Source organism: Phaseolus vulgaris, chromosome 2 (assembly GCF_000499845.2).
Source record: "Phaseolus vulgaris cultivar G19833 chromosome 2, P. vulgaris v2.0, whole genome shotgun sequence".
Taxonomy (NCBI): domain Eukaryota; kingdom Viridiplantae; phylum Streptophyta; class Magnoliopsida; order Fabales; family Fabaceae; genus Phaseolus; species Phaseolus vulgaris.
The window spans coordinates 982,589-1,054,677 of NC_023758.2; the positions used below are offsets into that span (position 1 = coordinate 982,589).

Genomic DNA, 72,089 nt, shown 5'->3' on the forward strand with positions numbered 1-72,089 from the left:
ACACGAATCAATAAAAAAAGATAGGTATAAAAGTAAAATACGTATTATTTTTATCACATGTTCGCAATATTATGACCGTAATTCAAATCTTCACGAATTATCGGAATGGAATAAGAGATTTGGTTAGATATAGTGTTCTTGTAATATATGAGTGTCGAGTGCATATCCACTATATAAATTAATCAGACTAGATAAAAAGATGTAATAAAGATATAATGTAATAACAATTAAACAAAATAAGTCTGTCAATTTTTTTTTATCAGAATAAGTCCGTCAATTAAATGCATGTTTTTTTCATATACATATATCGTTACTCAACAAACTATAAAAAATAGTGTACAAAATAGTATAATTCTTCATTTAATTTTAGAAAATTTCTAAGTCCAAATTTCAAGACAACAGTTTTTATTTTTCCGTGGCTCCACATAACCTTTAATTTCCTCCTTGTGGATAGAAATAAAAGTTAGTACTTTTTGTGACCGAGAAAATCAAGTTGGTACTATTCCCCCTGTAAAATGGAAACAAAAATAATCTTTATAAATGCTATGCAATTCTTTATAATTAACATCACGTTTTCTTTTTAATTTTGCAGTTATATGAAAAACAAAACATGTGATGTGTTTGCATAAGAGAAAGAAAAATTGGAGGGAAAATAACACGTAGAATAACAGGTATTTTATTTGATGAAAAAATAAAATGTTTTTTTTCCTTTTTACCTTTCTCTTGAATACCAAAAATAGGAGGGGTTATTGACTTTCTGTTCTCTGTCTCACATGGTAACTACAACGTGTTCTCTCCTACTGATACGCCTTGAAAACTGATAGCTCGTCAGTGAAAATTCCGTAAGAGGATTAGTGAGTGAGTAGTAACGGTGTGAGTGTGAAGGGTCCAGAATCTGAGTTGTTGAAACTTCCTTATATCTGTTGAATTCATACGATTACCGTGTCAGCGTCGGCAGCCAACCCATGTTGTGCCACCGCTTATCTTGCCGGTGCTATTATATAAGATACATGTAAGCTTTCAAGCAATATGTAAGTGTTCACACACATACATTACATTTTTTTGGTGGACGTTCACACCTATATACCTTATATATCATTCATTACTAAGAACAATATTAGTAAGCCTTGAATGAGCTCTGCGAAAACTTGATATGAATAAATGAATTTTTGTCCTCCGTTTACGAGTTATATATCCTCGTTTATTAACTCAGGCTACACCGGATGGTTTATTTTGAAAATATACACGAACTACCATCAACACAGTACATTTCAAAGTTTTCATCCATGGTATACTGATAAGATTTTTCATGCATAAGGTAACTTTGATTATTGATGGAAGTTATACAAACGAGGGTAGTTCACTAATTAAAAGATCACACTTTACATCCAAATGGATAGAGTGCTCGTCTCTCTCTCGCTACAATTTCATCATTTAAAAAAAAAGAGTAATAGTAATAATAACGATGACTAAAGCTATGTAGTTGTAACTCCACCAAGAATATTCGGGGAGGAAAAAATAATAAAGTTAATCGTGCATGCGTTCAGACTTAGCACAGTTCACGTCACCACCGGGCTATCGTTCTTCTTGTTCATGATGTTCGCGAGAAGATAGCCGGAATACCCAATTGGAGAGTGACTTTCTTCTTGAAGATTGAACTCTTTTCTTGGTGCACCCGTTGTCATCGTGATTTGACTCTTGGACGAAGGTCTTCAACCGTTTCATGGCTAGGTTTAGAGTTTCTTCGGACATGTTAGCAAAACACATCCGGAACCAGCCAGGTTCGGTACAGTGGCAGGATGAGCCTGGGGATATGTTTAACCGAACCTCGTAGAGTATCTTCTTCCAGAGCTCCATCTCAGCTTCGAATGTGTTGGAATGGAGAAGGTGCCTCATGTCAACCCAACAAAAAAGGCCTGCATTGTTGGTCTTAAGACAACTAATGCCTGCTTTCTGGAGGCCCGAAACAAGGTTTCTCTGACGTCGTTTCAGCCTCTTTAGGTTCTCGGAGATGTAGATTTTGGTGAATTTCTTATCACCCAACATGGCTGAGAGGAGGTACTGAGTTTGTGAGGAAACCAAGCCAAAGCTTGACATTTTTGTCGCAGCCGCCACAACGGCCTCATTTTCAGAATAGATGGCGCCCACACGGAATCCTGGTAAACCCAAGTCTTTGGAGAGACTATAGACAACGTGAACTCGGTCCCGAACTGTGGTACCACAGTCATTAAGGTCATTTCTCTCCTTAAGGATTTCCATGATGCTGACGAAGCCTGGAGAGTTGTAAACGGTACCGGAGTAAATCTCGTCGCTTATTAAATGCATGTTTTTGTCTTTTATGAAGTCAACGAGAAGGTTCAATTCACTCCGGGACATGGTAGTGCCTAGTGGGTTGGATGGGTTTGTCACCAACACGCCTTTGACTCTGAGATTGCGCTTCTTCGCCTCTTGATAAGCCTGTTGCAAAGCGGGTTCAGTGATTTGGAAGTTATTGGAGCTAGTGCATTGTATTGGAACGATCTCCGCCCCAGTTCGCCACTTGAGATCTCTATCGAATCTGGACAAGCGCAAGCAACATCAGAGATATGTATGGGGAGCAAAAAAGAACTACCACGTGGGTATGTGTATATGGATAATAGGATATATTGTATTTTCTTACGTCAAATTTTAGGAAAATAATATCACGTTCAAATAGTGTATTTGTCTCTCCTATAATAATAGACAATAAATAAGTAGGGCTTATTTAATATTTATGGAGAGAGATTTACACAAATTTAAACCTGATTGTGGACATTATTTAGATTTATTGCAAAGGGGCATGCAGAATGTTATGCAGGTTACTATAGAGAAGATGAAATTAATTAATACGCACCCTGGGTAATAAGGAGTGGGAAGGAGGAATGCTTCTCCTTGTTCAGCAAGGCAAAACATGAGGGTCTCATTTGCTGAGGTGGCACCAGCTGTTAGAACAATGTGGTTAGGATCAAAAGTGACTCTGTTTCCTCTAATCTCTGCCATGAAGTCTACCAATGCCTTCTTGAAGGAAGGGAGGCCATGGTAGTCCTGGAACAGAGCAAGCTCTCGGAATATGGATTTTCCGTCGCTCTTGAATCCCGCCACGTCAGGGTTTTTAGCGAGCCAAGACTCTAGGAGATCGAATGAGAGCTGAACATAATAACAAAAAATTTCATTAGCTCATCACCACCTTAATTATTAGAATGTCACTCAATAAAGCTTGATAAGATGGCATGTCGAAGCTGTAGCTAGATTCATATTACGCAAAAGCGTACAGTGAATCCTGCTTCTTTGTTTCTTTTTCCGTAGTTTTTTTTTGTCTTTTTATTAATTATTGTTCATAATAATAGAAGGTGACTATGCGCTTCAAAAAAAAAATTGTCACAACAAGAAATAATTCCTAACCTGATTCTCTGCAAGACCCATCTGAATAATTCCTTCGGGATTCAGAACCTCATCGTAAGGGTTCTTCTCATATTCCTGCCACCCTAAGAAGTATGAGGAATCTTGGCCGTGAGAGTTGCATGTGGCTTTTGTAGACAACAACTTCATCTTTTGTTTTTTCGGGAAAGAGTGGAAAAGGATGAAAGAGGGTGTCTGAGATTTCTTATCTGAAAAGAAGTGTGAGGAAATTAAACTGAAGCCCCTAGAAAGGGAGAAAGGCTGAAGCAATAGAATAGCTTGTAAAAGCGATTCGAAGAAAGAATGTCGAGGAGAGACTATCAAGTGAAGGTTCTAATAACTCTTGATCCTTTTGTACTAAAACGTTGAAGAGGATTGGTGGGGGAAGTAGTGCATGAGGCATGGTATTTATATGTGCCAATTGGTGGGGGAAGAAGGACATAGGTGGGGTCATGTATATATGCCAAAATCACATTGCCGCATAGGGCCACGTGATGCTAAATATAACACTTTTGACCAAGTAGTGTCTCTTTGCTTATGAGGAGAGAGAATTGCTTACGAGAGAAAAGAGGAGGCAAATCCCTTCAAATGAATGTGTTAATTGTACGCACTTTGTCCACCGCCCCATACATTTTTGGCACCTTTTATTTATAACTCTACTGGTTATATATTTTTGAAAAGAAATAAAAATATATATGAAGTGAGAGAAAAATTGTATTGTATGAATTATAAATGAATAAGTTGGGTAGAATGCAAGGAATAATTCAGTAAAAAAAAAAGAGAAAGAAAGAAAAATGGTGTAAGGTGATGGGAAGGGAATACAGTAGAGTTTGTAACAGCGTACCGACAGGAAATTACATGAAAAATGGGTAGAGACCCACACGGTCCAGAAAGCTTAATTTGGACCCTAGACTACCCACAGCATGGACCGCTATGCTCCCTGGTTACCCTCTGATTTTGTCGGCCAATTTCTTCTATCACCTCCCTCTGTTTCTTTTCTTAGCTAGCGTCTTCTAATATTTTGCTTCTGGCAGACTAACACATATATTACCTAGCTTCAGATCGTGTCACGTAACCATATAACTAAATCAACTATCAAAATGTGGTCAAACTTATATCACTACTGTCACACTGTAGTGGGTTTCAACCATACTTTATACCAACCAAATAACATTGCATTTCTAAGGTGTTGTTTGCTGTTAATGCTGCCTAATTATAATATTACTCTCTTCTTCACTTATACCTTTCGTACTTACCGTTAAGTTATTTTCGAATATAACACGAATGAAATTTTGTTTTGATTTGTGTGTGAATGTCAAAGTATAACGCAGTTTCATTGGATCTTTTGATTAAGATTTTGGTGTAACTGATTATGAATGATTTTTCTTTAAATTATTTGTATTTAAAAAATATATTCAAACTATAACCAGTTTACTTTTTATGAAGTAACGATAATGTATGCTTAAACATGGTTGTTGACTTTTTTTTTCACTTTTTATTAAAGTAAAATGATTTTTAAAAGATTTACATAGAAGTTGTGTCAAAGTTGACAAAACTTCCAATTTAATATGACCACATCAAACTAAATTTGTGAAATTTGTACGATTTCTGTCACTTCAATATTTATGTTATTTTTTTACTTAAAATCTTCTTATTTTTAAATAAATAAATATTTTTTAATTTTTTAATTATAATTAAAATTGAATAGTAAGTTATATAATATTTAAAATTAATTTGATAAATAAATATTTTAAGGGTGTTAGTTTTTAAATAAATTTGATAAATTGATCATCATTAAAATACTTATTTATTAATTTAATTTCAAATATTACATAACTTACTACTCAATTTTAATCAATTTCAAGTGTAATTAAATGATTAATAGTATATATTTATTTAAAAACAAAAAAAAATTAAACAAAAATTAAAAAAAAAAATTATGAATGGACAACGTCGTGTTAACTTGACACGATTTCAAGTTGATGTGACAAAAATCGTGTCAGATTAACACAACTTATATAAATTAATAATTTTTTAGAAAACAACACCACTTTAATAAAAAAAACCATAATGATAAAAATCGCTTAAACATGTTTTAATTTTATAGCTAATAAACACAATTTTTTTTTGTTTATTTAATGAAAAGTGATGAAAACTGATGTGGGTTGTCCTCCACAGTTTTTCACAACAAGAGGCACAATTTATTTTAATTAAAGGAAGCAAAAATGGAGTTTATAAGTTTTAAAACCCATGTGTATCACTAGCAAAACTTAACAAAGTCATGAAGTTAGAAGTAGATAACCTCTTTGCAATCGCTTCAGCCTTTTAGCTCTTGTTAAGTAGTAAATTTTAGTGAAAGCGAGATCATCCATTTTTAAGCAATAAAGTGGTTAAAGTGACGGTAGCTAATCTCTCTCTGTCTTTATATAGAAATTGTTTGATGCAAAGAAAGCAAACCTAACTGGGTTGGTGAGGTAGTTAATTGGTAACTGCGGATCCACTCACTGATTTGCATAGCCCCAATTTCCTTTTACCCTTCTTTACATTACTTTGTTTTTTTAACATTGTGATGACATGTAAGAAAGGCAAAAATGACAAGTAATGATGTAGATAACCTTAACTAGCAACTAAAAGACTGTAACAGGTATCATGCTACATGGTTTTATAACATGCTCTTTCCCTCGTGCGTTTTTTTCTGGATTACAACTCGTTCATGATGAACAGGATTTGAAATAAAGAGTTTAAATGATAATGATCCATTGCACAGTAAAATGTACTTCCATGTGTGGATTCATTCAAAACCATGAAAAGGCTAAAGACATTAATCATATCAAGTATCAAACTAGACCTTGTTCATTGCGTCATTATGTCATTAAATTGAGTTTGCGGCGAAGCTGTGACAATGTTTACTATTAGTATAATAAATTATATTAACCAACCATGCCAACAAATTTAAGATAAGAAAGAAGACCTATGTTACTTTTATTCTTCAACTTTTATAGGATAATTTAAGGTGATGTATTTAAATTTTTTACATAGGTTAGAAATTAAAATCAAAGATATTATTATATGTATAAATATCGATAAATTTATTGTTTAAGTACAAAAGCGTGTTATTGTTTAAAATATTAAACTATTGATATGTTAATTTGCTTTCCAAATTTCAAAAGATTGATTTTAGACTGGGGAGAATTCTTTACCATTAATTACGTTGATTTGAAACAGTAAGCGTAATAAAAGTTTACATTAATTAGGTTGGCCTATAGTGATCTTAGAACAGGACATGTTTGCCTATACATAGTATATAGCATGGTTCAATTCATACACTCAACTAAATGAAAATGGATAACTAAATTTGACATTTTGAAAATGATAACTTCCACATCCGACCAATTTTATGCAAGATCGTGAAAACTATGTAATAGAATTCATTTATATGATATTTTTAGTCAATGAGAATTGACTTACTTGCTAAGTATTGTTTTTCTGTCTATTTTTAAAATAATGCATACCACAATTTTAATGAATATACTACTATTATTACACCTAACTCCCGACAATGAAAGTTTGATAAAATAAAACCCGAGATACTAGTCTTTAAATAATATCTATAAAGTTTTGCAAAATAATACTTTTGTTTAAGATTTTTTTTTTATACTTTTTGAAACTTTTTTTAAAACGTTTACAAGAAATAGGTTGTTTTTAATAATTTTTGTAAAGTCTTACAAAAAATTTATACAAAATATAAAATATTATAAATAGCTTACAGATTTAAGCACTATAAAACATAAGGTACTGTTTTGATGGGAAATTTTAAAATTTAGAATGCGTGGAAATTTAATATTTCAATTAAAGTTTTTGTGCTGTTAAAATAATTTATGTAGATGGTGTAATTTGAGTTTTAAATTTTACTTTATTATCAAATATTTATTTAAAAAAATAATATTTTATATCTAAGTTAAAAATGAGATAATTTTATAGATTATTTCATAGTGAAAAAAGTGGGGGAAATGTTAAAATTGTGTGAAGAAAACAGATACGGGAAATTAACTCCATTAAATAAATGCAAGGAATGAAATTTGAAAGCGACCTAAACAAAGATGAATGGGATGCTCCAGAGTAAAGACAAAGTAGTTTAAAGTCCCACCCCTTGATTTCACTCTGGCAATCTAGAAATTAATAATGTGAATTAGAACATTGAGGAAATTAATAATGTGAATTAATAATGTTGTCCAAATTCATGGACAAGGCTGGGAATAGGGTACCCCATATAATTCTTTCCAAGCAAACAACAACAAATACGGTCTTTCATTGAGGTAGAATGAACTGATTGATGCAATTGATTATATTTTAACTCCAACAAAAACAACTCATGAAAGCAGTGTTACATGGACACAAAACCAAAATCCTTCCAATTTTGTTACAACCTATATTGAAACACCCCCAAATCAATCAAACATTATTAGTAAAAATCCAAAACATACTTTATTTCTTCTTCATTAGATAGCAAATCATGCATTGTTTTTAAGGAAGGTTTCAAGTTACTCTGGAGAATAACAAACAATTATTTATTTATAAAATATTACAAATTTTTAGTGAGATATTTATTTTAGATTATCTTGTTTTTCTATACTGACTGAGGAAGGAAGTTATTGGTCGAATTTAATATGGTCTTGAAAATTGTACCGGAGAATGGATTTGTTTGGATGTGAGAGAGAACGAGAGCAACTTTATTGATTGAAATGAACTCAATACACATACATAGGGATAAACTTTATTCTTGGAGATGGACTCCAGAAGATGATGAGTGTTTTTTTGGGAGGTTAACTTATGATGTACTACACGATAATCCATCTTTTGGAAATACTCGTTTCTTTAAAAGTTTATGGGAGGTGAAGGCTCTCCCAAATACTCAAGTTCTTGTGTGGATGCTTTTGGATAGATTACCTTCTAGACTTAACTTAAGTAGGAGAGGAATTAATATCACTAATTTATTTTATTTGCTATGCCAGTTGTGCCAAGAACCTGTACAACATTTATTTCTAGAATGTGAGGTTGTTTTTCTAGTTTGGAACACATGTTAAAGGTAGGTGGGTATCCAGATACACTACAAGAAAATCATAAAATAGAAACCAATTTTTAGAGACAAAAAATAATTAGTTGCTATAGTGACTAAATTAGAAACTGTTTTAGAGACTAAAAAAATTTTGGTTTCTAAATTAATTACTATTATTGTTAAATGGTTTCTAAATTGGTCTCTAAATAGCAATCAAGGTTTTTTGCTACTAAATTTAGAATCTAAATAATTGGTAGCAAAAACTTTGGTTGCTAATTAAACATCAATTTAGAAACTATTTAACAATAATATAAACTAATTTAGAAACTAAAATTGTTTAGTCTCTAAAATGGTCTCCAATTTAATCACTATAACAACTAATTATTTTTTGTCTCTAAAAAATAATTTTGATTTCATGATTTTCTTGTAGTGATAGTTCAACACAACAATCTATTTGATCATTTTGACTAATTTCACTTGTTACACCTTAATACTCATCTAGAGTATATGGAATCATAAGAATGCAGTGTGATATTTAGAAATGGTAAGGTTGACGAGGAAGAATTGGTACACGACACAGTTAAAAGTCTGGTTGTGGAGGAAATATAATTTTTTTGTTGTGTTTTTTTTTCTTTTTCGGATTGATTGTTATGCCTTAGTTATTGCCTCAAAATAGTTAAATAGAAACAGGTTTATGTTAATTACTGCACCAGGGTTAATTACTACACCATGGTGTTTTATTAATCATTGATTGTTTTAGATCATGGTATTAGAAGTATTTCAAATATTAAACAACCCACAAATGTTTAATTTTACGACTTTCATGTTACAAATGTTCAATATTACATATATGCACTAAGATTTGTGGTAGGACTACCCGCATACGTTAAGAACTTGCCCAAAATGTTTGCAATAATACACCATGCTAACATTAGTTCATTATCACTTACTAAGACATTGCCATGATCTACATTTCTGATTGCTCCCTTTATTCAATGTAGTAGGTTCCTTGGGACCATTCTCAATGCTTCTCTATCTTACTCGTGACTTCTCAGTGAAAAAACAATTTTGGTCAATGATTGTCACATCCATTAATTATTACATTGAGTTCAAACCAAAACTAGCTCTATTAACTTTAATATATATATATATATATATATATATATATATATTTCTTACTCAAAATCCTAATACAAGAGAGATAAGACTTAAACTAAAATAACAAATAAAGGATACGAGTTATCAATATCTAAGTGCATTTCTCTAATCTTGAATAAAATTCCTATCATATTGGACTCGGTCAACCATAAACTTGATGTGATAAATGTGTGTTTCACATTGGAGATCTTAAAATAGTTCCTTTTTGAGGTAAAAGACTTGTAACTTTGAACTATAAATTAAATTTCAGCAGGGTTTTTCATGGTTTGTCCCACTTTTTTTTGACAAATTTAAAAGTAAAAGAATTTACATTAAAACTGTCAATTTTTCCTTCACTTAAGAATAATTTATTAAATTTTAATCGAATATATTAATGGATGGATCGGTTAACACTCTGATTTGTCTACGTACACTCTTTAATTATTTATAAATTATAATTATAATGTTAAAATCAAATTCATTTAAACACATTTTTTCTGCTGAATGTAGTTGGATTGTATTTAGACTAGTATTCAATTTTAAATTATCATAGATTATTTCATAATAATCACTTTAATAATATTATTTAATATAACTTCTAATTAGTTGATATCTTTTTAATTATATAAATTTAACTAAATGTATACGTATAGATCAATTCTTCCAACTAATTTTCCTTTCTTTAGTAGTTTCCTATTCCTCCAATCAAGTTTTGCTGTTAATTTATATCCAATTACATTTATGAAACATTTAATAGGAGAGATTGTTCTAGTTTAATCAATAATTTGGAATTCTAGTGATAAACATGATATCCAGTCCTATAAATCAATTCTGGAAAGATCCGTCATCAAAATTAAATAAGAATTTTATTTGAATAAAAGTAATAAAAAAATATAATTATGATTAATAATAAAAAAATGTGAACAAACAGAAATAAAAATGGCTGCAATGGCACAAAAAAGGACCTTCTTCAGCCATATACAAGAGAGGCCACCAACGGGACAATGCAGTTCTGTTCACACTCTTCCTAGCCCCACTATATTTTCATTTTCATTATGCCCCCACAGCCACTATATTATTTCTCTATTTTTCTCTAATTCACAGTGCATGAATTAAAATTAAAATTTTAATTTTAATTGAGATAACAATAAATAATATTATTATGTTATGTATAATCTTGTATTTAATTTGGGGTTAGACTAGACTTGTAACTGCAGGGTATAGTGAATTTGAAAGGTCGTTTATCTTCCTTATATTGGTGTATGAATGTTGCACGATTTTTTGTTTTAACTTAACCGAAACTGCTGCAAGAAATTTTTTTTTTTTTTTATGCTTATATTTTTTAAAATTAAGCTTTTTTAGTTTCTTACCTACGTATTCACACAAATTAAGTCCCCGTTTATTTAATTGAGTGGGAGGATATGACTTCTTGAAATAATACACGTGTCAGACACGGAACTGTGTGGTTACTTGGGACCTTTTATTTCTATTTTAAATTATGATAATGATATTTTTTAATATTTAATTTTTTCATAAAATATTTTACTTTATTTTTAAAAATTCTCACTTTGAAGATGATGATAATGTTTATTATTTGAAATATATATGTCTTTGTTGTATTTATGGATAAAATATTTGAAAATTAATGCTTTCCTGTTACCTTATGTTTTTCTATTTTAGAATCTATAAATAATTACTTTTTTTAAAACTCTGTTAGCCTTTATTTTATATAGATTTAATGATTGCATATTATTTATTAATCTTGTTGTAAATCAGATTATGAATGTTATAGAAGAGATTGATTATTTGAAGTTTGAGATACACAAATTATCACTTTTTTTTTAATTCCTTATATTTGTTTATCTAACCATGGGTACATGAAAAAATATTTTAGCAAGTATTTGCTTTTATATTATTTAGGGTTAAAATATTTATTAAGTCATTTAACTAGAGTTGTAATTTTTTGTGCTAAATCATCTCTGGGAACGTGTTTTTTCGGATTTTTTAAAACTTTCAAAAAAGTCTTTCAGAACTCCTGTTAAATACCATAAATTTAAGAACCATCATAAAATACCATGAATTTAAGAACCTGCATAAAATAACATGAGTTTTAAAATTTATGCAAAATGACTTGTCGTTTGAAATAATCTTGAACCTCATTTTCCACCATCTCTAATTGTCCTCTTGACTTCTCTCTTCCACCATAGACACACGGTTCTCCGGCACAGGCTCAATGGTCGTCGATGGGAGTCCTAACAAGGAATTACAATTTAGCCACACCCATGTCTATTATATCTAAGGAAAAGAAACACTAAATAAGACACTATCTTCTTCTTACAACAATATTGCTTCTTCTGTCACCTTACTTTCCCCAACTTGAGTCACAAGCCATTGGTAGCTAGATCACAACAATTAGTGTTTATCACTGCTTTATATATCCTAAATAATTGCATTATCTGTTAGACGTGGGCTTCAAAATCATACGTGTTCTTGGCTAAAGATTGCAAAAACATATTGCGAGGAGAAATTAACTTTATTACTTCTTATTTTTACAGTGAATTAATTATTAGATGCATTTTAAAATAAAGACCTTAATTGAAAATATTTTAAAATTATGAGAATTAAATATTAACAATTATAACTAAAAATTAAAATTACACATAAAATATACGTACATAAAAAAAACAAAATAAGTCAAGTTTTTACATAAACCAAGAATTATATAATCCAACTACCATCAATCATAAAAAATATACAAATACTATTGAGATACTTATTATCCAAGATTAGTTTAATATATCACTATTGTTGCGACAAAATTTAAAAAACATATTTTGTAGTGAGTAATAAACTCTATTTTTTACAACACAGATAATAATTTAAAACTTATAATTGTTTTACACAGTTATCAATTTTTATGTGAAACTAAGAATTGAGATTTGTAATTTTAGATCTTTAAATAACTTAATTTAATCTGTCTCCTATTTAAATATTTAAAATTCTTTTTCTATAATATTTAATACCCATACATATTTATCACAGAAGATTGGACCCCAAGAGATGGAGGCTGGTCCTGCAATACAAGTGTAAATTATTGTTTAATTCTAATACATGTGAACTCCCTCTTTTTTCTAAAGTTAGATTTGAATTTTTCTAGAATGAAAATAATAATTTGAACAAGATTATAGTTCACAATGGATTGAAACCACATCTTTAAGTAACTTGTGTTAAAAGTTTGATTTTATTTCCAACAAAAGCAGGTGAGAAAGAGAAATCTATTTGAGAAATGATGATATTGTTGAATTTGAATGATAGAAGGCAAGTTGGTAGATGAAAGTCAGAAGCTATAAGAGGTGAAGGAAAAAAAGTCAGAAGGAAATATTTATGAAGTGAAGAGTGTGTGGCAGGAAGGGGATCCTAGTCCGACATTGTTATATTGTCTTATTAAAGTGGTGTGGGTCAGAGAGAGTAATGAAGACAGAAGATGGAAGTGAGTGTGGGCTATGCATATCACTCACAAACCAACCTCTTCCGGAAAATTATTTGCATCAGCTGTCCAAATCAATAAGAGAAGCCCCAATTAGTCTGCATTTCCAAATGGGGACTCCTCCAGCCCAACATGAAAGCGAACGCATGCACTCTTCTCAGGCCCACTTTCCACTTCATCATCATCTAGATCTTTCGTTTTGTTTTCTTTCTTTTATTTCTCCAACTCTTATTCTATGCCCTTCTTCATCGATCTTTCATTATATAACGTTAAAAAACAACTAAGCAACTTCAACAAGAAAATATCTCCTTAAAACTAGGATAACTATAACAAATACTGTTTTTTTTTCTTCACAGGTGTAGCTGTTCAACAGAGACGCTTGCTAAAGGAAAAACACTTGGGACGAGTTATTTTTTCTCTTTGTTATACTATCCTAAAGCATGATAGCGGGAGTAGTAACAATCACGAAAGCAACTGCACTGAGATGTTGATAAACAGTTGCTTGTTAGTTGTTACTATCAAAGTTCCAAAGCAGTGGATAAAGTATGAGAAGCATGTGATGTTAATAAACATGTAGCAAGAATTTCTCTGCTACACTCATCTATAAGCTTCTACAGATGTGGATCCTCTGTTGCTGGAGGATTATTAGGCATAAAATCACAAGCTGTGGCCACGTGGGGACATTCAAATTAAGAGCCATTGGGTTTCCATTTGCACTCTGAATTATTGGGCCAACCTGTTGCCTGCTTTGCCTTTTTATTGGAGCTTGACTATTTCTTCCTACACCTTCCTACACCTCCATAGGTTCTTCAACCACCTCCATAAATTTTTGTATTTCTAAAAATGTCCTTATGTAATATTTTGGATTATATAATCCAGAAGTCATTTTTCAAATTCATAATTAGCTTCTGGATTATTTTATCCAAACATGTGAATTGTTTGGATCAAAATTTAGTTCATAGATAATATAAAATTACACAAAAAAAGAAATAAAAATAGGAAAAGTGTAAGTTTTTATCTTATTTCTAATGGGTAGGAAGGAACATTAAACTTTTATCTCCACATGGATAAGGATATATTGATGGATGATTTTGGAGGTGATCAAGTGTTGTCATACTTTTGAACCAACAAGATCACACAATTTTGGAACACAATGATTCTAAAGCAAACTGCATCCATATTTTTTATTGCATATTAGAAAATAAGATTTTATTTTTATTCCTCTAAAAGTCCTATAGAGAAAAAGAAAACAAACTTAAAAATAAAAGTATGGAGGTGAAGCGAGAAGGCCCAAAATTATTTACAAGTAGTCAAGCCACTGGAAAGAAAGCCCAAAATCTTGACAAAGGGATAAGAATCCAAAAGCATATTGAATGATCAGAGTACACTTGCAAATGATGATGGATTTTGCTGGTAGCTAAATTCAATAGTTATATAAAAAGAAGGCAAGGCGGAAAATTTTGAATAAAATAATACACTTAAATAGTTTGTTTTCACTAATAACATGCCAAATATTTATTTAATAGTATATTATATTATATAGTAATCCAAATAACAAAGGTTTATTATAGTACTTTAAAATTTGATTTTTTTATTTAAAACTGAAGGAAAGGAAGTTTTAAAATAATTTTGAAAAATAAATATTCTAAAAACTAAGCACTTTGAATAAAATTGTAGAAAAAATATATTTTAAAAGATAATTATGTTGAGGAATAATATTTTAGAAAATTAAATGTATTAAAAAGTAATAACTTAGAAAACTAATTATATTAAAAATATTATAATTTAAAAAAAATCTGGAGAAGTAATGATTTTAAGAACTAATTAATCGGAAAATTAAAAGTGTGAAAATTTAATTTATTAGAAAATTAAAATATTTAGAGTACTACTGAAATAAATTATTTAAAAATGTTATTTTGATCCAAATTTATGAAGACGAGTTTCGTGAGACCCAAATATTGTATTCCTAATAAGGAAAAGAAAAAAAAAATCTCTACTATAATAATCGTTTAATTCTTTTTTGGATATACATGCTAATGCTAAGATTATATCTTCTACCAAAAATCTTATTTGATGAAGATTCAAATTGAATATGCTACTTAAAAGACACTAGAGTAATATGTAGAAATTAATTGAAGAAAATAACAAAACATAAAATGTTAGAGAAACTAATTGAACGTAATTGTACATAATTACAAAATAAACTACTGAACTGATAAACTGATCATTAATATAATAATAATAGTAAAATAATTTAAAGATAATAAAATCAAAATTAATAATAATAAAATCTGAATTAATGAATGAAAAAGAAAACAGCTTAATTTAATTTAGTGTGAATCTGATTGGTGTTTTTGGTAGTTTTAATTTAGAATTGTGGTAAGTGGAGGAATTGGTGTGAGTAGAGAGAATAGGGAGATTAATTATTGTGAGGCATATCATCAGGTTTCCCTGTGTTTGGGGAAGTTGTGGGCTAAAGCCACAGTGCCAAATGTTAAGGAAGTGGAAAGCAACAGATGATTAAAAGCAAGTGCAGTTTCCTTGTGAGCATGAGATGAGATGATATGAGTGAGAATGATCAAATTCCATTAATTAGGTTGGAGCAACTGGCCCAAAATATCCTCTGCCATTTTTAGAGCATAAAATACAACCAATAACATGGGTGGGGCTATGGCCCCAACTCCATCATCACATTCATGCCAATCTAGGAGAACCCATTAATGAACCCAATGAAAGCATATTTGACTTTCACCCCAAAAACAATAAAGCACACTTGACCATTCTCACTTTCGGTGTAGGTAACTTCAATATCTATTATTTTATACAACACAAATGCAGAGCACAACGGTATCATCACAATCATTTACTATTCAATACCCAAGTTTATCAATACATCCTATGTCTACTGCCACTACAATCTTACCAATACATGTTTCTTTCTTCTCATTCTTTTTCTTTTCATCTCCCAAGATTTTACAACACCACCAATTTAATCCCGTCACATTCAATGGGTGCTAAATTTAAGCATAAAAGTGTCGAATTAATCATCACCTTGTGCTTGTTAAAAGAATCTAGATTTAGTTGGCAACTGTTTGAAGATTCATGAATTCGCTTTGACAACTCAAACATATACACCACTTCCTTTTCGGCTGGACAATATTATTAGTCCATCCTACAGTCCCTTGGCGTGCATAAGACAACATAATTATTTTCTAACGGAAATATATTGACGAGATTATTAATCACCAAAGTTTGAATCTTGACAAATTGCAGTTAGATTGTATCAAATATTTGTAACGCAAATTTAGTGTTTAAAAATCTTGGGGTGCCACCAGCATGCAGCCTAGTCCAAATTTTGTTTTGGCGTGAGTTATTCCTACCCGAATAAACATGGTGTAATCTTGAAAGAAACGAGAATGTAGTGTCCGTTTGTTGCAACAGGAAGCATATGCAATGATTCCACATTTTATTTTGTTGTGAGCGATGATTCCAGATAAACAGTCGCTTTACAAAGAAACCAAAACTGGTGAGAGCCTAGGCCCACTTTGCTTGCAGGAGAAATGAAACCAGGCCGGAAGAAGAACAGAAAAGACTGACCAAAACTAAAAGAAAGGAGAATAGGATATGAGTGTGTGTGTGAGTGAGAGAGAGAAAATTAAAATTAACAAGGAAAGGAACCCACTAGCCACAATTATGGGAAGCACCACATTCACGTTAACCCCTCTTAACTTTATGGCTGTAAATTTTAATTTTTGCTCACACTTTGTCCAACATCATCATTCATAAAGTAACATTAAATATACATAATAACAATAAACTTAATTATAACATTATAACTAAATATCCCATATCACTTAATTACCTATAATGGTATTTTATGGTTGAAGATAATACTAGAGAAACTGTTTACGAATATTGATACAGTTATAAACCTAAAATTAAAGCAAAACAAAGTTATTAAATAAATAAATAAAAAGTTTATATGTGACTTGCCTATACAGTAGTAATTATGCGTAATGGTTTGAGGTGTTTGGTAGTGAAGTAGAAGACGTGTAGTCTAAAAATAATGATCAGAATGGTATGTGGGGAGGGACACAGAGGCAGATTCTAAAAAACAGGGTTGACTAGTTTACGTTGGACTAACAAGTGAACAGTGGAACAGTAGAAGAACAAGTGATTATGTGAAAAGACAAGTCTCAATCCATGTGGCTCTGTACCACCGTTGGTGTCCCCCGTTGGCTCCACCACCGAGCAAAGCAAAGCACGAGACCTCCGATAATGAGAGGAAAACGCGGCACTCTTCTGTGAGAAAAATGGCACCAGCTGTTTGTGTTGGTTCGGATATATTTTAGCACACAGCCAGACAAGTTTGCAGTTGAACGGCGCAGCACTTCTTCATCAAACACCACCCACTAACCTACCCTCCTGCCAAGTGCCAACCCATCACTCACACATTCATTCATATCAAAATTACCAAAATCCAGATTTTGCATTGCCAATCCATGCATCCATACAACAAGCAACCAAATTAAAGCTGCACAACACAACATCAGTATCACCCATGCACCTCTTTCAAAATCCCTTTCCATCTATTTTTCACACTGCTAATCCTATTCAATAAATGGAAACAACAATAATAATAATACAGCCAACCGGAATAGGGTAAGCGCAAAATTTTAAAACAGTCAATACTTATGGGGAAAAAAAGAGAGAGAAATTATAAATTTATAAACTACTATAAAATAAAATATGTCCCCGTGATCGATAAGAGACAATGATCTGAACCACCCATAAGTACGAAGAAATTGGGGGTAGCCCACACCCAACCTCGCTTTTATAAACAAAAAAAAAAAAACAAAAGTACCTGGTACGGGCACTATTTTTTTTTTTTTTTTGAAGCAGGAGGGTTGGAATATTTGAAAGTATTGTAATTTGTGATTAATGTTCAATACTCAGGCATAAGGTGGCTGACTTTGCCTTCCTCCAGCGCCATCTTGCGCTCGGTAATTTTTAACCAGATACAAACCCCGGTGAAGCTAAGTACCAAACTGGCCAGACCACTTCCCAGGCCAATCCCAACAATGGCCAAAACGGACAACCCCCTATTCCTAAGCGGTGGCAACGGGTAACCGTACAGATCCTTGTTCCCCAGGAAGGAGCTGGCGTTGAATCGGGGCAAGTTCCCGCTCCGGTTCGACAGGGAGGCGGGGATGGGCCCGGTGAGGCGGTTATTGGAGACATCGAAGGCGGAAAGGCGAGCGAGCAGGCCAAATTGCTGGGGAATAGGCCCCGTAAGCAAATTATCGTGGAGGTCGATGATGTTGAGATAGGCGCATAATGCCAGCTGCGGGGGAATATCCCCTTCCAGACGGTTGGATGAGAGGTTCAAAACGGCGAGGTTGACCAGGGACTGAAGCTCCGGGGGGATTGGACCCGTGAGGAAGTTGGAGGAGAGGTCGAGAGCTTGGAGATTGGTACAGTTGGAGAGGAACGGGGATAGGGTGCCCCGGAGGGAGAGGTTGTTGAGAGAGAGCTTGTAAATGCGGCCATTGTTGCAGATGGCGCCTTGGAGAATGGAGGTGGAATCGTTGCAGGGCTTGGCGAAGTTCTCCTCCTTCCAGTTAGGGGGCAAGTTGGTTGAGTCTTCCAAGGACTTGCTCAGGTGCGTGAGACACGCCTCGTCGCTTGGATCTGATAAAATCCCCGGAATCAAAGTGACCCACCACAGTAACAGCACGCCCCCCACATCCATTGATTGTTCCTTAACTTGCAGCAGGAGGAGAGTGGTTGAGAAACAGATCAAGATTCATCTAATTGAGAAGCATGAAAAAGAATGGAAGAAGAGGAAGAGGGTTGTATTTAAGGGTTCCCTGCATCCAAAAGAAACAGGGCAAAGTAGGGAAAGCGAAAGATGTGGGATTTTGTTGATGTTGTTATTGTGTTGTGTTAGGCCAAAAAGAATGAGAGTGAGAGAAAGGGGAGACTCTTTGAAAAATGGTCTTCTCCGCCCAATAATCCCTAATCACACTTATCCCTACAACTCTTCCATCCCGTGCTGTGCCATGCCTGGATTTGTTTTTATATTCAACGATTACTTTATTTAATTTATTTGGGCCTTTTCCGAGTGAAGCACTTATGGTAGATTTGGGAGAGAAGAAGAGTATAGACAGGAGAGGGAGTGCGTGTGGAAGGTGAAGTGAGGTGAAGGGTTTGATGGAGAGAGGAAAATGAAAGGGTTTGTTGTCTCTGTGGGGCCTTTCCGATTGGAGTTTGTGGGGAGCGATGACCTGCAAATATGAGGCCTAAGACAGCGACAATACGCCAAGGACATTATTGACTTTTTCCATCACCACCTTTTCTATTTCCACGCCACTCTCATTTCTACACTACTAACTGCACTGCCCCCTTTATACACCCTCTCCAATGCTACTACTACCGCTGCTTCTTTTCTTTTTCTTTTCTTTTTTATAATTTTATTATATGATGTTTTAAATTACTTCTAACAAAACCTTTTAATACTAGGTGATAAGAATTCAAACATTCCATACAATAATATTTTCATATTTTAGTAAAATGCCCTGACCATGAATAAATAAATAAAAAGAGTGAGAAAGAGTTAGTCCTTCTCATTAATATATACTCGTATGTGAGACTGGAGCTGGGACCTAATAATTTGCACCTTATTTATGACTACGCCTGCTCATGATCGATCAATCACATTAAACTAATCATACCATTCTGTGTCTGCCATTCTGCACTCTTTCACTCTTTTATTGGCTGAAATTCATAAAATAATACCAGTAGAGGAAATTATTCTATTTTCCTCTACAACACTTTTATACTAATTTTTATTTCTTTCAACAAATATAATTACATCAATACTTTTTTTATATATTATATGATTTATTAAATCTTTAAAAATATTCCACTAAGTTTTCTATTAAAAAATTATTGCAAGTATAAAAGAAACTGTTCATAAAATCTCCAAGATGGATACTGTAATATCCTTTTACTGATGGTAACGTATAACCCACGTACAATTAGATTTGTTTTTTAATTAGTTATTAAAGTATAAATTATTCAGAACATAAAAAAAATAGAGATGAATTCGCATTTTATATGTGAAGGATTAAACATTAAGGATTTGTTTGTTTATGTGTAACAGACAAAGAAGTGAAAGAATATTTGTCATTTGAATCCAGAGTTATGTGAGAAAGAGAATGAGAAAATATATTTATGAACAGTAAATATCCTCATCCTGTAAAATGAAGAGATATAAAGAGAAAACCAAGTCAATATATATATTTTCGAATTTGTCCTATTTTTTTTCATTACTGTAAGATTTTTTAATATTAAAAAATAATATTTTTATTTATTTATATAAGGTGTGATTTATTTTCTAATTTTATACTATATGTTTAATATTTTAAGAAATTACTTGAAGTTTTGTTTTTATTTAATATGTTGTTGTGTTTATATTTGTGTATAATTATTATGTTTATGAGTTATAATTTATTTGATTATAATTTTTTTATAATTTTTTTTATTGTTAATTAAGTTATTTTTTTGTTGTTGTAGTATTTTTTACTTTTCATTACTACAGGGTTTTTAATATTAAAAAATAATATTTTTATTTATTTATATAAGATCTGATTTATTTTTCAATTTTATAGTACATGTTTAATATTTTAAGAAATTACTTGAAGTTTTGTTTTTATTTAATTTGTTGAATACATATTTTTTTCTAATTATAATTTTTAAATTATACCTATTTGCATTTAATACATATTTATTTTTTAATTATAACTTTTAAATCTACAAATATGTGAAAGTTGTTTATTTTCAAACAAAAATAACTCATTTCATTATTATATTTTTTTAATAGGTAAGGGCAAATTTGTAAAATAACATTTTACACATTTAAAAAAAAAAATAATTCTCCTCAAGAGTCATACCTGTCAACAATAAATATTTTCTCCTCTCAGATGTAGAGGGAATCAAAATCAAAATCTCCTCAAGAGTCATCACATCATTCACAAATTCCTATAAATTTTTCTCATACATCCACTCTAACATACCTCAATTTAAACAATCTCATTTTCTTCACACTTTCTTCTCTCATCTTTACTCATCCACCACTTTTTCAAATTCTCACATATTCCCTTCCTAATCCAAACACACCCTCGAATAACTTGCAAAAATGAACTTGCATATTTATTCATTTTTATCAGCATAAACAATGAGCGCCAATAGTAATATTTCTATTAAAAAATAGTACTACGCACACACAAAGGTAGGAGTTAAAAAAATGAGTACTTAACAAAAAGTTATAATTATTCACTAACCATAAAAACGAGTTTTTATTAACTTAAATTTACATAAATAAACTACGTGTACTTCTCTTATCATTTTAAAAGATCTTATATATGACTGTTAAAGTGAATTGCTAATATTTATGTTATTCTATAAATATTTATTTTTACTTTTTATCTCAATATAGTATGATTAATACTAAAAGTTCAACCATGACTTTTTGGCAATAAAGTTTTCTTTGGCTTCTTTAACATTGATAATAGTAATTTATCTCAATCAAACTAAGAAACAAAGTTTTGTTTAGAAACGTGTTAATAAAAATATGGTTATAATTTTGAAAACAAAATTAACATATTAATTACATTTCTAATTATAACATCGTTTATTTAAAAATAGAGTATATAGACTAGTTATGGTGGACAATCATCGTCTATAATGGTTAATATAGACTACAGTTATTTAGACAACATTCGTCTATATTTGTATCTACCATATAAACTACGGTTATTAGGTTTTAATCGTCGTCTATGTTTGTTTATTTTTCACTTCATGCTTTTTCATCACCCCACTTTCTTCTTTGTTGCTTCCATTGTCATCTTATTTGGGACCTCTTCTTGTTGTTGTTGCTCTCATTCCTTGCAATATGCTTTCCTTATTGTTGTTTATGTTGTTTTTCATACTTTTTGAGCTTTCTGGATAAGTTTTTCTCCATTTTTAGTGTTGAAAGATTGGGTTTCCAAGTTTAAACCCGCTGCTCTTATCTCCTCCGTCACTGTTGAAGCTCTTGAACTCCTCCACAACCTTTGTTCCTTTACCACAATCTTTGTCCACCATCTTGAGTTTCCACAACCTGAAGTCGTTCTCTCTCGAAAATTTCTTTATCTTCTTAACTTTCTTTTCTTATCCCTACAGACGGTACCAATTGTTGGGTTATTAACAATAATAAAGCAAGAAAAAAAAAAGAACAAGAAGAAAGAAAACATTTTATGGTCACGTACGCTATAAGTGACAATTATGTACATAATTATTGTCTATAGTGGTCTAATAGACTATAGTCATGTGACTGTCATCTATAATTCAAAACTGTACACAACATGTGCGTAAATTACGATTCTAAAATCGTCGCCTAAAGCCTTTAAAAAATGTTGTTTAAAGACATTTTTATAGTAGTGCCATGTGTGAGAGTTATCTCATATAGAAATATAAGAGGTTCAAAAGTTATATAGTTTCAAAGTTAAAAATGATTTAATAGATTAAAATAATTAAATTTTTAAGTGATTTTGATTTTTTAAAATATTGTTTTGATCTACTAAAAACATGATTTTGAACTTCCAAACGTTTGAGTGAAATTAACATATTAAAACAAAATTTTAATCTATTCATTAAAGCAATATCAAGAATAATTTTTTTTTTATAATACATCTAAACCACAAAATACAATCAACCAAGGCCTAAGATTAAATCTAAGATCAACATATTCAAAACTAAATAAGAATAAAGAAAAGTGAAGTTTCTAATCACACTAATACTTTTGTTACAAGTGGTTTTTAAAATCTAGTTATGTATAAGAAAATTTGTAAAAAGCATAAGGTTAGGTTAGTCATACTATTAAACCAACAATTCTATGTATTGATCTTATCCTTGTAATATTTTCAAATTGATTTGTTCATCAAGTTAACATTAACAATTCATCAAGTTAACATTAATAATTATTTCCTACATAATTTTGAAGAAATAATATGCATCTTACAACCAATAGGATTTTCTTGGAGTGTTGAAGGAAAATATACACATTAAACAAAATAACCTATGGTCTAAAGCAAGTTTCTAAGTTTTGGTTCTACAAATCAAGTCAGAATCTTATCTAAATGAGATTTCACTTAATGATAATCTTATTAGGTTTGTCAAATCCTCTTCAATTTAAAATCTTTTTATGTCTATGACATTATTACTACTTGTGAAAGTTTTACTGTGATCATCTCTCGTTTACATAGGTCTCTCTCATTAAAGAGGTCGAGACATTTAAATTACTTTTTAGCTATAAAGGTAATTAAAAAAAGAGATGAAAATATTTTTTGATCTTATACTAAATATATTAGAGTTTCCTCACAAAGTCAACATTATTTATTGAAATTCTCATCCAACTTCAATTTGTTCTCCTAATGTTGTATAAAGTAGTTTTACTTATGTTCCAAATTATTCTTTCTATAAGCATGTTATTGGTGTCCTTCAATATATTACTATCACTATACCAGATTTCATATATTCTATCAACAAAGTTTATCAACACATACAAAAACTACAAGAGTGCATATCATTTGATAGAAGACACTTTATTTTGGTCTTTACATTAATTTTTTTTGCATCTGATGTTGATTGAGTCTCATATTTAGATGCTCCTAAGTCCTATAACTAGGTATTGTGTTTATGTTAGTTCTAATATTATTCGTTAGTCTTCAAAGAAGTAGAAAAAAATGTCTCATGCTAACACCCAAGCTAAATTTAGAGAATTAACTTTAACTACATATTTTGATGCTTGTACCTCCTATAACTACATATTAATATTGTGGATATCTTATGTTAGTTCTAATATTATTTGTTAGTCTTCAAAGAAGTAGAAAAAAATGTCTCATGCTAACACCCAAGCTAAATTTAGAGAATTAATTTTAACTACATATTTTGATGCTGTACCTCCTATAACTACATAATTATGGATATCTTATGTTAGTTCTAATATTATTGGTTAGTATTCAAAGAAGTAGAAAAAAATGTGTCAGCACGAAACTAAATGTTTAACTGTTATAATAACAAATTATTTGGACTCAATATCTTCTTACTAAGTTAAAAATAACTACTTTTATACCTCATATTTGCTGCCAATCTTAAAGCTGTTTTGTTAGGAGTTAATTTTGTTAGACATTCAATAACATAACATTTTGAATTAGATCTTCAATATTTGTTTGTGATAAAGTTTTTGAAAAGCGACTTTATTCATCTTCATGCTGAAATACATTGCTAATTTGCTTACCAACATTGTTTTTATTAAATGCTTTGCAATCTTTCACAACAAATTCAGGCTTACCAACTTAACAAGTATGGGTTTGAATGAGAATATTGATACATTTATTTTTCATCAATATTTACCTTTATCTCAAAAGTAACTAATCCTGCCACTGAAATAAAAAATAAAGGTATTATTCGCCACTTAATTTGACATCTAATTAAATATATTACTGAAATAATGTATCGTTCTTAACACTCTAGTATAAATGATAATAATCTCTTAGAAATGCATATGACTACAGTTAAAAAAAATGCAATCTTCAAATTTATTTATGCTTAATTCATATATTATTTCTAAAATATTCAATATGTTTTGTTTTTATAGACCGTTTAAAAAAAAATCAGCAAAATTGATGTTAAGCATCAAAAGAAATTGTACTAAAAGAAGAAACAAAAAGAAAACTCAAAACAAATGGAATAACTAGGTATAATGGAAGCGAATTGTAAACAAGAGTAACCCAGGTGAGAGATAGAGTGATGCCAAAAACATAAAAGGGAACAAATTATTAATTGGAAAGAGAAAAGGAAAGAGCATATGGTTATTAATAAAATATAATGACGTAGACTTTTTTAGTTCCTTATTGGGTTATACTAGAGACCTTTTTTAATTCACAACAATACACCAAAAAATGTCTCTCAATAATTCTTTAATCATATGTAGGGTATTGAAAATCAAACTCTACTTGGAGGAACATTTTCTTAATTATATGTATAAGTACGTGTGCATTGGGAAGTACTGTTGTTAACACCTAAAAGAGGCGTGAAGGCTGCACCTTTGAAGAGTGGGGATAGTAGCTACATTTTGTTTCTTTTGCACCCTCTATGAGAGATTGCGGATTGGGAATTGCTCCAAATAAAAATATTACAATTCATTAATTCATATTGGAGAAAGGATAAAGGGTATTGTAAAATACACAACTTATAAATTATTTTAGATATTACTATCTAATTAATTTATTTATTTTTTTAAAATTAATTTTTATTTAATCATTTTATAGTAATGATACTCTATATTAAAGAGGGTAAGAAAGAGTGGTGATAAAAACATCAAAATGGATATTGTTTTTGTAATAAGAACAAAAATTTGGATATGCATTACAGCACCTTCCTTATTTTCCGTATAGTCAAGAAGTCAAAGGTATAATTTTTGAAGTGGTTGCATTGATCTGAGCGTATAGCAGTATTATAATGCAACATGAGTTACTAAGTGTTAAAAGTCCCAAAAAACGCGCAATTTTTATTTTTTTTGACGCTACTTATGCACGCCATTTTCACTCTAAGTCTGTTTCTTGGAGCATTTAAGCCACAAAATCGAACCTATGGAAACAGCATAAGATAAGGTGTTTAGGACTAATTGTTTTGTTTGGTTAGGGTGATACGGCTTGATCCAGTTGGGCTTTAAATTATTAGGCAAGGTGGTCCCATTCGTATTGGGCCCATATTTGCCTCTGCGGGAGGTAACAAAGGGCCCAACATGTGTAGTATGTAGACACAACAACATACTCTTGGGGACGGGTGGTATGGTTGGAACTGTAAAAACATAGTTGTTTGAGGGATGGTAAAGGGGCCCACCAGACTCGTGTGGTTAGAAATACGGGCCTTGAGTTGAATGCTGAAAATGAGGCCCTGAAATCTGATGGATCTTGCACCTCCCATAGCCCAATATGGTCCCACAACAATAGAACATTTGAATTTGATAGATAGCATCTTGGTTTTGGTTTATGCGATAATGCGAGACAATTGGATATTTTTGACTTTGTCTGTGACACTGCTGGATGTGACCCATGTTTAACTAACCAGAAACAGTATATAAATCAAATCTTAATTCTCTGTTCTTGTTTGGTAGGTAAATAAGCACGATATTGATTTTTCTTTATCAACTATAAGAAAAGAATGAAAAAGGAATTTTTTAAAATATCCATTATTATTTTGCTGTGTCCCTTTTCATGATTTTTTTTTTGTTATTTTGGGTGTTGATTTTTCCAAAGTACCTGTTATTATTATTATTATTGCCACACATATTATGTTATTGGTTTTTTTTTTGTCAATTAATACTGCTTCTATGTTATTGTTTTACAAGTTCCATGTTTAATTTTTACTTCTGTTATTATGTTTGTGTTTCTATTTTTAAGAATGTTGTCATTTAAGTTGAAGAAAATGTGAAATTTTAGGATTTATTTTTTTATTTAGTTAATATCTTTAGTTGTTGAAGAAATTTTGTCTTGAAATTGTGCTTTTTACATGCTTTTGAGTTTGTTTATTTTTAAATTAGGTTATTATGTCATCATTTTATATTACAAAAGTAATATGTTAAGATATAATAAGTGTGAAAACAACGTTAGAAAGTAAGCTAAACTCGCTAAATGTTTTGTTTGATGTGATAGATATGAGGTAAGTAAACTTGATATTTATTACAAGATTAAGTTTTTGTATTTAATTATTTAATATACTGAATGCTAATAAGTAATGTTGCTTAAATTAGTAGTACTTCGTTGGATAACTATTACACAAAGTTTTTGACTAATTGGAAGCAAAATTGAAATTGAGTTTGTTGCCATTATTTTAACTCAATAAGTCAAAATCAATATGTGGTCAGTTGGAAATGAAAAGGAAGTCAATTTCTGAGAAGATATATGAGTGAGAATGAAGATCAAAGAGTAAATTTTTAAGACTATTTTCCTTAAGTAATAATAAAGACGCTAAACTAGAGTCTTGTGGGAAGTGATTTAACAGTAGTTGAGAGTGTAAGTTAGTTTGGAGAAAGAGCTTATATAAATGGGAGAAAAATTTAGAATCTCAACTTTTACGGGTGGTACAAGGAACAAATCCAGTATTGGATAATAAATGTTTGGAAGGACGGTAATGATAGTAGATACTCGGTAAAGTCAACTTATAGTATTTTAAGGGGTTTCTATTGAGGGAGATAGTCAACCTATACTTAGTAAAATCAGACATTCTTTAGGAAATAAATAATTTTTGTATCTATTTATTTGGTTATCTATGAAGTATTGTTAAGACCATGATCAACTTCTCTAGCTAACTTGTGGAACGATTTAAAAGTTGTTGATGAATAATGATGTACAATAAATAAAAAAATGAAGAAAATATTGATGCAATTATCTTATTTAGATGTTATAATTAATTTGATTACTAAATTCATCAACTTACATAAGATGGATTAAGAATAAGCTAAATTGTAAAATTCCTTCAAATAAATTGAGTCAAAGTCAAAGTTGAGATCCAAATCTGAATCACCACAATAGTGAAGAAGAAAGATTTATGTTTAAAGTTGATGTAAAAAATATTCCTGAGATTAAAAGTGTAAACGGAGGGAAGTATGCTTAAAAGATCATTTTACATTCATAAGACTATTTTTCTCTCTATCTTTTTTTTCTCAGCCTTCACATTAATTATACTCACCTCTTTTATTTTTCACTTTCCTTACTGTAAGAAGAATAGTATACAAACCCAAGTTTTCTTTATAATCTCCAAAAGCATTCCTTCTCTTCAGTTGTCTACTACTGATTGTTATAGCTAATTTCAAAAGAGATGTTACGAAAATTTTCTGCTATTAAATTGAACATAATATAATAGATTTTGACAGTAATTAAGAAGAGAAAAACTAGTTGTGCATGTAGCGACAACAAAAATAGGCTTTCCATGTAGGGTGTAGTAGAAATATAATAAAGGATATGGAAGGGAAGACAAAGTCGCATTCTGGCTGTTTTTGGTGTAAAGGGTTTGAGAATCAAAATAGTAGCTCTTGATTCCTGAATAAGACTTTGGTGGCATAATGTTGGACAAACTCTTTTCTTTTTGGCCTGAATTGGATATTCAATAGAAGATGAGGCACACAAAAACCTTTTCCCCTTAGCATTAAAGCCATACACTAAGGGAGAATGTCTGCACTAAAAGGATGGTCACCAAAATACTGCTTCTCATTAAATGTCACCACTCACCACTGCTCATTATTCATGGACATGCACAACCAAACATTTCTTCCCTGCCCAGGATTCATGTATCAGTAGGATTGGACAAGAGCTTTAGAATAACTTTTTAATATTACTAAGGACCACATTTTTAATTTGAAAAGTATATGCAATACTTTAAAGTTCCCTTCACAAATAGTTTCCTAAGTTTATGTATATATGTTTTCTCATTGTGCTATATATACATGAGTCTCAGTTTATGGTCACCACAATAAGAAATTTCAGGTTTTCAACCATTCATGTAAAAAAATTATGAGTGAAAACAAAACCTGTGTTTATGGTGTATCAATTTCTTTTCTGACCATTATTTATAGCTTTCATTGAGTTTTAAATTATCATGACTTATTGTTTATAACCTTATAGTACGCATGACTTTTTTTATTCTATTAAGTTTTCCAAAACAAAATTATTCTCTATGTTCTCGTGGTTACTGTTTACCAAATGAAAGTAGTCAGGGAAACTAAATTGGAAATTGAGAATGGCATCTAGCTAGCTATTTGTAAGCTCATGACTATGGTTTTCTGAAGGGGCTTCACTTTGTCAGCTTCTTTTAATTGGAGGGAAAATAATGCTCATGTTCTATGTATCCTTGATTGAATAGTATAATATTTTGATGGTTAACATTAAATTTGGTTGATTGGTACTTTCATTATATTGTCAATTACATACTGTGATGTATATATATATTAAAATAAAAATAATTGTTATGTTTACATTTTTCATAGTAAATTATACATTACAATAAAATTATTAAACATAAATTAATTTTAAAGATAAAAAATTAATTAATTATTATATTAACTAAATTAGATATTATTTTTAAAAAAAATGTTATTTAAAATAATTTTTATTATTAATAAAATTTATAAGCTAGTTTCTTAATTTGTATTTAATTAACTACCAATATTTTAGCTATTTTATATATCAAGAATTTTTGTTAGTATCTAAAATAGTATCTAATTTATTAATTAATTATTTTTTGTCTTCAAAATTTATAATATTTGTAGAAATGTTTTTGATTTTTTACTCTTCTTATCTTTTACCTAATGTATTCTCTATAATTTTATTTATTTTATTTTTGGTATTCTTTTATAAGTTAAAATATTAAAAACCTTCAAATACGTTATTTAATTTTTATAATAATATATTAATATTATTATAATTATATGTTATCTAGATCAGACATATACCAATCAAACCCAAGTAAGATGTGTTCAAATTTCAGTCTAAATGACGAAGTAAAATTAATCAAGATTTCTAGGATTATTATTAATGAACCCCCACACAATTATCATCATGTAATAACATTAATTTGGACAAATATATTATGGAAATCAATCTTATTAACGCACAATTAATATGATTTCACGTAATTTGATTTTAGGGCACAATATATATCTTGATTTCTTTAAATACACTGATTTTCATATATTAGCTAGAGAATGAGACTTTTCACTTGGGAACTGGAACAAGTTAGTCACATTCTTGGGGTTGTGCAATTTTCGAGACCCTCTCTTGAGATCGAGGATAAATGGGTATAGAAGGATGGTGATAGCATTGAATATTCAGTTAACTCTGTGTACGATTTTTTTTAAAGGGTTTGGTAGAAGGGGATTCTTCGAGTTTGTATAACACTTTTTGGAAGATTAAGGGTTTTCCCTCAGCTCACATCGCTGCTTGGAGGGTCCCTGATAATAATATTCCTAACAAGGTCAATCTGGCAAGACGCGAGGTTGCAGTGGATAGTATGTTATGTTGCTTTTGCAGGGAGAAAAAGGAGACTACAAGTCATTTGTTCTTTGAATGTAAAATAACTTGGCTAGTGTGGAACTTTTGGTATGCTTGGGTAGGGTTGAAGTCGACTGATCATCTTGAGTTTGCCTCACATTTCTTCCACTTTAATTTGTTTGGTGCTCCTACAGCCTTTAATTTAGTTTTTGGAAATATCTGGATTATTTTGGTTAGGGAGATAAACATATTTTTAAGGGGGGAGTGATTGATAAGGGGAGATTATTTCTTCATGACTCAATTGAAGGTCTGATCTTGGATTACTTCCAAAGTTTCTTTAACATGTTTTTCCTTTTCAGATTAGTGTCTTGATCCTTTGGTTTGCATGTTTTCGATTAAAAACAAGTGATTTATTTTAGATTGGGTACGTGATCCTTTTTGTTGTTTGTGAGTGGCTGTAGATTATTGTGAACTATCTATATCAAATGTATAAGAGTTGAACGACCTTTGAAGTGATTTTTATTTATTTATTTATTTTACTGATAAAAAAAATATTTGATAAGAAAAATGATTTTTCACCGTGTGCTGCGTGTAGCCACGACAACTGCACTCACTATATGGCCAAATTAATGGACAAGTACTTAATTTTTTAATTTTTTTTTAATATATATTTATAATGCATTAAATGTGAGGAATTTGGATAGTGATTAGCATGCAGAATGATAAAATAGAAAAGCCCTTTTATGGGTTCGCTTGAAAGGGAAAATTTTGAGGCAGTATCCTCAGAGAATGAAGAAAGATTTGATTATGGTTTTACATGCAGTTTGTGGTTCAAATTAAATAGTGGTATTGGGTGTCAATTTATTATATACAATCCTCTCCTCTCCCAACTGCACTTACGTGTTAGTTTTTTCCTTCTTTGCCATAGTCCAGTGATTGAATTTAGATCATAAGCACACACATGTGCCATAGCCAAACCCCATTAGAATACAAAATGCTTTTATGAACACCATCATTAGGATCACAGAGTGCCTATATAATAAAGATAAATTCTGGAAAGGAGTTTTCAACGATATGACTTTCTTTAAAGTAGCAGACAAATTGTAACTCAATACAGGTCATTAATCAGATCACCTAAGGTCATTCTGAGGGAATCTATTTTTTGCACATAACATAACTCTCTCTGATTGAATTGGGTAAGGAATATCTGCTGCCTTTATACAAAGTTCAATGAGAATAAACGATTAAGTAATGATGACAATTGACGTGTAGAACCAATACCAATGACATCATGATATGGATTATCAACCTCAAACAATAAAATAGTATGAGGACAGTCCATTACAAACATTTTAGTAGTTTATTTGAAAACGATGCTTTAACACGCTCATGATTTATATATTTTTGGAAAAAGAGAATGATAGAAAAAAGATTGTATAGTGAGCATAAACAGTGAAATATGAGAAAATTAAAATCAAATTTTATTCACAAAATATGCTCAATAATTTAAAATCTTTAATATATTAAACCCTTTTAATATTTAATGAATGTGATTGAAGTCCCCAGGGAATGCACTTGTGATAAACATCCACATGATAAAGAGAGATCCCAGGCCCAACCTTGTCTGATTGAGACTCATCATGAGTTGTTTTTGTACTTGCGACGACCAACAAAGTAGAAACTAATGATGAATTGAAACGAATGACGAATATCGTCTCATCTATATTGCCCAAGATAATTTTATCCTCTCAATCATAATCCTTTTTAGTCTTCTTGTCAGTTTCTAACCATGGTTTTATGAAATTATTTTCCTTTCTAAGAAGCCATTATAGACTTCAGACTTAAAGCTCTAATTGATAAAGAAATTCATTATTTTTTACAAGGTTTTTCAATTTTTGTATATGAAAAAAGGACACTAACTAAACATGATTTTCGAAATAGCTTTTAGATAACAAGATTCTATGACCCCAAAAATTATGATACGAATTTGGTGTTGTGGGATATAAAACTAAGGAGCCATTTCTCATCTTACTAGCAAAAGGATTAATGTAAGTTGACATTTTACACTTAACCAGCTCGAAATTCACCTGTTCTCGCAAACATGCATGCAGAAAACAAGCTTTTACCATTTTGATAGAGGAAAAAAACATAGAATTATGCGTCGGTCCAGGAAGCAAAATTTGGCATCTGAGGCAAAGAAAGAGCTGGCCTCAAATTGGACGATAGCTCCCAAGAATCTTCGTCACTTGTTGGAATGCTAGTGAATGATTTAGACATTGTTGAAGGCATTCCAAAGAGCATTGGCAAGCTTGTCTTATCTGGGCTCTCTTCTCTTGAGCTACTCAAACTTGTCACCAGAGAAGAAGGATTTGACAAGTGTGTTCCCATGTTACTCGATTCCTCTACTTCTTGATGAAATATAACCGTTCTACAACTCTCAATTCTTGGTGGATTTTGGTCAAGCTGTTGGGATGATGGATCAGGAACCATCTTGCAGCTTTTCTGCATTAGAACGGTTTCCTTAGCGTGTTGATATGTACAAGGATTTTGGTTTACAAAGGCCTCGTTTCTTGTGCCATCCTCTTTCTGTCTGTTCCGCTTAGCTTGTTCACTGCTAAGAAGGTTGTCGCTTGCCATAATTTTTTCCACGTCATATCTTATTATATCAAAGTTAGTAACAGCATTAACTCCTCTGAATTTAATGGCAGCAATATCATAGGCTTCTGCTGCTTCTTCTTGGGTGCCTAAAGTTTTATTCAATGAAGGTAAGAATTAGCTTTTCCGGTGGATGAGAATTATATTATTGTATAATTAAAAATATTGAAAGCATGATTGTTTATCCTTCTGAACTAACAGCTTTGATAAAAAGCTGCCTTGGAGACTAACAGTGCTCTACAATATTAAAGTGGCTCATGATCAGCCTTATATATGTGACTGAAAAGAAAAGTTCAATCAAAGATTAGCTTTTAAGTCATAAAGCTTCCTCTCAGTCATTTCCTATTTTTAAACATGTTACATGAAAAGAACCGTGGTTAGTAGTGAAGGAAATATTAATAATAAGGATTTAACTGTAAAAAAGAAGGATGATGATCATGATAGATCTTCACTTTTCTTTTCCATTCGAATTCCAAATTTATTGTTAAATTTTATTTATATTTATCAAATGAATGTAGCTAGGTAAAAAAAGTGAGTCTCAAAGAATATTTTTCCAAAGAAAGAATAAAGCAGATAATTTGAAAGAACTCACTGAAGGTTCCAAGATATAGATCTTTGTTTCCTGCCACTCTCCCAATTCGAGCTTGCCACCTTCCATGTTGGTGGTGCCTGCTACCAAGTTAATAAAAATGAACCGAGTTTAGAAAAAAGTAAATTATTCTCCAGATATAAATCTTATTAAATTAAATTGCAATGCATATATAACTAATGTAAATGCTAGCCTGTGAGACCTTGTTACTCCTCTATACATGGATGCTCCTCTAGAGAATCCGCTGCTTTTCCTGATAATTGGATATGAAGTTGAATGTCATGGTTGTGGACATGGATTAGTTATTGAATTCAAGATGATGCAGAATTGAAGATAATTAACCTTCGTAAATGAGCAACATATTCTTGTCTCGTTAAGTTTTTCATTTCCTCAAGTTCGTTTTGATAATTTTCCAACTGTTAAAAGATAACGTAAGTTACTCTCAATTAATTCTTGGTAGCTGAATACACTCCCCATCAGTAGAAAAATGAGAAAGAAAGTAATCATTACTGGGAAATTTATATGAGAAGAGGGTCCCCAATACTTGAGTGCGGCCATGTCGTAAGCTCTTGCAGCCTTTTCTTCCATATCATAGCCCCCTACAATAAAAATTTTGGAATTACTTGTGTAAATTGATTTTCTTCTTTAGCTATCATCATGAGCAAAATATAAAAACGATATCCTTAACTTCGAGTTAATCCATCCTCGAAAACAATATTAAAAAAAAAAAACTATTTCTGGAGTTGGAAAACCTTACCCAGATAAACTGAGATACGTTGCATGTTCAAGTGGAATCATCATCGAATCAAAGACAGGAAAAAAAAAGGATCAGCACTAAATGCATAGCTTTTCAAAGGGGAATAAAATTGAAGTCAAGGGATTTGTTTGACCAAAAATATTCACAGAAAAAGAAAACAAAAGTAAAGTGTTGGGAAAATAGTCGCTTTCTTACCCTGCCTTCCTTTCCTTCCTTGGCCCTCTTTCTTGCAGCTGTTGTCCCATAGATGAGCTTCATATCTACCAGTCCACCTATGCCTGATGAACAAACATTCTTAGAAATCGATGGAAAAAATAATAAAGAAATTAAGAATAAAATATGTTGTTGCCATTGTTCTTGCATGAAACCTAATAAAAATCTTAACTTCTTAAGCAAGGAGCACAACAGAAGTAGAAAGTTATTAAGCAAATTAGTGAATATCATTATAGCCTTATCGTTTAAAATAAATGTGCCTGAAGTACTAATAAGATTTAGAAATGACTAGAGGAGCACAGACCTTGTTACACCTCTATATTGAGATGTTCTTTGCCCAAAGGTGTCTATGGATTTCCTATGAACTATTTGCTTCTGATTCTGGTCCACCATTTCAAGCCCCCTTTTCTTCGTGTCAGTGATGGCAGGCGAGCCTGTGACACAGCTTGATCGTCTCCTAGGGCTCACAGACAAATTCAATGAATGTAAATCCCCATATGTTATTGATCCAATGGATCCAGATTTGCTTCCATTATCCTCCAAAGGAACAAACATCCTTGACTCCTGCACTTGACAAGCAGGAAAGTCCTCCCTTGAGAACCAACTTTTAAGACAAGCAGCTTCATCCTCAGCTATACAAGGGAGTTGGTGCTTAGACCCTTCTAAAATCACATCATGGTTTCTTAAGGAAGAATAGTATGATAGTTGTTGCTGGCTGATGTTCTCTTGTACATGGTTTTGGTTACTTGGATCGTTCGATCCATGACAAGAGAGCTGGTTGTAAAGCATACTATCCAAGCTCAGAGGTATTGCGGAAGTAGTTGTCATTGCTTCACAATGTACAGATAAAAGAAAAGTATTGAACAAGTTGAATTATTAGTACAGTCATGCAAAACTATTAACCAAAGCAAAAGAATATAGCTGAAGTTTGAGTTGGAGCTAACCTTGTGCTTGTGATCTGCTCATAGCTTCTATTCCATAGAACGAGACATTGGATTTAAGGGGCATGATAGGCAAGGAAGAACACATTCCAACATGTTCACCTTGGAGTCCATAGTTATGAAGAGGTGTGTGGTGGTAGTATGTTGGTGGAGTTGTTTCAGCAGCAGCAGATGAAGGCTGTGTTTGATGAGACTGTGAAGGAACAATTATACTCATCATTTGTGGGGAGAGGGAGAAGCCTAACCAGCTATTTTGATAGTTTATGTTAACGGTATCGCCATTTTCAACAGGCTTCATGATCTTGTGGATTCAGTATCACTAGAGTACTTAACTTCACAAGCTAACAGAAACTATAGGCAGATTTAAGGCAAGACAACTCAATCATTGAAAAACAGATAAACTACTAAGTGATCATTCATATATATATATATATATATATATATATATATATATATATATATATATATATATATATATATATATATATATATATATATATATATATAGCTTATGATTTCCTCCACTTGAAACCGATATTTGTTTTGTTAAATATACACCTATGTTATGTTGGTTGCAGAACTGAATAGGCCAAATCTAAATTGTATCCAACTGTGTAAATAAATGAGTTTTTGTGCGTGTATAAATGAGTGTGTGAATGGACTGATTTGTTTATGAACAAAGAAAAATCCTTTAAACTAAACAAAAAGAATGTGTTCCAGCAAGCATTGCTAGGTATACTTCCCGCCTTCTATTGGGATCCGTGCATGAGAAAGACATTCCCTTTTGCTTTATTCTACGCTCCCTGTCCCTTCTTCACTTTTCTTTTTCTTTTATTCTTGTTTATGTTATGATGTTATGTTTATAATGTTATGTAATTCACCATATTTCTCCACACTGTTCTATACCTTTTAATTAATGTTTAAGCAGTAAACTGTAATGCAGATGATAACGGAAAAAAAATATACAAAATTAATGCACTCAATTCTCATTTGTTTATTTATTTATCAAAAACATACAAATAACATTGTGATTAAATAGGTACTGAATTTTTTATGTCACAATTATGACAATGCTAGTTATGAATCTTTCTTTACCTTTTTAAGACCATGATCTCACTGATGTTAGAATCTAACTCATGCATAAATTTATCCTTACACTACGCTATTATTTAATTTTCCAATTACTTAATATTCACTACATAAGCTAAAATTTAACTTCTAATTTATTGTTTAGTTCCGTATTTGTAGTTAATAATAATTGGGTTGTTGCGAAATACTCCTTCTATCACGTTTTATTTGTCATTATTTAATGTTACACCGTATCAAATTAATTATATCACTTTTGAATATAAGAAAGCATCACTTACTCTCTTTTTTTCAATAACACTTTCAATAAATAAATGTATGAGAAAATTAATAGTGTAATTAGACATTTATGAAATGGCTATTTCAGTTAGATTATTTTATTTTATTAAAGAATGTTTTATTTTTATGACTGTTTTATTAGTGTGGAATATTAATTGGAGTAACCTTTATCGACCCTAATATATTATAAAATTATACTTAATTAATTTTTTAATATATACGTTACCTTAAATGATAATAAAATGAGACAAAAGGAAAAAGGTTATTAAAGTGTGAAAAATGTAATTATTTGATGTTAAAGCATTAAAGCAACACGTAATTATCACCATGCTTAATATTAGTAAGGAAAAAAAGAGAGAAGAAGGCACGCAGTTCTGTAGTGCACCCAAGATAGAGTGGACAAAATTTATTTACAACCTTTAAAGTTTTTATTTTTTTGTGTTATTCTCAGACCAAAAGGAAAGTTCCACCTCAATATTTGAAATACAAATCTTCGTTACCAAAATTTTCAAAATAAAACTTAAATTTTAACTAAAAGTTAATACCAAAAACACCTAAACAATTATATCTATCTTTAGTTATATTTTTTTTTTTCTTTTGGTACAATTATACCTAACACTAGATGCAACTACCAACTGAGCCACTAAAATTGAATTGGGGAGAACAGAGGCAGATCTTGGTGGTGACGTAAGGATCATGGCTCACCAAACTTTTTTAATTTATGTGTAATATAAATTTATTTATATATTTAATAACTATTCTTATATTAAAAAGATTTTTTTATCAATAATAAAAATTAAATAAATAAGAATCACTTTAAGGTTGATCCAACTCTTATACAAAACTATACTCATTCCTGAACATAAAACAGAAAATAAGGTTAGCAGCTAGCTGAACATAAAACAGAAAACGAAAACAAGGAGTGGATATTGGGGGCCAATGGAATGAAGAACCACAAATGGTAAGATTGGAAGCAAAAAAATTGTTTGAGAAAAGATTTACTGCCACAAAGGATTTTGGGATCAAACTTGGAGCTGTAGAGTTTAATCCTTTATCCCGAGAGGATAATTTAAAGCTTACATATGACTTTACAGAGGAAGAAGTGAGGGAAGCTGTGTGGCAGTGTAATGGGCTGAAAAGCCCAAGACTGGATGACTTCAATTTCAACTTCATAAAAAAATAGTTGGAAAATTTTGAAAGTTGATATTCTAAAGGCGGTTAGGCAATTTCAGAATACGGGTTGCATTCCTAAAGGATGCAATGCATCTTTCATTGCTCTTGTACCCAAAGTTCAAGATCTCTCAAAGCTTGATCAATATAGACCAATATCTTTAGTTGGGACTCTATACAAGATTATTTCGAAGGTGTTGGCTAGCATAATTAATTTGGTTCTATCATCAGTTATTGATGACAATCAATCTGAATTCTTGAAGGATAGAGAAATGTTAGATAGTGTTTTGGTGGCCAATGAGACTATAAAGGATCTAAAGAGAAGTGGTAAGAAAGGGATATGTATGAAAGTGGAATATGAAAAGGCTTATGATTCAGTCAGATGGGATTTTCTATTTGGCATGCTACAAGTATTAGGCTTGCGTGACAAGTGAGTTTATTGGATTAGAGGGTGCTTAGTTTCAGCATTTGTGTCTGTATTGGTAAATGGCAGCCCCACACAATGGAATTCATTCCTTCAAGGGAACTAAGGCAAGGTGATCCTCTGGCACCTTTTCTCATTATCATAGTAGCAGAGGGTCTTGTTGGGTTAGTAAGACAAGCTTTCAAGAGAAACTTGCTTAAGGGGGTGAAAGTAGGTAGGTTCGAGATTGAGTCTTGTATACTACAATTTGTTGTTGATACTCTGTTTTTGTGTGAAGATAGCTACCGAAATGTGTTTATAATTAAAGTTATTCTTAGGTGTTATGAGCTAGCATCTAGTATGAAAATCAATTTTCATAAATCTAAATTAGCAGCCATAAACATAGAAAGAAACACATATGATTGCTATGCTAGAACTCTAAATTGCACACAAATATCGATACCTTTTAAATACTTGGGTATGATGGTGGGTGGAAACCCAAGGAAGGTCTTGTTTTGGGAACCTATTGTGAACAAACTAAGGACTAGATGAAGTTCTTGGAAGGGAAGGCTTTTGTCTTTGGCAGGAAGAATATGTTTAATTAAATTAGTGTTTACAACCCTACCTCTTTTCTACCTATCCTTTTACAAAGCCCCTAAATCGGTTTATAAAAAGATTATTAAAATCCAAAGGAGCTTTCTATGAGGTTGGGGGAAGGATAATAGAACTATATCATGGTTAAGTTGGGAACAACTATTTAAACTGAAGGATGAGGGAGGCCTATGCATCAAGGAGATACGCAAGTTCTATTATGCACTCCTGGCAAAGTGGCGGTTTGAGGGTGATGAAAAAGGTAAATGCAAAGAGATACTGCTTTCAAAGTATGGAAGTGTGTTTGACCAAGCACAACCCCTTTCAAATTATCAATCATGGTGGTAGAAAGACCTCCTTAAGTGGAGTCATGGTCGGTACAACGATTTGTGCTCTTTTTTATGAATGTGCAGAATCACCCTAGCACCTGTTCTTAGAATGCAAGTATGCATAAGGTTTGGAATATCTGTAATAGATGGATTGGAATCCTGTTTGTCCAACATAAATACCTAAAAAGCCATTTTGAGAGCTTTCATTTGACTAATTTTAACTTTAAACAAAATCTTGTTTGAAAGGGACTTGGACAAAAATTGTATGGAGTATTTGGAATCATAGGAATAAAATTGTTTTTAAGCAAGATCAAGTAGACTTGGAGAAATTTTTTCATGTGGCATAACTCAAAACTTGATTATGGTTAAAATACAGGATGAAGTCCTTTATGTACTCCTTTTCAGTATGGCTAATGAATCCCATCCAGTATATCAAAAGTTGCATTTGATATATAAGGCGTGCTATGTGGGAATCTATTATGTGTACACATGAATGGTATGTCGGATTGGTGCAGGATGTGCATGCAAAATTAAAACGTTGTAGTTGAGTTAAGAATCTACGTAGATGTCTCGGTGCTGACTTTGCACTCTTGGATAAAGGATGCAAATGTAGGTTCAAGAGTATGATGAAAGAAAAAAAGGAAGTTGGAAGAAAGGGAGGAATTACAAGATTAGTAGGACCGTGAGGCTTGTATGAGGGTGTAATCTGGTAGATTCATAATGATGGGAAGGGAAGATCTAAGTAGTTGTAGGACTTGTTGACTCACCGTAGATGAGTTACCATAGTATAATATAAAGGAGAGTAAAATCTAAAGTTTTTTTTTATGGAACAGAATTGATAAGTGTTTATGGTGTTTATCTTTGTTATGTCTGCTACTTTATTTTTGTTTGAGTTTACTAGCCTAAGTAGTATGACAAAGTCTTGGCTAGAAGTTGGAAAGGTGTGTTGTATGTCTTGTATACAAGAAGAGATGGAGTGCCAACTTTGTCTCAGAGAAGCTAGAATGAAGAAATAACATTTAGGTGGTGATGTTAGAGCATGTGAGAGAAGAGAAGCACCTATGCATTTTGGCTACTCTAAGGGAGGATGGATGAAGTATTTGAGAAAGGAAGGAGAAGGAAGAAATGAGCATAAGCTGCAGCGGTTTTGAGCAGCATAAATGCTTTATCTGTGATGGCTTGTTTATCCTCAACATCAACAGAGTTTTTATGATGGAATTTGACATACTGAATTTATGAGAAGTGGAACTATACAGTGCAAACTGTTGTTATCAACTATGTTACACCTTTTGATCTGTCTTAGTTGATTTATTGTTTGCTTGTAATTCTTAAAGCTTGCTGCATAATTCTATAGGTATAAGTTTTGAATTTTTAGCAGGAAGCTTGAACTTTCATATGTATTTGTCTTATATGATTTTTGGGAAGTTTGTAATGGTTATGGTTTGTAAGCAACATGGTTATATTGTAGGTTCTTGTATAAGGGTTGGAACATATCCTGAAGTATCTCTTTCAATTCATTTATTTTTTACTGATAAAAAAATGTATGAAAATAGTTGTTCCACTCGTTATAAATCAATAACTGAACGTCTATAATGATTACTTTTAATTATGTCAGGAGTTAATACAAAGTTTATGTATAATATCATGTCTTGACAAAAATTGTGAAATCTCAACAAAGCAATAGTGAGCATTGTAGAGAATATAATTAAGGTGAATGGTGTGGTGTTCTACAATGTAATGGTTGCTCAACAAAGTGTTGCATTATGATATCTCATAAGATCTAATCTGACCCAATGTGACATGGGTATCCATGATTGCATAGAAGTAGAAGAGTGCAAACTTTTTTTATGTGCTTTTGGCCATGATTATTTGTACTCAATACTCGTATTAAAACCAAAAAGGGAATATTAAGTCACCAAAACTCAGCACTCCTTTATGTGCTTTCTTTTAATTTTTTTGTCATTCTTTCCTTTTCACCTTCGGTTTTGTTTCTTGACGAACCATATTTTCAATATATTTATATAAAGCACTTCTCATATTCTTTGGACATTCCGAACGTGGGTCCCACTAAGGTATCCCGATAGATAAGAATGGCATGAGAGGGAGAAAGAAAAAACTGTGGCACTGCACTCCATGTGGTGCAAATTCAATAAAAAAAATTAGAAGCAGAAAAAAATGTCTCTAGGTTATTGTCTAAGCATATGAGTGGGTCAATTGGTCTACCCTAGAAAGCCATGATCTGGCGGCTATTAAGAGGCACGTCATCGGTTTTAAAACAAAAGACCATGTAAGGAATAAAAGATCACTGCAAAAGATGAATAGAATAAAAAAGGATAAGAACTCCAATTTTTATCTTATCTCGTATTTCATCTATCCACCTAAGAAACTTCACAAAGAATCACTCATATAGCATGGATTCTATACAAAAGATAAAGTTCATAAAAATACTGATCACGAGGACAAGAATAATAATAATAATGGTAAATTTCTGATGACAACAAGGTAAGATATTATGCGTGTGCTGATAAGTTGGTTAATTTAGGATTTTTTTATAAAAAATCTTTTCTTTGGTATAATAGGCTTCCACCTTGTCTATTTTTAGAAGTCATTTATGAATAGGTATAGTCTACCTATGTATTGTTTTTGTTAACATATGGGTTTTGGTCTAATCCCCGTATTTTTGTATTTTTTTTCTTTTTTATTTTGTTTAATAATACTTTTTTCATGGGATGGTAAATGATTGTTGTTACTTGAGGTGTCAGCCTAGCTGAGATCTTAAGTGGCATAATGATGCTTAACATGAAAGCTTTTATTTAAAAAAAAAGGAAGGTAAGATATTGATAGCATAAATATAGTTATAATGTGTTAATTAATAATATCAACAAAAATAGATTAAACTTTTTTTTTCTTTATTCTTCTCTCTCTCGTTACCTTTTACATGGTATTATGGACTCATGAGCTTGATCATGGTTTCGCATCATCTTTTTTTTTTTTAATTTGTAATACTCTTATTGCTCTTAAGTTTGATTTTTCTTTAGTTTGCACCAGCAGCTTCTTGCTACCATATGCAAATTTAAACTACAAAGATACATTTGTACGAAAATATTCTTAAAGAAATTGTGACGCAAAGAAAAAAAATCTTGTAAGTTTGAATATAAGATAAATTATTATTCAGTTTAAAGATAGGATAAAAATAATTATCTAGTTATACCTGTCTCTAACCTTCTTTTTAAGACAAAGTTTTAATTAGTAAAAAAAATATCAATTGATAAATTAAGTTAATTATGAATTTAAACAAAATTATATAATAATTTTCTTACTATGATTGTGCTAACCATTAAATTAATCTTAAAGTGTGCTCTTTTAATAAAAATTAGAGAGATATTGTAGGAAAGAAGTGAAGGACATTAAAAAAAACATACTTTTTATATGGTACACACATTAACTTTTATAATTAGCATATAATAATAAAGTTAATATCAGTACAGACAGTAAAGTACTGGAATCGCTAAACTACAATATCCTTTGAGGTCCACATGTACGAGAAGGCCATGAGAAGCAAAAGAGTGGCAACAAACAGGAAAGAAGTTCTAGTGCTATTCAAGCTTTTTTTCTTCCTTTTAGTTTTGGCCTTACAAGTATAGTTTTATTAGTTTTCTATTACAAACTTACAGTTACAATTTAGTAAAATTATTTACATGATGTAAGAATTAAATGTGTTAGGCATCAGATTTGAATTCAACTTGGCTCCTGTGAGTTCCCACTTTAGAAACAACTCAAACACTTTATTTCAGTCTCATACAGCGTCCATACAAAAACCTTCAATTTAGATTCACTTTGATGAATATCATCATTAGTTTGCATGCAAATCTGCGTGACCAAGTTCATGGAGACAGAAATTCTAGAGCCCATGATTTGGTTTGTGAAAAAGAGATGGGCGAGGGAGTTTTTGGCAGTGAAAAAAGAAGCAGAACAAGACTAGGAGGAATGTTGAGAAAGATAAAGAGAGACTCTTTTTTATAGTGGTAATGATGAGAATATCCACTCACCAAATACTAGAGACCAATCAACAGTTTGCCTGAAAATTATGTGGCATTGCCAGTAAAGTAGCTTCTGTAATGCCTCGGCAAACCTTACTTTCTTTACATTTCACCATCCTTTTCGTGTGGGCCGATGGGGAAGCGTATCTTCATGCCCTTTTCTGAAAAATTAAAGGGTGTTGATACTTCTTCTTCATCTGTATAACTAATGCCAACTCTTATTGTCAATGAAATTTTTTTAGTTGTAATATAAGTTATTTATCTAGAAACCTCCAATGTAATCAAAGTATGATAAAAACAATTTACTATCATGATAAACATCCTACCCGATCTCTTTGATTAAAAACAACTAGATAGCTAAAAGCCTATATGAAGAGGGATCCAAAATCATATGACAAGAACAATATATAATATATTTAGTTCCATTGCTAATTTTAGAGATTTATCATCCAATTTGGATGAATTTTGGAAGTAAGCAAGGAGACTCTTTTTCAAGGTGGATTACAACCTTGTTGCACTCTTTTTTATAATCGAAATCCTTTTCGATGATATTTGCACAACAAATTACAAGGAGGTTGGAAGTCGGTATAATATGTCATTTAAAAAATTGTAAGAAAGTAAACCTTATAAAAAAAATACAAAGTGAAATAGAGTCCTCGACGAGAGACACGTTAAGAAGACTTTTAATGCTAATGGGACGAGGGAGATGTGTTATTATTTTCATGTCTATCATATCTTCATTTGAAAGGAGGTACTCAACTTTGGACCTAAATTTATCTAGCTTTTGCTAGTATAGAAAAAATTTATGTGTACAATTTAGATAAAAGAAAATGAATTTTTGAGGGTTTTGTGGCAAACATTTCAACTTGTAAAACTTACCTTTGGATTTTTGAAGGACGACGTATAAATAATAAAAAGTGGACAATGTTGGGCTTCGTTCCACGAAACTCAACCATGTTGGGGTGGAGGAATTTCCAATGAATCTCCTTCTGCTGAAAATGAGTTAGTGCGACTCACAAAAGGTTCATCTCCAATAAGGGTTGCCCCATTGGAGGAATTAGAAAAAGAATATCAATAAGCCATAAGAAGCGTACCTAGATGAAAAGCAGTAAACGAAGTGCAAAAGAAAACAGAGGACCTAGCTAGTTGTGAAAATTCGACAAGTTGTAATAAGACGACCTAAAATTGTTTTTTAAGCTCAACAAAAAAATATATAACACGAGCTAAATTTTAAACTAAAGCCTAATACCTTGAAAATTAGATTCAGGAGCTTGTGAGCCTTATGTATTATCCGATAGAAAAAATAAAAATATTTTAATCATCAAGTAAGATCACATGTAACTCAAATTCTCTTGGAATAAGAAATTAATCAACAAAATCTTTAATAACAACTTGTTTGGATATCAACCAAGATTAAAAAAAATTATAAATATAACTTTATTTTTAATTTTATTTTCACTCATTAAATATTTTTATATTTCTCAAAGCATTTATTGACATAAATGTCATATAATCTGTTCCAGCTGAATATCCACTCGACTCCATCAAAAAAAAAACGACAACCTTTAACTCGACACCTTTTAACGAACAATCACTCGTATCAACCACGATGATTAAGCACCATTCTCTTCTTTGTGTTGTTTTCTCGTCTTATCATGCTGTTGCAATCGCTCTTGTTTTTGGCGTTTTCAAGACTTTCAGGGATGTATAGTCTTCTCCAATTTGTCGCTCATATATAACACTCTCCTAATTTTTTTAATTTCCTGTTTTTCTGTTTTTCTTAATACTGATCTTTCATATGTGCATGTCATATTTGGATGGAACTGAATATGTTGAGTTGTTTCTATCAGCCTATTGACACCCTTAAAGCGGGCTCGAAGAAGTGACACAACAAGTGAGAATTCAAAGTTCTAGACCATACCACAATCAAGAAACGCAACTTCAATGGAGATGAATGGCATCGTTTAAATGCTTTGACCTTACAGAACATTAAGACCTTCACATATATTGAGCAGAGTTAGAGAAGAGTGATACAAAAAAAAAAGCCCTCGGTGTAGGAAGAAGCGTTACTCGAAGAAAACTTAGACAAATTTTGATCTCGCATCCTAATATTTCTTGTCAAATTTTTCTTCTTTTGATCGGGATTGATTTTGGGTACACGAAAATTTTAGAAATTGACGCTGTCTTCTAAGTTGATCAACGAATATCTATCTTTGGAAGAGACAAAAGATTCATTATGTACTTGTATCAGTTAACAGCACCGTAAATATAATAAACTGCAATTTAACAACCTAATGAAATGATTTGTCAAATTGTTCCAACAATTACATGGATAAAAATTGAAAGGAAATGGTAGGCTCAGACACGCACAAACACTGTCATCACTGAGCAAATGACTTGCTTTAGTCCTTATCAGGATCGAGAAATGTTATCAGTCATCACAGCCTTGATCGTAACAAAGAAAAGGGAAAGAACATGCATCAAAAGTTCAGGATTCGAAGAACCGAGATTCAAATATAAAATAAAAGAAAAAAGAACAAACACAACAAGAATTAGAAATTGATAAAGGTTAAGCAGGATATAAGAGAGACATGTTCCATGAAGGAAACGCGCTGCGGAAAGATTTGGAAACAGAGCGACGCAGGGTGAAGAAATACCGCACAGGATAACCAAAACCCTAATTCGAAATGATGTTATTTTTTTGCTCTGGACCAGAGAAGTCTACCCGAAAGAATTGCGTCCAAAACAACTTTAAGGCCCATATTTTCTAAATCTCTGGAAGCCCATACTATTTGCACGGTCATTTTTACCTATTTGCCCTGCCCATCTTTTATTTTCCATTCTCTATAAACAACATTCACAGAATAACAAGTGAAATACGGATTTACCCCTACAATTGTCTATACCATTATATAAGGCACACTTTTTTTAACCAACTTTAATGCCATTTTTTTATAATTTTATTTTTTCAATAAAATTTATAATTATTTTGTTGTAATTTTTTAGTTAAGCAATTTTCCTTTTAATAAATAAAAAAAAATTTATTTAATAAAATACACAATTACTCCAATTATTGTCTACCTTTCCTACTTAATTTTTAAAAGAATTATATATTAGTAAAACCTTATTGTTTAAATTAAAAAAAATGTAGAGAACGTATATATGTTTAGCTAGTAATGATAAAAAAAAATTCTTTTTTGGAATTAGTAATATAGTTTTTTAAATTATATATTATTAATGTTAGGTTTTTAAATTATAATCCGCAATAAAAATACTTTTTTCAATAAATAAAATGATAAAAATAAATTTTAAATTTTTAAATCATCAATTTAATTAATCTTAAATTGTAACTGTTACCGAAATTGCTAACTGATAAAAAATTTAATTGTAAAATTTTCCTCTAAATTTATGTTTTAATGAATTGTACTCCTAATGAAAAGGAAATAATTTTTTTTGGGAAAATAGTATGATACGAAAATGAAAGATAAATATTAAATGGTAAAACTTTGTCCCTGTCAGTGAAAATGGTATAAAAGAAAGAAGCCAAAAAAACTCGATGGTGTGTGACGAAGAAGACTTTTTTTTGACAATGACGAAAATAGAGATGGTGGAAAAGATGATCTCGTACTCCAATAACAGAAAGATGAAAACAATTGATGGTGTTACGAATAAGAAAAAAAAAATGAAATACAAGAACACAAAATGTTTATTTTTTTTACTTCAAAATAACTCATTATAACAGTTAAAATATTAACTATTATAATAAATAGTTGCTATATTGTGGTTAAATTTATCATATTTATTAGTCGTCTCTGCGTCATTTAGTTCGTATAAAATGTTTAGGACCTCATTTTCTTTTTTTTAACTTTAAAGAAGGTAGCATTTATTTTAAATTTTCTTCCGACTAAAAATGTGTTAGACTTCCAACTAAATTTGTTTTGTTTACTGCGGAACAAATTGTGTGAATAAGAGGAGTGAGAAAAATGTGGATAATAATAAAATAAGAGTTTTATAAGATGTGTAAGTATTATAACTTATTACTGGTCACTTTTTAGAATGAATTTAAAATTGTTATTTTGAGTTAAAATTTGAATTTTTTCTTTAATTTCTTTTAAAACTTATCCCGTATCGGTATGGGTGAGGTCGAAACCTAGTCAACTTGATCAAGATCTGGTCAGTTTGACCGAGATCAAGGGAGAGTCGGCCGAAGCCTAAGAGATTTGGTCGACGACCCACTCGGCCGAGACTTTAGAAGACTCAGCCGAAACCTCAGAAGACCTGGTCAGGACGACCGAGACCATGGGAATCTGGTCGATGGCCAACCCCTATCATCGTTAACACTCAAATCAAGGTCAGCGAAGCTAATCCATCACTAAGAATTAGGTAATGCAACCATAAGCGTTATCCACCTCGATAAACGGGTCTAACAAGGTAGACCCATTAAAATAATATAAATAGCACACATCCCAAGGAGTAAGGGACGTCATTTATTACCGTTCACCTACCTGAGAGTTGATCACCAGTTTTACTGACTTGAACGTCGGAGTGCCTTTACAGGTACCCCACCATCCGGTGTTCACCGAGACCGAGTGCCGAAAGAGAAGCAGGAGAACGAGAAGAATCCCAGCTCATCAACCATTCACATGCCCGACCGAAGGAAGGAGAATAAGACTTCAATAGTTCTCTAGGTCTCATCTTCCTAGTAAGAACATATCCTAAAAGTATCTTCTATTTATATTATAGATACCACATATCCAATTTCTACAAACATCATCATTTTCAAATAAAAACATACAATTTTTATTACTTTCACAAATTAGAAAATGTTTCTTAACTTAATTCGACTCTGCCAATGACCTCAAAACCCCTAAACTCACGACATAGATCAATGAAAATAATAAATTCACAATACCATCAATTTAAAAAATCGATCTTAAAAACGTTTTACCACCTAATGGATCAGCCCATAACATCAGAGACAATTACAATTTTTTTTGGACAAATCAAGTTTACACGGTTATTCCGCAAGAGTTAGGTATGATTTGAAATGCCACCGAAAAGGTGTTTAAGATAAAATATGAACAACTTGTGAGGTGTAAATGAAATAGATGTGTATTACTAATAAAAACAAAACAAAAAAGGGTTGATAAGTAATTTAGCCTCTTTTGACGCGGATGTAATCTATTATTAATTTAAAGATCAGAAAAGGTCCCATAATATTTGGTTTTACAGTATTTCTAACAAAAAGGTGAAGTCCCAAAGTTTGATGGATAGGTTCGTAAAATCTTCTAAACATTCACGGGATGCAATTTACTTATTTATCTGTTGTTTAACATTACAGCGAACATTTTGTAAGATTCTTATAAAAAAATTTATCAAATAGTCTTAATCATAAATAAAATGAAAACAACTTTTTCTTGGCTGAAACTTTTATTGTATTGTCATTATTGTTTTATTTATAGTATCCTTTGTAAATATGAAGATTATTTTATTACTATTATATGTAAAACAAACTTTATGTATATACAATGATAATATGAAATTTAAACTTACATATTAACAAATACTCTACCAGTTTGTGTACAATTGGCTATATTATAAGTAAAGTTTAAAACGCTACATAATACTTTTTTTTTTATTTCAGTTAGTTTATAGTTTTTTTACTAGCTGAACTTTTTGTTTAATGTATTAGTAGGATTTTAACAAATTGTAATTTTTTTTATACTAGTTGAAGTGAAATTTTTTAAGACATTATTGTTTTGCCTTTAAATTATTGAAGATATTATTATATTATATTTTTTTTATTCATAAGGAATGATATTATTTTTTAAAAAGGATACATCTTCCTTTTCTAACATTTTCATTGCATATATCGATAATGATAAATAATAATTAGTTTTTTAACATATATTTTTACAGTATACTATTTATTTTAGTCATTATAATATATTTACAATACCTGTTTTATTATGATATTAGGCTTCAAAATATTCATATTATAACTTTTTATATTATATTTTTAACCAATATATTAATTATTGTAATGGAAGTGTGATTTTACTCAAAAGTGTGACAATTTTACTTTACTTTAAAATTGATTAAAATATTTTAAGAGATAATCCTATATATAAGTGGTATAATACCAAATAGAAAAAATATATCATAATTAAAAATGAAATTTTAACTAAAATGATTGATGTGTAAATAAAAAATAAAAATTTAAAATAAATTGCAAACTAAATATTCCAAAAATATTTTTATTCATAAATTAAAATTTATATAAAACATCATATATGTCTATTTATATCATTTTGAATTTATCAAGTAGTTCAGTAAATAATTAACTAAATACACATAATTTAATAAATTAACTTAATTGTTTTCAGCAGTTAATAATCCATTTTCAACCGGCAACTTGTTTTTCAATTTTTAAAATATTTTTCGTATTACACTGTTACCCTAGATCTATTGTTACGTTATTTTAAATATATTAAGTTTATGAAAAAATGCATTTCTTTTTACTTATTTTAAATCAAAATAGAAATATGTAATATATGCTATAAATAAACAATATAAAGCATTAATAATAAATTAATTAAAATAAATATAACTAATTTTTTAATAAAATATTATAAAAATTAATTAAAAAAGTATTTAATATATATTTTATCAGTAAAAAATAAAATTTAATAAAAGTATATCATGAAATGTCTAGTTCTTTTATTTATAATTATAATTTATTGTGATTGATAATTTCACTCAACACTTATAATTTAATAAGTTAATTTAATGTGTTTTTTCTATCAACTTTTAGCTATTAATTAGTTTTTCAGTTTTGAGTTAGTTATTGCATTATTATTTTTAATATATATATATATATATATATATATATATATATATTAAGGTTAAATATTTTTAGTGTATAAATTGTATTATAATATTATAAATTTATTAAAAAATAAGTGAGTATAAAATGTTTTAATATCCTAGTTTATATTATAATTTTATTTATCACTTAACGAAACTGAAATTAATTTCAATAATTTTTTTATTATAAATACTCATAAAATTCAAAAATTTAAATTTAAAATAAAATAAAATTTAACATAAAAATACTATTTTTAACCGTTAATAGTTTTGTTGCCATTAGTGTGGAATCTAGGGGCTATGCCCATGATAGTCTTTGAATAAATTTACTCAATTCTATAGAGTAATGGACTTTGTTTGAGGATAATCATTAAAGCAAGTTCCTCAAATTGAGGAGAGGAAGAGGGTAATAAGATATGTGCTCATTGTTTATGGGAGAAAAATTGTCTTAGAGGCTAAGGCACTTCTACCAATGGACACAACCTTATTTAATCAGATACTTTATTCATATAGAGAGAGGTGAGACAATCTTATTTAAGTTATATAAACTATGATATGGTAATATCATATCATGCAAAATAAACTCAATTTTCATTTTTAAAATTATATGATAACACAATAAACTGAGTGGATGTGTTTGTTAAAAAAAATTGTATGGAAGGAATGCATAGCTTTTGTTTTCTCTTCTCTTCTCAGTTTCATCTCAAACAAAGCATAGTATAAAATATACTGCACAAATTTTACAAAGATTAAAATTACACTCTGGGATATTCTTACTTAATTTACTCTTCATTAATGGTGTGAGAAAGTGTGTTGTAGTTGTCTTAGTAGTATCTTAAAGCAGAGGCATGCAAAAAGTATTTCACTGGTAATCATGTCTTAAGCCATGATGCATTGTTAATGGTCCACGCGGTCATTATAACACAAATATTTTGTTGGCTGCTCTAGGAATAACATTGTTGAAAAGAAAAAAAAATCAAAAAAGGTTTTACTATTTCTAAAATTTATTTTTATTCAAATTCATAAATGTATAATTTTTTTAATATTTTTATATCCAAAATTTAATTAATTTGTTAATTTGATCGTCGGTAGGAATTTTATAACTTTTGAATTGATAGGAATTTTATAACTTTTGGATTGATAGTGTTAGCATACATAATTTTTCTTTATTGTAAATATGTTGACACGTAAAAATTAACATATAAAATTTATTAATTTAAAAATAGGAAAGAAATCCTAAATTAACGTAATTATTCAATATTGGATATAAAAAAAATACCAAAAAGTTTTAGAGATGGTAATTTGATAAGAAATCAATTTTGAAAGTATAAACATCTTATTTAACGTGCACCTTATCACTTTAGTTGTGTGGGAAGGTTGAAGAGTCGTCGAGTCACTTGTTCTCCTTTTGTGACTTTTCTTGGAGGGTCTGATGTCTTTGCTTTGAGTGGCTTGGAGTGTCGTTCGTAATCCATTTGGATCCTATGCAAAATTTTCTCCAATTCAGGTTGAGTCAGGCATCTGTTTCAGCTAATGATGTTTGGAGGGCAATTTGGGTTGGAATTGTGAGTGAAATTTGGAAGCATAGGATCTTGGTCGTCTTTAATGGAGGAGTGGCAGATGTGTTAGAAGTTTTTGCCTCTGCGCAAGTAAAGGTGCGGTCTTGGATTGCTGCAAAGTCCTGCGAAGTTTACTTTTCCTACCCCTGTTGGGTTATGGATCCTTTGGCCTGTATACGGCTGATTCGGTAAAGCTGGGTAGCGATTGGTTTGGTTGGTTCTTTGTCCGACGTTTTTGCGTGCCAAGTTAGGAGTTGAATTCTATGTGTTCTTGTAAAAGGGTTGGACCACTCCTGAAGTGATTCCCATTTATTTATTTTTTATTGCTGATAAAAAAAAACTTTATCACTTTAGTAATGGAGAGGCTCCGTTAGATCAAGTAGGGACTTGGCAAAATAATAACTGGATTTGAAAGTTGCAAGACTTATTTGAATGTGAAGAGGTGCAGGTCAATTAATTGATGCAGCTATTGAGAGGCATGTCAATAGGTGTGGATGACGATCACAAATGGAAATGGAAGGAAGGAACAACAATTGAGTACACAATTAAAGCATGATATAATAAATTACTTAATCCAATTGGAGGGGAACATTAATAGTGCAACACACTAATCTAATGTCACATTTTCAACAATTATGCACATACAGTTTAGGGTTATACGTGGATTACAATAATATGATAGATAAAAAACAATATATTTTGCTCCATATACAAAGTAAAGAATTAGTGCAATGCTTTCTTTAAGTTTTTTTTTTTAGTTTTCTTCCTGAAACACCAACCAGGATAATTAAAGAAGTAGCAATTGTTTATTTGCTAAACAAGGTGACTGATATTTAGCCCTTGCATAAAACTTTTATATCTGCATTAGTTTTCCCATTTGCTTACAGAAAGAAAAGTTTTATAAGCAGTGCACTATGTAATTTGGAAGTAAAGAAGGAGAACACGCAACCAAGAGAGGAGAAAGATTAAGACGATCGCATGCTCAGAATACTTCTTGCGAGAGTGATGAATTGACGATTTGAAATGGCTTGAACTGATACCTAACTCCACGATAGTGACTCACTCAATTCTAATTGAAGGAAAATGTTTCCAGTATCAGGGTTTATATTTAAAATTGATTGTTTCTATTAGAAAAATGCGAGCTTCCATTTTTAATATAGATTATGTACGGGTTAGGTTTGGATATGTTGTCAATTACATATACTTCTAAGTAATGTAGTCAAAAGACATCAAAAGGAAAAACAAAAACTAGATTTAAGAATGAAATATGTTGGAAAGTTCTTACTCACTAATTTGTTCGTAAAGTACTATATCTTCTTTCTTAAATAATGAAGAAAACAATGATGAGTGCATGACCATTAAATAACAAAAATTATTTAAACAATCCTTGAATTATTGACCATTCATCGTTTTAATTCTTAAGTCAAGGAATTTAGAATAACTAACAACTGATTCAAATTGATTTAAAATATAACTTTGGACTACGTACTACAATTTCTCATACTTAATTTTAAGACTATTTGAGTAATTCTTTCACTTTAGAGTTTACGTAGATTTAAAGATGAAATTAGGTGGTTAAGGGGAAAAGTAGTGCTATGCAGGTAAAACAATATTTAGCGTAGCGTATCGTATGATTTAAATGTGCTTATAAACTTTAAATTAAATTATTTCTAGCGAGACACGTACACTGTACTTTAAAATATTCATCCTATAAAAGGATATCCACTACTATAAGAATAATTTTGATTCCATTAGTTTTAAGCATTAGCAATCTTGAGGTAATATTTTGGGTTGATCATTTGATTTTATTTTAAATATATTTTCCACACGATTTTTGTCACCCGTCAGTTTCTTAGAAGATCTTGAACCCCGTGTATTTGACAAATTTAGATATCAATACATTTTGTTAAAAAAAAAAAATTGTATAACCTCTTAATCAAAGAGATTGAGGCAATAAAAATATACGTGTTGTTCTTGTATGATAGGGAAATACTTTCCTTGTACTTCTGAATAATGAATAATTCTAGTCACCAGTGTTATGCAATGATTTTATGGTTTTTTTATGCTTAAAGTTTTATATATAGTAAATAAAAATAATAAACACGGTTTAAGAATGCGTATATTTTGAGTGTAGTTCATATTTATAGAGTTATAAACGATCATTGATTTTGGATTAAGTAAGTCATAAAGTTAATATCAGTATTAAAGTAAAATTGTATACCTTGAGTGTAGATCTTAAAGAAGGTTAGTTATTGACTCTCTAAGAACTAGTTTCATCCAATCACGTGACCGGTGAAATATTTGTTTGTTGGTATCGATGATACACGTGCAATCTTTTATTAGATATTCGATATGTAAAAATCCATATGTAACGTTGACTTTACATACAAATTTAAATTCGTATGTAAAAATTTGTATGTAATGCTCACTTTACATACGGATCCAGATCCGTATGTATCCGTATGTAACGTTACTTTACATATGGATTCAAATCTGTATGTAAAATCTGTATGTAATGCTCAATTTACATACGAATTTTTGTATATAAATAATCGATATGTAATTAACAAATTTCTTGTAGTGTCAGTACTCTTGTAACCCTTGAACAACATGTTTCTTGGATCTGTATAATAGGCTTTAAAATTATGAAATTAGTCGACTTGAGTGTCTTCATATAAATGCATGTTATTTTATAATTTTAAATCTCACGTAACTAGCACACTTTACGCTTGAGTGTCCACAATTCTAGAAAAGAATGATTTCTAATGATCTTTCTCTCTGGTTTAAACTACAAAGTCGCGTTTTATTGTTTGAGAGCGGATGAACAATGAAGATAAACATTACACATGACTTAGAAATCACTTGAGTGTTGAGTCACTTGAACAATATCCATCTTGACAATTATATTAGTTGGGCATTGTAAAGTTGGTGGAATAGAAAAAATTATTATTTGAGTCTAGGAATTGGTTTTATTATAATTATACAAAAAAATTTGGGTTTTCATAATTCCCTTGATGACAAATAATTTTTCTTTTTCAATTCAAAGAGAAAATGGAAAATTGGTCAATTAAATTCGTTTAGCGAAGATTTTTTTTCACAACAAAGATGAACCTGTAAGCAAATATACAATTTAAATACTTAAATCTGCTTGATGGAATGACTTCAACCTAGGTATAAGTATACTAATATGAAAACAATCTATCGAGTATACCAACCTTAAACAATTCTTCCCATCAACTAGATTAATCCCAACTAACAATAGCTATACTTCCCAACCATTTAATCAATATTCGGGCAAACCCTAGCATAAACTTTGTTATTGTATTACTACTCATTAGAATTAAAATGTTTGAATCTTTGGCAATCTTTAGGTTGTTCTTTATGTGTTTCTTGGCTTAACTGCTGGATTGACTTTGCAGGATTGATATTGATAATGCAATGTGGTTTTTCTTGTACAAGGTTGAACACCCTAAAGTACTTTTTTTTTTTAATTTTATTCATTTTCCGTTGAAAAAAAAAACTCAGGCATAGGCAGACATAAAAAATTCAAAATTGCATATACTGCATAAAAAGCTATGCATTTTCTGTTAAAGATGATATCGTTGAACACTGTTTTCCAGACAAGAAAACATCTCAGACCCCACAAACATAGCTGCAATAAGATTTTACACCTTATTTGGATCACATACTGCTGTTATTTAGGGATTAATATGCTCACTACCTAGGCTAAGACTATATTCAATCTTACTGCCTTCAAATTATTTACAGACCCCTCCTGCGATTGAGTGGAAGAGAGTTATTTTAAATCTATATTGTAATTTCCGCAATTAAATTAATTTTAATTGTCATTATGTTCGACAACTATTACGTCAGACTATCTTTTATTATAGCCAATCTAGTTGCACACAGTATTTATTTAAGCCCACTTTGACCTGTTTTTATTCAATTACAAAACAAAGAAGAAGAAAGATTAAACAACTCCTCAATCTAATGCAGAGTTGTGACGAAACACGTATCATTTTAAGGATGTTCAGACTCTCATTCCAACAAAATATACCTCAGAATATTCACTTTCCACACCTCCTGAATTCGAAGTGTTATGTGAAACTAAAGTTGTGAAAAGAGACAAATAACATTACTATAAGTGTGATTACTTATTATACAATTTCTCGCAAGACAATCAAATTAATTAGGTGTAGGGATGCTTTTTTACTTTCATTTTAAAAGAATTGTTAATTGATTAGTGATTTTATTTAGTTCGTTTCAGATTATAAAGTCTTGGACCCCTCATGTTACAATAAATGAGTTTAAAGTCATGCGCCCATCACTTTATAATATATTAGTATTACTTGTTTCTTCATTAATTGCTCTCAATCGAAACCAATCACATTCTCTTAAGATAAAGAGGGATGAAGTTTTTACTTTTGCTTGATTAAAGGTGGTGACGTATTCGTTTTTCATGAATAGTATAGACATATTTTTTTTGTTTTAAATTTTATGGATTCTAATCTTCACTCTCTATTGAATTAATATATATTAAAAAATTGTTTCAAACATAAATAATAATGGTTGGAGATCTTAGGGAAATTAGTAGTATTAAGCCAAAATAATTTATAAACGTTTCAAAATTTCTATATATGATAAAATTACACTACAAGAAAATCATGAAATAGAAATCAATTTGTAGATACCAAAATAATTAGTTACAATAGAAACTAAAATAGAGACCATTCTAGAAACTAAAAAAAAATTGGTTTCTAAATTAATTTCTATTATTTTCTATTATTGTTAAATAGTTTCTAAATTGGTATCTAATTAGCAACTAAGGTTTTAACTACCAATTATTTAGCTTCTAAATTTGGTAGCAAAAACTTTGGTTGCTAATTAGATACTAATTTAGAAACTATTTAACAATAATAGAAAATAATATAAACTAATTTAGAAACCAAATTTCTTTTTAGTTTCTAAAATGGTCTCTAATTTAGTTACTATTACAACTAATTATTTTGGTTTCTACAAATTAGTTTCTATTTCATAATTTTCTTGTAGTAGTGTTAGAAATTGTGAGAAATGTAGATAAGATTAGAAATGGTGAGAAATGTAAATGTAGAGTTGGAAAGTCTCATAGTGAAGGTTCACTATGAAGACGAGAAAGATGGACAATATATAACGAAAGAATTCACAAACTCTTTTGAAGGATAATGTTAGAAATCTTATGTTGGTTGACTCGTATTTATAAGATTCAGATATCTTCGGTATAATATATAAAAAGAAATGCCTTCAAATTTATTATTTTTAAGTTTTGAATTAGAAGGGTTCTTAATTTCGTTATGTCGTGTATGTCACTGCAAGAAAAAAAAAATTTAAAAATAACATTACCCTCTTATAATATACACGTTCGCTACAATAGAAAAGATAACAGGAGAGATTGGAGAAGGCATTTGGATATTAACGAAACATTTAATTGGCCATGCTTCACAAGCAATATTGGCACCTACTGTTTGCATCAGAGCTATTAGAATTGAGTTATAGAATAATGACATAAACATTATATGAAATACTTTATTAACAATTATCACTCACTTTCATTTTTTATTACATTATATCACCAATTATAAATGATTTAGTTCTAGCATTCATGCAGCGCACGTCAGATCTATGTTGCTTTGAACTGAGTGTGCGTATTTTTACGCCATTGGACTCCGATCGGGTCAATATTATGTCATCTGATTTTCTGTTGTATTTCTTTCCCTTTTACTCTCGGGTTCGCTTTCATTTTTATTCTTATTCTTATACCTATGATTTGGACTCTGCAGCACAACCTTGCCTTAACGAAATTGTTTGTGGATGAGATAATATATGCATAGTAATTTTTATAACGGAACTTTTTATTTAAAGATTATTAATTTCTTATTAACTTTTGATCAGCAAGCCACCACAAAAAGCTACATTCACACTAGAATAACTAAAACACCAAGTAATACTTTACATAGTAATAACTAACTAATAATAACCCTTCTGGTTTTGAAAAATTAGAACAAGGATGTGTTTTCCAAAACCGTAACCGTGTTTCCAAAAAAAGCACCGGTACCATCCACCCTACTTCACCTTTAACTACTCTCAATATTTTACACAGACAATTTAGTTACTTAAGGAAGGCCGAATTGTGAGTATTACTTTATGTGGTTAATGGTGATCAAAGGTTCATTCTGCCAATATTGCAGGGCCATGCAGTGGAAAACGGTTGCAATTGTCGGAAAAGCAAAATTTGATTTATGTCGGCCAGTTTTTGGCGGAGCAGGGTTCGTTCGGACCGGAGCCACTCGTTTTCGGTTCGTACGCGGTTATAGTGGCGAAGGAGGAACTGCAACCCGCTGTTCAGTTCCCGGTTTTCAACCCTAAACAGGTTCGTCTGGTTCCGTAGGTTCTCTAGGTGTCTCTGTTTACGCATGCGTGACCTTCGGGCAGAATCCCGGTTCGATATCATTCTCCTTCGTTTTCGGTCCTCCATGAGGGACACGACCCGGTTCGACTGGTCCGAGGCCAGGTTTTGGTCGGCGGCGGTTGGGGTGGGGTCGTCCGAAGCGGAACTGGAGGTGACGGGGTTGGGGCTAGTGGGGTTGAAGTCCAAAAATTGAGCTTCATCCCAGGGCGTGAAAGCATAGTCCAAAGCGGGGAATGCGTTTCCCTGGAAAGGCTGGGAAGCGGGAAGAGCAGAAAACATGGTTGGAAACTAGGGAGTGGAGGAAGAAAGGAGGGAGAAAGGGAAGAAACGCAGCTTTGGGTGGTCGTATTTATGGAGATGCGGTAGGGCTAAAACTACGTAATTAGTTACAGTTAAGAGGGCATTATGGGGAAAATGGTGTTGCAAAACCTATGTTGTACATGGGATGGCTTTTGAGTCAGTAAGCACTAGGGTGGTGGAATTACTTTTTTATTCGGTGACCTCAGCAAGCGGGTCCCTGGATTTTAAGCTTACTGATGAAGGTAAAATTAGAAGCTGGGGTCCACGCTTGACACGTGTGAGAGTGTGTCTATGAGTGTCCAATGATTGGGAGTATATGTTGATGACGTTGATCCACCGTTCTAACCCGAACCAGTGCTAGCACTAGCGGGTGCTCTACTTAAACACACTGCACTTAAACCATCTAATTCTTCATTCATTCATTCATCACATCAATGCTCTCAAAGCTCCTGTTACCAGTACTTTAATTTGGTTAAACAGAATAGGTCGTGGTGGCGCATACGCTAATTATTTATTATTATGTGTATCATTAATGTAAAAGTACTTGGTTTTAACAATAAATTAAACTATTTTATCATGTCTATCCATCTCCCACTAAGTTAAAGGCAGCAAAATGGTTAACTGCAATTGTGAAATTAATTAGTGTATGATTTTGTTCTTTCTGTTAGTTTTGCTAGGACAGGATATGGATAATCTGTTACGTAGTATTAAATAATTAAATAATGTGTATGATATTTGCGTTGCAATACACGTATGGCACGTGCCACACGCACGTATGTGTGAGAGACTATTGTCCGGAGTATAAAGGCAAAAGTCTGAGGTAGGAGAATCTCTAGGTTGCTAGAATCATAATAGGAGTTGGAAACAACGTTTAAAAACAAATATATTTTCCTGCTTTCTCTCTCTTTGCCGTTTGTTATTGACTGGTTTAATATTTTGTAAGAGATATAAATAATTAAGGTAGTTAAAAGTTAAAAAGTCACATTCAATTGCTGTTTAAATAGCTTTATAAAATTATTATAACTTGATGAGATTAAATTTTATTAATTATATATTTCTTTGGTTTATTTTTTTTTTATAAATTAATCAAGTCAATTATAATGAAGGGAAAGGGACTGATGAATCTATGGTTCAAACTTAATTATTTGTAACCATGGTTACAATTAAATCCACAAGTAAAACAATATACTTTCCAAAAACAAAACTTGATAGATAAAGAATAAATAAAAGTATTTAAAGGATACTCAAATACTTATAAAAAAAATATTTTTCATACCTTTCAGCAACCTAACATTACATAGATCTTACAATAGATCCTTCAAAACTTTACCATCATAGAGTTTGGAACCAAAATTCTGGACCAAACAAAAAGTATTGGCTAGTGTCTTTTAAAAATGCTACTTGTATACTTTCAATGGAGACCTACTTAAGGATGCCACTATCATCTATATAAATTATTTTTCATAGCTTCCAGCAACCTAACATTACATAGATCTTACAATAGATCCTTCAAAACTTTACCATCCATAGAGTTTGGAACCAAAATTCTGGACCAAACAAAAAGTACTGGCTAGTGTCTTTTAAAAAATGCTACTCATATACTTACAATGGAGACCTACTTAAGGATGCCACTATCATCTATGATTTATGCTTGGTGACTTTAAAATTCATTTTGGAACATCAAAAGTATTCCCTAAATAGAGTTTAATTTTTGAAGCAGAGATTGAGTCATTTTGCGTCTTTCTTTTCCATGTTTGGATTTTAATAACTAACCATTTATTGTTCTTTGAAAAATAATGTGTTTGTAGTCAATTTTCTCCCTTCATTGATATTTAATAAATTTAAAACCCTTTTAAGCCATTTGATAAAATGTTCCGTTTTAGTTAGTTTCTTTTCTGTTTCGTTTTAGTTACTGTCTTTAGTTATTGTTTTTATTCTAGATATTGTTATTTTATTCTAGGTTCTTTCCTTTCTAAATAAGCGTCCCATTCCCTTTTTGCACTGGTCCACGTACTATATATCTATATACCTTCTTTTTAACGAATAAGAAATAAGAAATTGTTTTTGTTACTTCTTCATTGTTGTGCAATAGGGTTTTCATACCCCCATCTCTTTCATGTTGTGCCTTTCACAGTAATTGACTTGATCACTGTTCATCATCTTTATTCAGGAAGTATTATTTTGTCTTGACTTTATTTTAATATGGTATCAGAGTTCTTCAATTGAAGAGTTATGCTGCATTCTCTTATATTTTCTCTTTTTTCTTCCTTTTTCTCTTGGTTTATCTTTTTTCATCTTTTTTTGTTGTTCTTTTCAGTTAAGGAAAGGAACAATCTGACCAGACCTACCTTTCTCTACATCCAAACGAAAACCTAAGGACTTCATTGGTATCACCGGTCCTCAATGCTACCAATTACCACTCTTGGAGTTCATTTATGATGACACTAAGCGCGAAAAACAAAATTGAATTCATCCTTGGGACATATCTATGGCCTGGTGCAAATCACTCAACTTTTCCAGCTTGGAATCGTTGTAACAACATGGTTGTTTCTTGGTTAGTACATTTCATAAGTGTCAATGTATTTATAATTGAGAAAATTGAACACTTTGGAACTTAATTGTTGCTTAATGTCAGAAAATTACCCTAATATGAAAATTATTGAATCTAGTTATATATTTTAAATCAGAAAACAAATGAAGAAATTTAATCCCAATTTTTATGTAAGTTTCATATGAATGTGAAGCATTAAAAAGAAATAAAGAAAATACTTATAGATTGGATCACAAGAAAAAGCAAAGAAGGAAATTTAAAGGAAGCATCTCGCTCAAGCTAGAAGATTTAGCTCAAGCTAAAATTATTCAGATTAAGTTAATTGTGTAGTACTAAACTAGCTCAAGCTAGAATTGCTCGCCCAAGCTAAAACATCACCGAAAGATCTAGCCTAAGTTAGGTTAACTCGCTTGAGCTAGATTTCATTAAATAAATTTTGAAACAGAGTTAAAATAGGAAAGAGAAGAGGATATTTAAAAAAAATAGTGAGAGAAAAAGAAAGAAACTCTGTTTTGGGGAAGAGAAATTTGTTGTGATCAACCTTCTTATGCAATCCAAATCAGGAATGAAGATTGGACAAGCTATCATGAGGGACTAAGTGCTTTCAAACTTGGAATTAAATGTAATCTACTCTGATCAAATATATTCTTGGTGATATATATATATATATATATATATATATATATATATATATATATATATATATCAATTGAGGACTTCTAGTATCCATCAAGTGTCACAAACAAACATTGGGACAAGTAGATTTGACAGTGAATGTTTGTGTCTTCCAAATAAGACTGCCAACATCAATGAATCTTGTGTAGATATTGATAATGCTAAACTTTGTCATTTTTGAATGGGACATTTGTCTCAGGATAGGTTTAAAATTTTGTCTTCATATTACTCAAATATTTCTGTAGGTTCTATTCATCCTTGTGAAACATGTCATTTTTCTAAACAAAATGACTTTTCCTTCTAATTCTACTAAATCAACTCAATTTTTTTATCTGCTTCATGTTGATATATGGGGTCCTTTTAATCATGTTTATGTTGAAGGGTATAAGTATTTTATAACTGTTTTAGATTATTTTACCCAACATACATGGATTTGTTTAATGAAAACTAAAGTTGAAACACACACAAATTTACAAAATTTCATCGATATAATTAAAAATCAGTTTAACTGTCATTTGAAAGTATTAAGAAGTGATAATGACTATTTTTTTTAATAGAAAATGGATTCTTCATCAAACTCTTATAAAAAATAATAACTTATCAAAACCTCTTCCATACTCACATAAATCATCCCCCAGAGCACAAATTACAACCAAATGAATAATAAAAAAAAAAAGGCTCCACCCTCCCTGCTGAAATAATACACCCTTCAACAAATGTATTGTACACTATTGAAAACTCTGATTGATTTTATAATCAAGGATATTGTGATCATTTGAAAGCAAAAAGAAATGCAAAGATATAGAAGAATGAATATTCTCTCAGCTACAAAAGGAATACAAAGAATGTTAGGGAACAATTTCAAATGTCTAAAATTTTTCTCATATCTAAATATTACTCTGCCAAAATAAGCATACAAAATCAATTATATATATAATAATTAAATATATTACAAAATAAAAATATTAAATATATTATAAAATTTATAAATAATTTTATAACATAATAAATTATACATTCTATATATAAATAGAATTATATACCTAATCGATATATATAATCGATTATATTATATTATTGAATTATATACATAATGGATTATATATTATACATAATTTTAAAATATTTTTAAAAAAAAATTAAAATATAAATTAAAAAATTAATAATTAATTTTTTTTATTAAATAATATTATCATTTATTATTTTATATTATTTATTATCAAATATTTAATAATACTATTATTAAAAAATAATAAATAAAAATAAAAATAGTTATTTTGTATTAAAAAGTAAATGTATATAATAATATTATTATTAATTATAAGAAATAAATATATACATTAATTATTTATTTATTATTATTACTATTATTTAAATATTTTTAAAGATATGAGTAAATTTCTAAATTTACATTTTATATATTTTAAAGAAATTAAAAAAAAAAAACATAACCATCACATTATAACATTATTTACAAATTTTAATAAATTTTCTTTCACAAATTCAATTTATAAATATCTAAATTCAGACAAACTTACTTCTTTTACACTTATTTTTTTCTCAAATCAATTCAACTTTCACTTTTTTAAATCATCATTCGTCTTCTACCTGCTGCTGGTGTGAATCAGAACATTCCCTTCCTGACAAGGATTAGAAACATCCGTATAAAACCATTTCATGCCAAACCAGGAAAGGAAACAGGCCGTTAGTTGAGATTCTGCTCAGTCACGTATATATAGCTGGTGAGAATAACTTCTTCATTGTTCCAGCTATTTATATTATTATTTGGAGAATCGGTAGGGCACGCATTCCATGTACGCAAGTTTGAGTTAAAAGACTTCAAATAGTGTAACAGTTTTGAGGAGTATTCTTAGGCTGAGTTTGTAAATGATTACTACAAAGCTACAACATCCACAAATATGCCCACAACATTGTAGAAGACAACAAGTTACGTCAAACGACTAATTAAACAAAGTGACCAACGCATCACTGCCATGGTTAAGCAACATAAACCAAGCTTCAAGAGACCTTTCTCACATGTGTGGCTGGCTTTATTTTGAGGGGTGGAAGTACAATGATTGCTGAAAATTATGGCAAAAGGAGGAACGCGGTAAGCAAAACCATGTGAACAGGAAGGAGATAAAAAGTGAGGAAGGAAAGAATAGCATAGAGAAAAAAAAGTAAGAAACAACCAAAAAGATATTTTGATGAAAAAAGTAAAATAATCAAGAAATGAAAGCTATAGCGAGAAAGAGATTTGCAAGGGGTTACTTTAGCTACCTCTTTTGCTTTTCGCTTCGTAGTCTGGTCCTATTATGTTGAAGGAAACATGAAGCACGAGTTTATTATTGAAATCGCCAAGACCACGCAAATCCCTCACATTCACGTGGATGGAGATGGATTATCTTTAACACATAAATCAATTACCTACCACAACCAAATTGATTTAGATAGGAATCAAAGTAAGTAGTTACTCTTGCATTGCTTTTTGGAACAGTGAGTACCGAACGACTGATTAGTCGAACACCTAAACGGTCTAATGGTCTTTTGACAAAAAATGGTATTTACGTCATACCAAAATATAAGAACATTGATCTCGATTAAAGACACAACAAAACAGGATTAACATTTATTGGGTTTAACTGGACCATTTTGGCAATACAAGGCCCATCATAGTAGTATAAACAAAGAGGGACCCTCATGATAAAAGGTGATGTGATTCTAATTCCTGAACTAAATTGTTATGATTGATCTCAACTAACTTAGAGCATCGGAGTGTCTTTGCAAATATCCTATATCGAACACGGCGGTTAGACTAGAAGAGAAGACAAGAGAAATTCGACATGGGACATTCAATTTCGGATTAATTGAAGTATAAATGTTATTGAGTTAATTACAAACAAAATTACTAGTTTTCTCTATTATTTATAAGCATGCAGACATTTAATTGGGTAAAAAGTTCATTTTTCACATGTCAAGGTTGGACCACCCATATGGAATCAAAATAGTTAGAAGGTTGGATTTTCTTACATGGCCTTTTCAATCTTCGATTTCTATGGTTCTAATTTTCCAAATTACAATAGGGATACTTAAGTTATACTTTGACACAAAGTTAGTTTAGGTTTGAGTTAAAGATACAAGTTTAGAATAAGAGTTTTATTACCTTTATAATGGTTTGTATTGGTCCTTTCACTGTATGAATGGTTAAGTTAGGCCCAATAGAATCCAATTGTACCTTAATCATGATTTGTGGGTGTTTACAATTTAGTACTCGTTAATGATGTTAAATCTTGTGAATTGTTTGGAAGGTTGTTTGTGTAATGTGTGGAGTTATCAGATAGGTATCACTATTCAACAACTTGATAATACACTTGTCCCTTATACTCAAGTGAAACGAAAAGTTTAAGTGAAAGAAAAATCATTTCTTTATTTGACTGATGTGTCATCGTTCAATTGTTATGATTTGTTTCATGATTTACTTAACAACACCTCATCAGTTTTAAGTATAAATATCATGATAATAACACATGATTATTTTGTAGTTTAGATATAGTGTTTAGTGAATTGTTTCCTACATCTACATATTACAAACTTTGACCTAACTTAATATGGTTTAAGATTATAATCTTGATATACAATATTGTACTTTTTAGAGAAATTATATTTGGACATTAAAAAAAATACATTCAATTAACAATTATATTAATGATATATTAATATTTTAAGTTAAAAAATAAATTACAAAATTAATATTTTGAGTTGTGTATCCATTTATTATACAAGATATAAAAAAATTTCAAAACCTTTTTAATAAAAACTCTCTAAAAAAATCCTTTTAGTATTTAATCATACTCATAGCGTTTAAAATTAAAAAGCCAAGACTTTTACTCTTAAACCACCGCAGGTTTTAAGCTGACAAATTTTATCTCACACATATCAACTTTAGAATCTTTGTCTGAAATGAATATTAACATTAGGTTTTCCACTTATAAATATATCATGGTGCGTGATGTTTAACTTCTTCAATATTTGAAGAAACTTTTTTCTTCTAAAACAATTGCAAATCCCAAAATCACCACTGATAAAAAGTTTAATTCAATAATTTGTATATCTAAATAATTTAGTAATATTTTCAAATCAAGCAAACATAACTCTTTGATGGAAAAAGATAACAATATCCAACATCATAAAGTCACCATAACTATTATTGGGCTTAACTAAGTTGCTTGTATTAGACTATGCTTACAGGACTATTTCTTCCTGCACCTCCATATCTTCTTTTGACACCTCCATACACAACATGAAAATACATTTTTATCCTTCTTGTGCCACCCCCATAGAATAATTTCTGGATTATGTAATCCGGAAACGCATTTGGAAAAAGACTTCCGGATTACATAATCCGGAAGTTAAAAATGACTTCCGAATTATGTAATCCGTAAAGTAATCATGCATATAAAAAAAGACTTCTAGATTATATAATCCAGAAGCTAATTACAAATTTGAAAATTGACTTTCAGATTATGTAATCCGAAATATTAAAGAGGGGTAGTTTTGGAAATACGAAAATCTATGGAGGTGAGAGAAGAAGGTATGGAGGTGCAGGAAGAAGCAGCCTGTTTACATTGCGTAGTTTTCTTTGGAATTGGTCCTACATAACCCGAGCTTGCTTTTGTCTTTACATGGAAATTTGGACCTCTTTTTTGGATTTTTTTTTCTCTGTCACCTTTGTAAACCAGGCCGAACAAACACTCCTGGTATGTCTCTGTAGTCTGTTTCTTCCTGTACTTCTATACAAAACGTAAAAATATATATATTTTTTTTTCATCCCAGAATAATTTTCGGATTATGAAATCTAAATACATATTTAAAAAAAGACTTTTAGATTATGTAATCTGAAAGTAAGTTAAAAAAAAATTCGAAGATGCATAAAGAAACAATCGTCTCATATCGTTCTTGACCCACTATATCCACGTTGAAAAATAATCCGCAAACAAACTCATTTAAATATGTAACTAGTAGAATTAAGAAACAAGGAAAACCTCCATATGAAGTTTAAGCACATCAACTCTTTCTTAAAGCCCCCACTGAAATTATTAGCCAAATTCTGTAAATGGTCACATTCTAACAAATGCAAAACCATTTTGAAATAGTAAATATCATTTGGACATCTAAGGTATACTAATATTTTTGTTTTTGTTTAACAAATTATTACATTTTTTCACTTAAGTCTATTAAGATAATTCTAGTTCATGTTTTTCGAGCTAAGCCTTTATTACTGTAAAATAAATTATATATATATATATATATAGAAAGATAGATAGATAGTTATTAATTATTAAATAACCTATATAAATTTAGTTATTTTCTTTTGAGAATCGTTGATAGAATATAAAAAATTGTTATTGTAAATCTTATTAAAGGACATTTTATAATAAATAAGTAGATATAACTTTAAATTTAAAGTCTATTTTTAATATTATATTAGAGTTATTTAAATTTTAAAATTTTATTGTATATTATATTATATTATGATGTTGATACCAATATGAATGTAAAGGGACGTTTGAGTCTGTCCAAAATAAATTACAGAAAATGAACTACAAAGGGACCAACTAGTCAATTCTGTGTTTTAGTTTTATTTGGGAATTCCAAAAAAGTCAGAAATGTTACACATTTTCTTTCTATGTATGGATGTTAATTTTCATCTCTGGAGTCCACAAGATAAAAATGACGCAAAAAATGGAGATGGTTGGAATAGGCAGGATGCAATAGTGACGGGTGACTTAAATGAATATTGAAAGATAAATAACATTATGCATGAACATTTGTACAAAAGATTATATAATAAAATAGAAGGAGAAACGATGATAGAGAAGAGAAGTGAATATACTGTAATATTTTTTTAAAAACCTAAAAACTGTTAAAATAAATTTGCAATATAAGTGTCATAACTAACTAACACACACTAAAAAAAAGAGAAAAACCAATAAAACCTAGGTGATAATAAACAAATATTGTTTGAAAGAGGTGCTAATGTTTGACTCTCTGTCCAAGATTTTGTTTTCTAGATTACGTACAATTAAACTTTGCCGAAAGCTGCATCCTTAATTTGACATAACACGTACACTGACAGTGAATGTGGATTTCGAGTTTTAGATCCTCACGCGGTTGGAGTGGAGGATTCTTGTTTTTTTTTTCTCTTTCTTATTTTTGGTACAAATATTTTGTGACATAATTTTTCTTACGCATGAAAGCAATCTCAGATACAAGACAGGGTCGAAGGAAGGAAAAAGTGGCTAAAATTGAGCTTGAAGAGATACGTAAAGACAACATTTGTGATATAGACATAGATTAATTGTCCTTTGGAGATGATTTATGTACATGAATTTGTTGTCACTGGAGTATTAGGGATCATATTCCATTTTTAGTAATCCTGTCTAGCTTGTCAAGATTCACCACTCACCACTCTTCTATTTGCACAACCTCATCAATTACAAATCAGAGGCTTGACAACTCATCATCACACGAGAGGACACAAGGTTATGTATAATACAACAAGGCTTTACTTTGTTTTGTATGTAAGTTTCTCTACTCATTAGATTTTTTTCCGAGAATTTTTTTTTGTCTTAATAGAAGAAAACTATGAAAATAAAATTATGTAATAAAAAAATTATAAAAAATGATAGGCCAAATCATCATTTTTTTTATCTTTCTATTACTATTTAGTTAAATTTATTGTTTATTAAAAATGTTCAGTTTTATTTTTAATTTTCAAAATAATTTTTTTTTCTAATTGAAATTGATATTATAGGGTTGTGAATAATAACATTAACGAATAGAGTAAAAGTTTTCACTATATTTATTATTTTTGAAATTAAGACTTAAATATACTTTTTTTGATCTTCGGAGCTTTGGTTCCTCTTGAATTTTAATAGTGGATTTAGCTCTCTATTTTTTTAAATTAAACAATTTTGATCTAACATTAATATATCATCTGATAAAATTTTAAAAAATTATAAGTTGACTATAATCTGAATTACTATCTTAGTAATTAATGGGCATTAAAATTACTTAGTTTTAAAAAATTGAAAACTAAATTCACAAAAAAAAAACTAGAGACTAAAATTGCATATTCACAAAACTATAATGCCAAATCCAATGGAAAAAAACTATAATTCAATAACAATTACAATTTTAAAAATAATGACATTTTTAGGGCAATTATATTTATTATTTAAAAATTAAATTATAGTACAAATTTTAACTTCTAAAATTTGGAGATTTAAAGTAATTTTACAATAAAAACTTATAATTTATAACTGTTTAGAACTATAGTATTTTGAAAACGATCATAATTTTACTTTACTAGATTATATAATTTAGCAAATTAACATGTATAATATTTTAAATTATTATAGTTTTATTTCATTCAATTTGATAATATAATAATTTAATTAATTTTATTCATATAATATTTATAATGTCATTTTCATTAATATTTTAATTTCAATAAAAAGTGTATGAAATAAGTTCCATAACTAATAGAGACGGAAATACATTTCGAGTTAGTGTGGTAAAGATTAATGCTGCAGTGGTGGTTTACATAACTTATACATTCTAGTAATTTTTTATATAAATCCTATTATTAAAAGTCCATAAGGTCGATGCTCAATTATAAATTGAATGCTCGTCATCTCAAAACAAATTAAAAATTAAAGAGACAATTTCTTAGTTGCCAATTATGAGTTAAAACATTAATATAGTTTAGCATACATGTATCTTTGGATACATTTTTACATGTTGCTGGTCAAAATAGTTTTTTATATAACTGTTGAAAAAATTATTTAAAAATTAACATATTCGTTATACATAATAACTTTTAATTGAATAATAATGTAAGGAGACTTATAATATTTGCAAAAGGGCATATGGATTCTCTTGAATTTTTTGTAATATTGTTAAAAGAAATAATATAAAAATTATGTAAGTTATTAAATTAAAATTAGTTTTAAAAATAAAAAATAATTAGTTACTATATTGATTAAATTAAATATTATTTTAAATATTGAAAAAAATATTAGTATTTAAATTAATTTTTATTATTAATAAATAATTTATAAATTCATATCTAATTAGTTATTAATATTTTAATTATTAATCATTTATATTTTAAAGTTGATAATTAAAACTTTGATAGTTAACTAGATATTATTTTTTTTTATTAATAATAAAATTTAATTTAGATACTTATATTTATAATGATATAAGCAATGTCAACTCAAAGTGTTAATCTATATAATTATATAATTAAAGGGATAAATAAATTAGATATTCAAACTTTATTAAAAAAAATGTTATACTTTGAAAAAGAAAAATAAATGCCAATCTATGTAGTTAAATTAATAAATAATTATAATGAAAATATGAAAAAATCATATTAGATAGTTTGAAAATCTTTTTTAGACACATTCATGCAAAGTGATGTTGCAGTAACTAACAAGTCATGCAGAAAAAATGTAAAAGAGTTGATTACCCAGTTATTTGGGCACTGCCAGAAGTAAACACTACACACATTCACATTGTTTCTTTATTATTCCTTTCTACATTTTTGTTTCATGTTTTCTGTCACTCTTTCCCTCTATATCTAAAAACAGAGACAAAGAAGTAATCCTATAAATAACAAAAATTCCATCTTTGTTTCGAAGTTCGAATCTTTCTTTTTCTTGCTTTGTTGTTTTGGTTCATTACTAGTGGTTCTGCCTGTCTTTTGGTTCTGCTCAAAATTTCTCCACTATTGATATGACCGTTTATTTCTTCTTAAAATAAGAAAAAGAAGAATACTTTTTTTGGTCCTAGAGAATTTCACTACCGTTCCATTTAATAAATTCTCTCTTCACCTTTCAAAGTCCACACTTTATATCCTATAAATTGACCTGCAACCATATCTTCAACACACAAACTCTCTCCTTTATATCTCTACCATCTTTCATTTTTCTTCTCTATTCCAAAACCAAATATGAGAAAGGTCACAGCCCTGTTATTCATGGCTCTGTTTCTCAGCTGCATGATCACGACCCATGCCGCACGCTCTAAATCATCTTTTGGCAAAATAAATCCGGTTAGTCGTGTTTAATTGTTGTTCTTGTTCGATTTTACATTGGTTTTTTTCATTCTCACTAGATATTTTTTTAAGGTCTGATTCATATGTTTCTGATACGCGTAGGATCTTTTGACCGAGGATAGTTGCGACGATACTGATGATGAAGAATGCTTGAAAAGGAGGACACTTGCGGCAAACCTCGATTATATTTATACCCAGGACGAGAAAAATTAATCAATACTCAGCTATATTGTTATATGCTACAATAAAATTTGTATTAGCACACCATTTCATTTGTTTTTGTTTACTATTTATGTATCCTAATTATCTTTTCCTGTAAGATTACAGATACTTATTTGTACTATTTCATTATTTAAAATTTAAATATAAATAAATATCTATAATATTTACATTTATAATATGTTGCCATATTAGAGGAGCAGAAAATTTTGAATCATTTTATAAAAATTTATTCAGAATCATCTTATAAGATCTTTACGTTATAAAATATAACATTCTACATTTTGAGACTTAAGAATTTATATAAAATTTAAAATTATAAACAAAAAAATGATTTTTTTCATTAACTTTGTTTATCTATAAGATACGCTCTTCTTACATATATATTGTGTACACAATTTAATAAACTTTGCTTCAACTCACTAAAATAAAAATAAGCTGCATATCATAGAGTGGTTCCATTCCATTGATGAATATGTGCTTAACTTATCTATAAGCACAAGTAAAAAAATAAAAGAATAAGAAGATAAAAATGAACTAAACATTTCTGAAAAAAAAAGAATTTAGATAAATATATGATAAAAAAGGTCAAAAGAAAAGTTATGACATTTTATTTTATTACTTTTCTTTTAAAATTACTCATGAAGAAAATTGTTTAAGTAAATAGTAATTTTTGTTATATCTTTAAATGAGGAAACACGATATAGAAGGAAGAGCATATATTTGTGACTTGCTAGGAGAACTATTTATTTTAATTTCTATCCTTATCCCATACTTAGGCCATAGTTTATTTTTGAAGCCATTATTTCTAATTTTTGTATAGATATTTTTTAGAATAAATGAAAAAGAAAAAAAAGAAGAAAAAAGTCCGATTCACAATAAAAAAAAATGTATATCTTTTTGTATTTTATTAATTACATAAAAAATGGATCTGAATTGAGAATCCCTAAAATCACTATTACATTATGTGGAGCTACTCAGTGTATCAAGTATAGTACAGGTTCATTCTACATAGAGAAGATCATTTTGTTTAATGTAGCAATCTAATTGAGAGGTGAGATAAATGAATTGACAGAGGAGAAGAAGAAATAGAAATGAGTTGACTT

General features: G+C 30.3%; 4 protein-coding genes and 1 non-coding gene across 6 annotated transcripts; all 5 read right to left on the reverse strand.

Moving 5' to 3' along the window:
- Positions 1 to 1,303: 1,303 nt before the first annotated feature.
- LOC137810015 (1-aminocyclopropane-1-carboxylate synthase 3-like) lies at positions 1,304 to 3,797 on the reverse strand. The gene is made up of 3 exons (XM_068611121.1): positions 3,421 to 3,797; positions 2,873 to 3,165; positions 1,304 to 2,557 (listed from the first exon to the last, which is right to left on the reverse strand). The coding sequence occupies exons 1-3, from the start codon at positions 3,565 to 3,567 to the stop codon at positions 1,576 to 1,578; spliced, it is 1,422 nt and encodes a 473-aa protein (XP_068467222.1). The 5' UTR covers positions 3,568 to 3,797; the 3' UTR covers positions 1,304 to 1,575.
- A 13,992-nt stretch (positions 3,798 to 17,789) lies between these two features.
- Positions 17,790 to 19,457, reverse strand: LOC137810016 (receptor-like protein 57). The gene has a single exon (XM_068611122.1). It carries the CDS (start codon positions 18,847 to 18,849, stop codon positions 18,043 to 18,045), a length of 807 nt encoding a protein of 268 aa, XP_068467223.1. The 5' UTR covers positions 18,850 to 19,457; the 3' UTR covers positions 17,790 to 18,042.
- A 12,736-nt stretch (positions 19,458 to 32,193) lies between these two features.
- On the reverse strand, positions 32,194 to 35,767 carry LOC137810017 (AP2-like ethylene-responsive transcription factor ANT). Of its 2 annotated transcripts, none has more exons than XM_068611124.1 (9): positions 35,349 to 35,767; positions 34,709 to 35,234; positions 34,387 to 34,469; positions 34,192 to 34,200; positions 33,945 to 34,033; positions 33,777 to 33,850; positions 33,637 to 33,687; positions 33,438 to 33,514; positions 32,194 to 32,934 (listed from the first exon to the last, which is right to left on the reverse strand). In XM_068611124.1, exons 1-9 carry the CDS (start codon positions 35,641 to 35,643, stop codon positions 32,345 to 32,347), a joined length of 1,794 nt encoding a protein of 597 aa, XP_068467225.1. In that variant the 5' UTR covers positions 35,644 to 35,767; the 3' UTR covers positions 32,194 to 32,344. The 2 variants fall into 2 exon arrangements, with proteins under 2 accessions (XP_068467225.1, XP_068467224.1); XM_068611123.1 differs by having other exon boundaries at positions 33,438 to 33,517.
- Positions 35,768 to 45,596: 9,829 nt separating this feature from the next.
- LOC137813145 (small nucleolar RNA snoR126) lies at positions 45,597 to 45,690 on the reverse strand. Its single transcript, XR_011081379.1, has one exon. It is a non-coding gene; the product is annotated as a small nucleolar RNA snoR126 (small nucleolar RNA).
- An 11,864-nt stretch (positions 45,691 to 57,554) lies between these two features.
- Positions 57,555 to 58,989, reverse strand: LOC137809579 (bZIP transcription factor 11-like). The gene has a single exon (XM_068610693.1). The coding sequence runs from the start codon at positions 58,391 to 58,393 to the stop codon at positions 57,866 to 57,868; it is 528 nt and encodes a 175-aa protein (XP_068466794.1). The 5' UTR covers positions 58,394 to 58,989; the 3' UTR covers positions 57,555 to 57,865.
- Between the last annotated feature and the right edge of the window lie 13,100 nt (positions 58,990 to 72,089).

Excerpts from the sequence above, each read along its gene's own strand:
- LOC137810015 (XM_068611121.1), bottom strand. The coding sequence starts at position 3,567 with ATGAAGTTGTTGTCTACAAAAGCCACATGCAACTCTCACGGCCAAGAT. Across the intron at positions 3,166-3,420 it reads TGGGTCTTGCAGAGAATCAG|CTCTCATTCGATCTCCTAGA; the intron begins GTTAGGAATTAT and ends TATTATGTTCAG. Across the intron at positions 2,558-2,872 it reads CCCACTCCTTATTACCCAGG|ATTCGATAGAGATCTCAAGT; the intron begins GTGCGTATTAAT and ends GCGCTTGTCCAG.
- LOC137810016 (XM_068611122.1), bottom strand. The coding sequence starts at position 18,849 with ATGGATGTGGGGGGCGTGCTGTTACTGTGGTGGGTCACTTTGATTCCG.
- LOC137810017 (XM_068611123.1), bottom strand. The coding sequence starts at position 35,643 with ATGAAGCCTGTTGAAAATGGCGATACCGTTAACATAAACTATCAAAAT. Across the intron at positions 35,235-35,348 it reads GAGCAGATCACAAGCACAAG|CAATGACAACTACTTCCGCA; the intron begins GTTAGCTCCAAC and ends TACATTGTGAAG. Across the intron at positions 32,935-33,437 it reads TCTATATCTTGGAACCTTCA|GCACCCAAGAAGAAGCAGCA; the intron begins GTGAGTTCTTTC and ends ATAAAACTTTAG.
- LOC137809579 (XM_068610693.1), bottom strand. The coding sequence starts at position 58,393 with ATGTTTTCTGCTCTTCCCGCTTCCCAGCCTTTCCAGGGAAACGCATTC.